This window comes from Morus notabilis, unplaced genomic scaffold (genome assembly GCF_000414095.1).
Source record: "Morus notabilis unplaced genomic scaffold, ASM41409v2 Scaffold843, whole genome shotgun sequence".
Lineage (NCBI taxonomy): Eukaryota > Viridiplantae > Streptophyta > Magnoliopsida > Rosales > Moraceae > Morus > Morus notabilis.
This window is the reverse complement of record NW_010361268.1, coordinates 439,967-505,577: the sequence shown is the minus strand read 5'-3', so window position 1 is coordinate 505,577 and position 65,611 is coordinate 439,967. Positions and strand designations below refer to the sequence as shown.

At 31.5% G+C, this 65,611-nt stretch overlaps 3 protein-coding genes across 5 annotated transcripts in view; 2 read left to right on the top strand and 1 right to left on the bottom strand.

The window, feature by feature from the left end:
• Positions 1-5,997: 5,997 nt before the first annotated feature.
• Positions 5,998-13,287, top strand: LOC21408400 (F-box/LRR-repeat protein 14). Its single transcript, XM_010098867.2, has 16 exons — positions 5,998-6,135; positions 6,965-7,205; positions 7,325-7,453; positions 7,538-7,745; positions 8,149-8,295; positions 8,421-8,495; positions 8,620-8,691; positions 8,860-8,931; positions 9,708-9,779; positions 9,921-9,992; positions 10,430-10,501; positions 10,990-11,061; positions 11,152-11,295; positions 11,513-11,584; positions 12,172-12,318; positions 12,616-13,287. The coding sequence occupies exons 2-16, from the start codon at positions 7,002-7,004 to the stop codon at positions 12,798-12,800; spliced, it is 1,743 nt and encodes a 580-aa protein (XP_010097169.1). The 5' UTR covers positions 5,998-6,135; positions 6,965-7,001; the 3' UTR covers positions 12,801-13,287.
• A 2,535-nt stretch (positions 13,288-15,822) lies between these two features.
• On the bottom strand, positions 15,823-24,750 carry LOC21408399 (protein TOPLESS). Of its 3 annotated transcripts, XM_024166105.1 has the most exons (28): positions 24,569-24,750; positions 23,923-24,060; positions 23,623-23,802; positions 23,384-23,497; positions 23,138-23,296; positions 22,497-22,674; positions 22,286-22,412; positions 22,074-22,183; positions 21,807-21,975; positions 21,521-21,630; positions 21,320-21,389; positions 21,132-21,205; positions 20,935-21,030; positions 20,757-20,852; positions 20,480-20,607; positions 20,121-20,355; positions 19,875-20,036; positions 19,689-19,790; positions 19,417-19,563; positions 19,085-19,195; positions 18,810-18,989; positions 18,597-18,725; positions 18,424-18,519; positions 18,045-18,233; positions 17,650-17,816; positions 16,233-16,505; positions 15,986-16,096; positions 15,823-15,900 (listed from the first exon to the last, which is right to left on the bottom strand). In XM_024166105.1, exons 2-26 carry the CDS (start codon positions 24,000-24,002, stop codon positions 16,298-16,300), a joined length of 3,417 nt encoding a protein of 1,138 aa, XP_024021873.1. In that variant the 5' UTR covers positions 24,003-24,060; positions 24,569-24,750; the 3' UTR covers positions 15,823-15,900; positions 15,986-16,096; positions 16,233-16,297. The 3 variants fall into 3 exon arrangements, with proteins under 3 accessions (XP_024021873.1, XP_024021872.1, XP_010097168.1); XM_024166104.1 differs by having other exon boundaries at positions 15,823-16,096; XM_010098866.2 differs by having other exon boundaries at positions 15,823-16,096; positions 23,923-24,019.
• Positions 24,751-64,169: 39,419 nt separating this feature from the next.
• The window catches only part of LOC21408396 (amino acid transporter AVT6E), a 2,173-nt gene continuing 731 nt past the window's right edge, over positions 64,170-65,611 (top strand). Inside the window, 3 exon segments of the mRNA XM_010098863.2 lie at positions 64,170-64,476; positions 64,479-65,017; positions 65,143-65,611. The exon segment at positions 65,143-65,611 is cut by the window's right edge and continues 731 nt beyond it. Coding sequence (XP_010097165.2) covers positions 64,302-64,476; positions 64,479-65,017; positions 65,143-65,611 — 1,183 coding nt within the window. The 5' untranslated portion in view covers positions 64,170-64,301.

The window sequence follows — 65,611 nt, the reverse complement described above, 5'->3', positions numbered from 1 at the left end:
AATTTGAACACATCTAGATTTATCCATTTAAACTTATTTGATAAGTTGTTCAATTTAGAATTCAAATTAATTTAAGTTTGACTTAAATTTGAATTTGAATTTGAAATAAAATTGGACTACAGGATAAAGGATGATTTTCTCTTCCTTCCCTATCTGATATTGGCGCCACACAGGGATGAGAATCCCCTTAGAATGGTCGGCCATATAGGATAGAGGAAAAGAGGAGATTTTGTTTAAAATTCAAATAGGAGATAATTAACAAGCTTTATCTTAGAGATAGAGATTGGATTCCTTCTCGAAGTTTGACTTCTACTCTATAAATATTATTTTTGAGACAATTTTCAGAATGGTTTTTTGCCCTAATTTTAGAGGTAGCCGAAATTTCTCTATAGAAATTTTGGAAACAATTTTTCAGCCCTAAGGGTTAAGGCTGGCCGAAATTTAAAAGAGAGAAAGGAAGGAAAAATTTTTCTCCAAAAATTCCACATCGTGCATGTGATGGTGTTTGTGGAAATTCGAGTGTTTATTGTAACCCGTTTTGTCTCATGTGTGCCCACACACACGTCTTCATGGATTCTAGGAATTGATGTGGAAGACATTGGTTTTCTAAACACAAAGATTGGAGCAAGGACTGTTCGTGGTCAAAGAACTCAAGTTATCATCCGAGTCGGCTTCCAGGTATTTTTCCTGTTTGAGTTATTGATATATATAAGTTAATGAGATTAATTTATTCGTGCATAAATTAATATAATCTATAGAGTATCTCAAAAGTTTTATGAAAATTTTTGTTATACACGATCCGCCTCTTCCCCGCACCACCGCGCTTCCGCATCCGGATTCGATCCGGAGACCAACAGTTATAACTCAAATTCAACTCAAAAACTACACTCAAATTACACTTCAAAAGAACAACCCCTTCAGTCCTCCAAGTTTTCAATTAGATATAGAATTTTTTAATATAACTTAAAAAAATTTAAATGTAATTTTTTATAAGAGTTTTTTATTATAATAAATTTAAATTAAAAATTTAAATTGGAGAATTGAACGAGACTTAAATTTTTTTTAAAAAATCTTAAATCCGACACTTATGTAGTTTGACAGATGTAATTTCTTTCACATTCTAACAACCTATCACATTTTGTATAAGTGTAACTCATTGTTACAGTGCTAGACTACTTGTTATGAATCTTACACTTAAACAAGTTGAGTTATACACAGACAAACGATGTTCGATAAAAATACAAAGAAAGTTATATTTGACAAAATAATAGATAATTTCCTTTTAGTAATTTCCTCTTATTAAGTAAAGCTAGTCAAAAACTCACGCGAATTCGTTTAAACCGACGGTTATACAAATCGTTGTGAAAAAAAAAGGAAGAAAAAAAATGATAAAAGAAATTTAGACAAAAGTGAGAAAAAAAAAAACATAAAGCAAAAGATAAGAAAAAAAGATTAAAAGCACTTAAGAAAAAATTTGTGTGAAATGTTTTGCAACAAAAATTGAAATTTATGAAGATTACAGATAAAAAGATGTTTATATAGTGATATATTTGAGAATAAATTAATTTAACATGGTAATTAAAAAATAATATTTTAAAGAAAAGTATTTAAATGAGACATATTTAAGAATATATAAAAATAGAATGTTAAAAGATGAAATAAAAGAAGAAAAGGGAAGAAAAATAAAAACTAAAAAAAAAAGCTAAAAAAAGAAAAGAAAAAGGGTAAGAGAGTTGAAAAAAAAAAAGAACTGAAGGGGCAACAAAACGCCCCTCCGTCAGGTTTCATTCGATTGTTTGAGCAAAAACCCATTCTCACTTTTAGGAGATTGATAAATTAATTTAACAGGAAAATTAGAAAAAATAATATTTTAAATAACCGAAAGAAAAATATTTAAATGAGATATATCTGAAAATATAAAAAATTAAAGGTTAAAAGATGTAATAAAAAAGTTAAAAGGAGGAAAAAGAAGAAAAGAAAAAGAAAAGCTAAAAGAAAAAGAAAAGCTAAAAGAAAAAAAAATGGGGGGAACTCCCAAAAACTCATTTTCACTAGGAGATACCACTAAAAAACGCGTGCAAATTTAAGACAACAGTTATATAAATCGCCGAGGAAAAAAAGGGAAGAAAAAAAAGAAAGGATAAAAGAAATAAAGACAAAAGGGGGAAAAAATATATGAAGTAAAAAATAAGGAGAAAAAGATTAAAAAAACAAACTCAAGAAAAAAAAACTTAGTGCGACTGAAGTTGAAATTTATGAGGACCACAGACAAAAGATATTTATGTAGGAACACATTTGAGAATAAATTAATTTAGTAAGGTAATTAGAAAAAATAATATCTTAAATAGCTGTAAAAAATATTTAATGGAGATGTATTTAAAGATATATAAGAATCAAATGTTAAAAAATAATAAGTGAGGAAAAAGAAGAAAAGAAAAAAAAAAGCAAAAAAGAAGACTAAAGGGGCAATGAAACGGGTGGGGGCGGGACAATAAAACGGGTGGGGGCGGGGCAACACCCCCTCCTTCATGAAACCTAATAACATATTCTCTCTTTTATGCTCTATTTGGTAGAAGAGATGGAAAGGGTTGGAAGGATGAGAAATATGAAGGATGGAGAGGATTATGGTAATTTTTTGTGTTTTATGGTAAGAAGGAAGAAGTATTGAAATGATGGCTGGATGAATGATTATTAAATTACTATATTACCTTTCTTATTATTTGCCAATACTTTTTTTTAGAGGATAAAAAAGTCTTTTTAAGCATGCTTTAGATAGATTGCATGAATCCTCCCATAGATGGAAGGATTGTGGGCTTAAGAGGATGAGCTCTTTCTCCATTTGTCCCCTCCTTACTCTCCTCCATCTAACCAAACAAGTGATTTGCCCTCTCCTTCCACCTCTCTCCCTTCACCTCTCTCCCTCCACCCCTCTCCATCATTCTATCTCTCCCTCCAACTAAACACACCCTTAATGAGATAATAGAATAGATAATAGATAAACAGACTAACTTCACGCCCTGTTTAGTTGTACAATTCCACCCAACTTAGCCCAATTCAATCTGAATTGTGTTTGCAATTGGTGTTTGGAAAGAGCATTAATTGCAATTAAATTGTTCATTCAATTTGAACTGAAACCAGTGAAATCAGAGTTTTACCTCAAGGCTTCGTTCATTTCACCGATTCAAGTTTTTAATTCCAGTTTTGCTACAGTTAATAGCTCTCACAAAAGTCACATTTAACTTTTTTTGCTACAGTTAAAAGCTCTCACATAAAATTGCATTTCAACTCGAATCAACGAAATGAATGAGTCCTTAGAGTTTTGATTTAAATTTTGTGTTTTGTAGGTTTTAAAATAAAAAAAAATGGAGAAAAAATCATGAGATTGGGCTTAGGCACGTTTTGGAGGTTTTTCAGAATCAATTTGGATGCGTTAGTGGGAAATCAATTTGGTTAAGGGTGATTTCAAAACTCTAGACATGAATTGTCATTAAATGATTTGATATTGTTTCTAAATTTTCAATAGAAATGTTTATGCTCTTCTAATTTAATTGTTCACAATTATTTTCTTATTTTATTAAGGTGCGTAACCATTTAGGATTTAAAAATTATCAATTTCTGGATTAAGAATTCTTGATCCGTAGTTTTTACCATGTATGTAAATTACATTATTTTCTACTTTCTGTTCTTTTTTATATGAAAATGAAAAAAAATAATAATTCCATAAATAGTCCTTGAAGTTTGATATCAACCCCACTTTAGTTCCCGACTTTTAAAGCGTCTTACAGTTGATCCTTAAGGTTTTACTTTATTTTAGCTTTCGGTCCTTTTATTAGCTAAGTATTAAATATTTGACAGAATTTGTGAAAATTAAATATCAAAATGGGAAACATCTAAAATTTAGAGGTTAAATTAATACAAAAACTAAAACTTAATTTCAATTGATTGTCCTTAAGATTTAGTTGTTTTCAATTTTAGTATCTTATTTATATAGATTTTGTCAAATATTTAACACCAAGTTAATTGAAGGATTAAAAATGAAGTAAAATTAAATCTCTCAAATTAACTGTGAGATGTTTTAAAAATTAAAAACTAAAAAGAGATTGAAGATAAATCTCAAAAGAGAATAACTAAAGAATGAAGGAATGGAAGTGAAACGATTAAAAAACAATAAATAAATTGCATTGTAGAAGCCAGCGACAAGTACGGATGGATTCTTTTTTACTTTTTTTTTTTTTTGCTAAAATTACAAGGAGTGTTCACAATCTCAATCAGCAGATTGAAGGTTAATCCGCAATTCTCAATTGAATTGTGGATTGAGAAAATTTCAATCCGTGTTTAATTTAAAATTTTTTTAGATTGGATTTAATATAATATAAAATTTATTGAATTTTACAGATTAGATTTACAGATTTTGATATTTAAAAATATAAATTAATAAACATATATACAAAATAAATGCAACATGAAACATTAATAAACATCTAAATTGTAAAAAGTTTAGATTGTTACAACCCAATTAATAATAACAAAATAGATTTAGTGAAACTCAAAATAAAATTTTCATCGTTACTTTAAAGTAATTCAACATCCACAACTTCTGAAGTAAGACTTAAGTTTTCTACAAAAGTAACAAAACATACACAAGATAAAAAAAATTTACTATGTATTCACTTACACAACTTAAGTCATATTACTACGGTATTTTCTCTCATATAAATTCAAATTTAACTTTTTTGCTATAATATTTTTCTCTCACATACACAACTCAAGTCATGACTTGAGTTGTGCAAATGAACACATTAAAAAATTAACTTATAAAAAAATTAGAAAAATTAACTTATATATATAATTATAAAAATTATATATATGGTTTTAGATTCGCGGATTTTACGGATTGGAAAGAATTCAATCCGCAATCCAATTCAAAACTTTCGGATTGGAATTTTTTCAATTTGTGTCCGATGCAAAACTATTTTCAGTTCGATCTAAAACTTCAGATTATATTAAATTGTGCGGACAGATTCGCGAATTCTGTGAACACTCTTAGCTACAGCTGTAATTAGGGATGATAAAAGTAAGGAGGTGCATTAAAAATACATGTCACGATAATATTTTATCACAAAAAGATGTTTTTAAAGACGTGATAGATGAGTAGATGAGCGAAAAAAAAAAACGTTAAAGGATAATCGGTCACTCGGGTTAACGTTAAAGGATAAAAATAAAAAAGGACTTCATTTCAAGAGATATTTTTAAAATTATCTTTTTTTATTTATTTATTCACATATCTAACTTTTGATATTTTTTTTGAGTGATTATATTCGTATTAATAAATATTCTCATATTATTGTTATCCGATAATAATCTTTAAAAACAAATATTTTTATAAATATTTTTGAACCCTTTATCTCCCATCTCTCATTTTGATTTTCTTATTTCTTTTTTTTTATCTATTTATTTACAAATCAATTCATTTGTCATTTTTTAGAAGGAGAAAATAGTGTAGAAATCTTTATGAGAAATTTAACGGTTTTAATTAAAAATTTAAGGCACCATGTAAGAGACACTTTCTTGAGTTTAAAACTAGTAAGTTAGGAAAATCCCATAGATTAGTGACGTTCTTAAACGTCTCAAAATTAGAGACGCAATAAATTCTTTTTCCTTATTTCTGATAAATAGTTCGAGATCAAATATACGATTTAACTCTAAATAAGCTTTTATGAAAACGTATCTTTGCGTGTACACACTGATTAGGAGGAAGTGAAGGAGCGCACCATCAGGGGTGGTGGGACCCAAGATCTCCAAATTATGGATAAAGCCCAAAGAATGGGACCCACTCGCCGGCTCTTCTTTCTCTCTCTCAAGTCTTATCTCATCCTTCTCCGATGCACCAAACTCCGAACCACTCTTGCTGACCGCAGCCGCTACGTGGCTATCATCCGTTGGCTCGGACTCTGGTTCGGTCGACACCACTAGACCTTATTTTTTTCTCTCTCTTTTCCCAACTCTCTCTTCCTACCATGACCGTCTCACTTTTGGCTTCTCTCTGCAGAAACCACAGATGAGTGCCTTTTGATCATTTTCATCTCTCTCTTTCGAGAGAATCAGACTACTCACCAATTCATTCATCATGTTCAGGTAGAGATTAAGCTTCTTTTGTTTTGATATAATCCTTTTCATTTCTTGTTTGTTTCTCTGGAAAATATTATGTTCGATTTTATTGGTTTTTTTTTCCTGGTAAGAAAGTTGGGCTTCTTCGGTTTTCCGTCCCGAGTCTGTTATTACTTTTATGAATTTACGACGCGATCAGTGTGAAAAGTTTGCTTTTTTTTTTTTTTTTGTCTATTTGAACGTTTTTCGTGGAATTATTTTCTGCGGAACACTACTGACTCTCACAGTTATTTTTCTCGTAGTAGTACCATAAGATCGTGCCTTTTTTTTAAAATTTTTTTTATTTGATCTCTTCTTTTATTTTCTCGTCTTATAGCTTGATTCTTTTCGTTTTGGGAATCGTTGACGGGTTTTGTTTGGTTTCTGAGAAAATTTGATATAGAAGCGAAACTATTAATTTAAAGTTGCAAATGAATTTGCTGAGCACGCGAGAAATCAGAATGCTTTACTTTTAAGTGAGCTTCGTATTCAGCTGACGTTATCATTGCAAAAGTTTGTTCTTTCCCTTTCTGTGACTTTTTCCTTTTTCCTTTTTCTTTTCTCCGGGAAATTTATGACTTGTTTACTTGGCAACCGAGCGGAATATCATTCTGCATCATGTTTTAGCACTACTATTTGGTACTTTAAATATGTATCCCGGCGTCAGAAGCAATTCTCAGTCTTTCCATAAATTTTTGGATAGTTTTAATAAATTTTCTGATTTTCCCATTTTTGCCTATGCCATTAGGGAATGTCGTGTTCTGTTATTCTTTCCATTTCTGGGTATTGAATGGATTGCAGTACTTTTCTGCTGCAGTTCTTATGACATATAATTGATTACAAGGATTTTCTCGATGGGGGGAGCTTGTTCTAGGAAGAGAGATCAACGAGAGGAAGAAGACAATTTAAATGGAGGAGGAGGGGTTTCTAGAAGATACTGCAAAAGTGGGAGTTCCAAGTGGTTGGCAACCTCTTTCACTAGACCTGCTGTTGATTTTCAGCCAGGAAATGGGAAGTGCCCATCTCTCTTGGACTTGTGCATCCGTAAGATAAGAGAGGTATAATGACTTTTTACAAAAGAATCTTGCTTTTTTTCATGATCTTTTATATTGTGGATGAAGTGTGTGTGTGTGTGTGTGTATATATATATATATATTTTTTTTTTCCTTCCTTGCAGGACATTGATAAGTATGACACCTTCTCAATGCTCCCAAGGGACATTAGTCAGCAGATCTTTAATGAACTGGTGTATTCCCGTTGCCTAACTGAGGTCACCCTTGAAGCTTTTAGGGATTGTGCACTGCAGGTAGTTAATAGAGTTATTTGTTAAGTTGATCTTCTAATTCAATCTTTGTGGTCTCCTGTTGTTTCTGAGCAATGTGTTTGATAGGATCTTTACTTGGGAGAATACCCTGGAGTGAACGACAGTTGGATGGACGTCGTCTCATCACAGGGTTCGTCCTTACTTTCTGTGGATCTGTCTTTTTCGGACGTAACTGACAGTGGGTTGATTCACCTGAAAGATTGCACAAATCTCCAAGCATTGAACTTTAATTACTGCGACCAAATTTCAGACCATGGGCTGGATCACATCAGCGGTATTCTTTCTTGTTCTGTTCTCTTGGATTAGTCACTTTGCCGTTTACTCTGTCTTTCTCTTGTCTTTAACAATGAGCTAGAATCATAGGAGGCGTCTACTAGAAAATACATGTTGAAGAGCTGAACAAGAGAAGGGAAAAAAATGTAGGATGCATGAGAGAGTTATTGGCTTCTTATTGTTTTATGACTCGTTGAAAAGGGCATAGGAATTTCTAGTTAGTTTATAAAGGCTGCAAGATTGGAATTTAACACTATAGTCTTCATCTGGAACACAATTTTGTTCCCCTTTTTGCAACTAATTTGGGCCCTGAAATAGTGTATTTCTGTGCGTTGGGAATGGGCATTCCCTTCTCTGGATTAGAATTTGTGGAATTTGTGCATGACCATAAGTGAGTCTTTCAGGTCTATCTAACTTGACGAGTTTAAGCTTTAGAAGAAACAATGCTATTACTGCCCAAGGAATGAGTGCCTTTGCTGGACTCGTCAATTTGGTCAAGTTGGATCTGGAGCGATGTCCTTGGATTCATGGTGGGCTTGTTTATCTTAAAGGTATGTCCATCTTTAATCTAAAGCTTTGCATGAAACATAACTTTACTAGTTTAGCATACCACAACTGCATGATTTTTTTCACCATAATGATTTATCTCATACATACTGTCTATGCCCTTTTACAGATTTAACAAGGTTGGAATCTTTGAATATCAGTTGGTGCAACTGCATAACGGATGCTGATATGAAGCCTCTCTCAGGTTGTTTGCAAAATGCCTTCTCTTCCTATTCTTAGTCTTTGTAATTGAATGACCGGTAGTTATAGGAGATGGTTCTCATTGAAGCGGTCCTTTCTCAAAATTGCTTCTTCAATTGTTTTTCCAGGGCTTACAAACTTGAAAGGATTACAAATTTCCTGCAGTAAAGTCACAGATTGTGGCATTTCTTACTTGAAAGGTATTTAGTTACATTTTCAGTATAGTATTATCAGCATGAGAAATGGTTGTAGTTTCTACAACTGGATTTTAGGGATATTGAAGGCAGATGAAGTTTGGATGTCAGAAACAATTTTAGGTTATTGGTTGCTTTCATGTATAGATCAGTTCTTTTTTTGGTGCATTGCAGGTCTTCACAATCTCTCTCTATTAAACTTGGAGGGATGCCCAGTTACTGCTGCATGCTTGGACTCTCTTTCAGGTTGGCAGTTCCCCATATGCTTGGCTATTTTTGGAACCATCAGATGTTATCTTTGAACTTGCAATATTTGCTCAGGTTCTTAATTGTTATCAACATGTGTTGGTGCATTATGCGCACCAATTTCTATATTGTTTCTATCTTTTAGTGGTGATTTAGTTTTTAGAGGTGCTTAGGTACGCAGTAGGAGCTTAGAACTTGATGTAGGATCGTAAGCCTGATCTGTTTCTGTTTTCTCTGTCGTTTGCAGCTGAATAATTCTAGTTGTTTTACTTCACTTTTCTTTGTCGTTTTATTTAGTTTTCAAGTTTGTGCACTTTCTTTTGAAAGTGAACTCCTAAGTACGCTGTTTTGTATTTTGGGCCCTAGTCTCTTAAGCGAGCTTCCTGTTAGCATTTTGGGGATAAGCTGAATATGATATTTTGAGAGCTAAGCTTCTTCTCTCAAAAAACCTCTTGCTTTTGTTTGAGCTTCTCAGATTAGAACATTAATTCCTCTTCCCACATCTTGAATCCCTTTTTGAAAAGGAAAAATCAAGTGTCTTCGACGCCATCATACTTCCTATATAGGTCATATTTCTCTAATGATCTTTAGCTTATATAGATTGATTCTGACGGGTGGAACAACATATCTTGCCTTCTGTATTTTACTGTCTGCTAAATGTTAAAAAGACAAATGAGAAACAGGATGAAATTTCTCTATGTTTTTCAAATTCAATACCCTATTAATCTTTCTCTCTAGCTTTTCTTGGCCTAATATCTTGGTTGTTTTTGTCTCAGCTCTTACAGCTTTGCAATATCTGAATCTAAGCAGATGTTGTCTTACTGACAATGGATGTGATAAATTTTCTCGTAAGTGGTTTTGTAATTTATTAGATAATTTCTTTGGGTACGTGCAAGTTTACATATAGTTATGCTTTGATTTCTGTTGGTTTGTGCTTATATTTTCAGAAAAACTCAGGGTAATCTACGATAAATACTTTATTCGTGCAGGACTCGTGAAGTTGAAAGTACTAAATTTGGCCTTCAATGACATCACAGATGCTTGTTTGGTGCACTTGAAAGGTAGTTTCTTTTTCAACCTCTTATACAATAGAAATTTGGGTACAATCAGTGCTTCTCAAATACATAGGAAATGATGTCTATTACTTTACGTTAGGTATTTGGAGCCAGATACTTTTTTTCGGAAAAAAAACACCTTATTTCCCTTTCTACTTGTCAAAGCTGATTGCAAGGAATTTTTTTGAGCTTCATGTTGCTTCGTTTTTGTGCAGCATTTGTGCATTTGCCTTCACGTATGTTTTTATTTATTCTTTTGGAATTGCACATATGTGTTGATGCTCAATGATTATGCTCATAGATTTTGGGACTAGCTTCTTTGTGGATTAGTGGGGGTGAAAATGCTTAAATAAACCCTCTTGGTAAAGTTTATGCAATGAGCGGACGTTTATTTATAAATGTAATTTATAATTTTATTACATGATTACTCTTGCTGTGAGCAGGTTTGACAAATTTGGAGAGCTTGAACTTGGATTCTTGTAGGATTGGTGATGAGGGCCTTGTAAATTTGACAGGTCAGTGGCTAGCTATTGCACGCTAGTTATGTTTCTAATGTTTTGTAAACCGATGCAATAGAGTATGCTTCCATGCTTTATGTTTACAGATCAAACTTTATTATTTTATATTCACCCCAATTTTCTAACTTTATGTAAGCAAAAGATGACTATTCCCATCCTGCAGTCTTGTTATTACAGAATTTGCATCGCCAAGTAAACTTTCTGTTCTTTTCCTATGTTTGGATAACATAATTCATCATCGACTGCCAATTGTTTGGTCTTCTGAAGTTTGGAAAGATTAATTTACATTTAGTTCCTGTCTATATCAATGTTTAATCATATTCACCTATTGCAGTTTTCTTATAGGGAGAAAATAAGGATGTTGAGACTTCTAATTACGTATTACTTTGACATCCTAGTGACACACCCCTGCCTTTTCTCTTGTTAATAGTTAATCCTTGTCTACAGAAAATACTGAATTTTTGGTATGAATGATTTGGTTTTAGGTCTTCAGCAATTGAAATGTCTGGAGTTGTCGGATACTGAGGTTGGGAGCAATGGGCTCCGCCATTTATCTGGTTAGGCCTTTTATCTTCCACTTATGGTTTACGTAGTAAAGGCCAAAGAGGGCTCTCTTCTTATGCTGACCAAGTCATTCTGGACTATAGGTTTGGTTAATCTGGAGAGCATTAATCTATCATTCACTGTAATTACTGACAGTGGTTTACGGAAGCTGTCTGGACTTTCATCTCTAAAATCTCTTAATTTGGATGCTCGCCAAATTACAGATTCTGGACTAGCAACTCTTACAAGTAAGTGTATTATTATTATATGGATTTTGAATTCTACACACCTGTCTTGTTCGCTTTTGTATGGTTAGCTCTGGACTTAAGTTAAATTTAAATGTTATAATTATTATTGTCAGTCACATAGAAACACACATAAATCAATAATATGCTTGAGCAGTCTATTATGATCAACTATAATTGCAAATTGATACATTTTTTTTTTCGGCTTTTAATGATTCAGGTTTGACCGGACTACAACATTTGGATCTTTTTGGAGCTCGTATTACAGACTCTGGAACAAATTACTTGCGAAGTATGCGACGTTACCCAGTTATGGTTCAGTTGCATAGTATGTTAAAAATATGTTATCTGTGCGTGTAGAATGACATGGACTTGTTAAATCAATTCAAGAGAACTGCCTGAATGTAACGTGATTTTCTAAAACTCTAATTCTATTCTGATTGTCGCAAGCCGCTTGTGATCATATGGGAATAGCCAACTGACCCTCTTGTTTTTTCCTTTCTTTTAAATAAAGACCTCTTAACTTATTTGAAATAGTTACAGAATTTTCATTCTGCATCCTCGAAACGATATGAACTAGTTTTCACATATTCAAGCTTGCACTCAGAACTTTTAGAATTTTCTTTCTTCCTGAACACGGGTATTGTTTTTAATTTAGGTAGATTGACTATCATCATGAACCTAAATATTGTTTCTGCAAGAGTAATGACTTTCTGCAATCAGAAATTGGGATAATTGAAAAAGTTTGTGCTACTTCCATAACTTCACACAGTTTCCCACACCTCCACACATAACATACGTGTATTCATGTTTAGTAATGATAGTTATATGTTGAGCCTTGAGAGACATATATGATAATTTTGGTCTATTTATGTTCAGACTTTAAGAATCTGAGGTCCCTGGAAATCTGTGGCGGAGGACTGACCGATTCTGGAGTAAAGAATATCAGAGACTTGTCATCCCTTACATTGTTGAATCTGTCTCAAAACTGCAACCTGACAGACAAAACCTTGGAGATGATTTCAGGTTAGTCCATGAACCAAGTATGTTATCAGTTATATAGTTGTTTCTCTGCTTAGAAGGAAACATTCTATTAAATCTGTCACCTCCAGTGTTTGAGAATGTTCTCAAAATACCAGTATTTCAATTGGAAACGAATTATATTTCTTCACTTCCCAGCCCTCTTAGCGTCATCAATGTTTAGTGATCAGAAAGGAGATAAATGAACAACACGGAGTGCTGCTTATGTAGTACTTTTATATAGGCGCCTGTCAATAGTAAATTGAAAAGAAGTGACCTCACGTTCCATCCATGAAAATGCAGGGCTGACAGGGCTGGTCTCTTTGAATGTGTCAAATTCCCGCATTTCCAGCTCCGGACTTCGGCATTTGAGAACACTGAAGAATTTGAAGTCGCTGACGTTGGAGTCCTGCAAGGTTTCAGCGAACGACATCAAGAATCTTCAGTCGAATCACCTCCCTAATCTGGTAAGCGTCCGACCTGAGTAGTTATGGAGGTAGTAGCAGACTCTTAAGCAACTCTCAGCTTGCAGAAATAACTATCGTATCTATAAGAAAGAAGGCAAGAAGACAAGTTGATAAAACTGTAGTTATGATTTGGGACCGCCATGTGTCTACCCGATGTATAATAACCTCTATGCTTAATGTGAAGGTTTCTTCTGAATCGTAATGGATTTAGAAGAAAAGTGTGTGCACAAAAAGCTTCCTAGGCACGAGTCTTTCAAGCAACTTTCTTTGTTTGTGTCAGAAGGAAATTTTTGTACATAATCTTCTGCTGTGACCGTTGGTGACGTGCGACTTTTCTGTATAGTTATCTATCTCACACGTTGCAGTCAATGTATTTGTCTGGATTTTTTTTTTTTTTTTTGGGAGGCATTGCTAGCTTTCCCCAGGCCTCTCTGTCTGGAAATTAGCTTGCATGCAAATGGTAAATAATATTCCGCTCAAGATGTTCCAATCACATGGTTTTATTTTATTTGTTTTGTGTTCTTTCTTTTTCAAGTCATTTTGGCTCGATCACTTCTTTCCATTATCTTGCACTTGAAAAAAGGCGTGAGGCAGGAAGAAAACACGACAAACCAAACGATAAATCTATCTTCCATCCCACAAAAAGAGCAGAGAAAAAAGCAACGGCATGTTAGAATCCGTTTCGAAATGATTCCGTTTTGCGTATAAAAATAAAAATAAAAATATTTTAAGATTCGTGTCGGAATTATTTTTAAAAATATATTTGATAGTTTTATTTAAAAAATATTTTTAGTATAAGAAAAAATTACAACTTTGTTTGGTTATATATTTTTAAAAACGTCTAATAGTATTTTAAATAATATATTAAATAATTAATAATCTCTCCAAACAATATACTAATAATTAATATATTATATAAATATAGCAGTATATTATATAAATATCTGTTATATCTAAATATTATACGTGCTATTTATCAATTATAGTGGTGTACATAATAAACAATTAGGATACTAATTACTATACACACATGTTAATAGTTAATTTATATATATATATAAGAACGTAGTAATTACCATTAGCAATAAAGTGGATGTCCGATATTAGTGTCGTATATATCAATTCCAACTAGATTCTTGAAATTAGTCATTTGATTACGTTGTCGCCGAGTTCCCATCCATAAGAATCCAAAAAAACTACTTGCAGCGGGAAAAAAAAAAGTTCCCAAATTCTCAAAACAAAACAATACCCATTACTAATTACATATAGATCAAGACAAACAATATGATCAACACCATAAACCCATTTTTCCAAAAAAAAACTCTACACCATAAACCCATTTTTCCACAAAAACTCTCCACCATAGCTAAAACTCTCTCAAACCCATTTTTCCAACCATCAATAAGAATCCAAAAAAACTACTTGCAGTGAAAAAAAAGTTCCCAAATTCTCAAAACAAAACAATACCCATTACCAGTTATATACAGATCAAGACAAACAATATGATCAACACCACATAATCATCCTCACAAGATCATTAACAGAAAAAACAACAAAATTACCTTTAGAATTAGTAACGAAACTTGTGATCAGCGGGATTAAGCCTCTGATCGATTAAAAAAAACAGAACACAAACCACCGTTTCAACACAATTTGAAACCCAACTAGCAATAATCCCACAAATGATCAGAAAATCAGAAAAAAGACTAAGCTAAACACTTAAATTACCAGATTAATGGCCATACCTCGGTTGATTTGGGGGAGATTGGAGAAGAGGGAGACCGGAGGAGAAAACCTTCTTGCGAATCCACCGATAAGCCCACCATTTAGAAAGATGGAGACTGGAGAGGAGTTAGTTCCCACCAAGTTAAAGGAAAGGGAGGAGAAAATGAAAATAAGTAAAGGAAAACGATTTTTAATCGTTTTCAAAAAGTGTGGGCTTTTAGAAAAAAGGAAAAATGTGTTTTCAGTTTTGTTTTTCATTGGATGCTGCTTCAAAGGTAATCTTCAGACCCTTTTCATTTTTTGAGAATTTTTTGTTTCTCAAAAAATGTGAAAGACGTTTTCAAAATGGGTTTCAAATCGCCCAACAATTCTTTCTTCCATCTGTCCAAGTTCGTTCTTTCTTTTTCTGGGTCCCCCATTTTTATAGTCTTTGCTGTCAGAGATTAAGAGTGCGTTTATACCTGATTTAAATTATAATTCGTGATTCACTATAATATTTTCTCATAAAAAAATACACGTAAATTAAAAATAATTCTGAATCATGATTCTAATCTACGAACCAAACATCTCCTAAATTTTTGACTTCTTATTGCTTTAAGTCAAAATGAAAAAAACACAAAAACAAAAACAAATTCTTTGAAAATATTTGCTCAATACTGACATCATATTTTTTTTTTAAGAGAGTCAATTACGCTGTTCAGAGCAGGGAATATCTGCCACTTGGTCTCGAGGGTTACTCATTGTGTAATCCTGACGGTGGAAATCAAAAATGGAAAAGAGAAAACCGTTTAGTTCGTTATTTGTCGTCTTCGGATGACATCATATGTTTTTTTCGTAGCCATGAAAGAGATCAGGAAACGCAAGCTACTAGAAATGAGTTTTAGGTTTGGTCTTTTTTCATTTATAGCAAAAGAAGTAGAAGATAATAAAATAATTGGAAAAGTGCATCTTCATGCAAGTCTCCAAAAGCAATATTAAATTAGATCTTAACCGGACCTATTAGAGACAAGGAGCCCATGGAAAGCTAACATTAGAAATAAATAGATGAATAAATAAATAAATAAATACTAGAAAAAATACACTACTCACTTCCGTGCTCTATAGATGGTGATCGGAATGATTTCTATGATTAGAACGCTTTGACAAAATGCAACAGTTTTCATGCCTTGGTTTACAGGCAAAATAGATGAAAGTAGCAAATAAAGAATCTGCGAGTTGAGAAATCAGTGTATTTACAATGAGGGTTATATACTTAAATTTGAATAGGTGCCCCTCCAGAGAAGAAAAACCAAAACCTCAGCGAGCAAAGACATAAAAGTAGGAGAAACGGAGAGCTTCCTCCACATATGGATTTGTCGAACAAAAATGACAAAAGAACACGAAATGTCTAAGTAATCTGAAATGTAAAACAGCAGTGATATTCAAACAAGGTTAAAGAAAAAAAAAAAAAAAATCGTAACGTACTCCCTACAAACGTTTACCTTACACGAATTTGGACCCAAATTGTTTAATCTAGATCTTTGCACATCGTTCCTTGAGTAAATTACATATCATGAACTTCAGCAAGAAAATTACATATCATGAACCACGAACTGCAAAATAACAAAAGGGAAAAAAAAAAAAAAAAAAAAAAGTAAAAAAACCAAAAAAAAAAAAAAAAAAAAACAACAGAATTTAACGAGAAAATATTTATGAGAAGAAAATGTTCAGTATCTTGTATGTGTATACCTAAATACGGAATGAGCCCGCAAGCCAAGCATGTAAAAGAGCTTGTAAGTCTTGCAGGCATTTGATCATCTTTGAGCTTGCTCGGAAGCTGCGCCTCCAACCGGAGTAGCTGGCACACTGCTTGTTGACCCGTTTTCAGCCGGTGGAGGCACACCCCATTTGCCCTCAGATTCAAGAGGCTCAAAGACATGAACCCCACCATCTGATAGTCCCAACGCAAACTGATTTGCTTCTTGTGGATGGGCGGCAATCACCAATGGCTGTACACTAGAACTGTGCACAGAAAAAGACAACTTGTAAACACAAAATTTGGTGCTGATGACGAAACAAGTCTAAGTGCCTTTGGTAGTGCTTTTTAAAGCTCAAAATCACTTCTCTAACAATCAGAAACTGATAACAATGTTTGGTAAAAACCATAAAAAGTGACTTTTAAAGAATTTTTGAAGAATCTACAGTCAAAATCAGAAGCAACCCTAAGTCAACTTTGACTTTTAGATTGTGTGAGAATCAACATAGTACAATTAATGATTATCAACAAAGTTATATTAAATAATTAATTATTAATTACTAATTATTTTATATATTAATTAATAATTAATAAATAGATAAACTTAATAACTAATAAATAGATAGTAATTACTTAAATATTAATTAAATACTATTAAGTTTTTAATTTTGTTAATAAAATAATAAATAATATCGTAATTATTTATTTAGTTAAAGATTAATTGTCAAAAAATAATTATATAACATATTAACAATAAAACAAGTAATAATAGGTTATTATATTACATATTAACAATAAAACAAGTAATAATAGGTCATTAAGTAAATAATTAATAATTAATATATCAATCATATATTATGTTAATTATAATCTATTAATTAGTAAATAGTTAGTAAAGAAAATATTAATAAATTATGTATATACTAATTATTTTTTTAATACACTAATTAATTACGTATAATTTAATAAATATGAGTGCATTACTAACATAGTAATTACTTATAATTAATTACTAATTACTATTTTTAATTATTTAGCATATTAATTTATTATATATATAGTTTAATTAATAATGTATCATTATTATTATATTATTAATTTTTATTTACTAAATAATTATCAATTATTAATTACTTCATGTATTAATTTAATATTATTAATTACGGTCATCTTAACTACCCACAACAATTCAACTTCATAATTTACCGAACGCCATTACACTGCTTTTAGAACAAGCAACACTTGTATAATTACAGTTTACTAGTAACAGCTGCTTCTTTCAGCGCAGCTAAAAACAATTTTTTTCATAATCTACAGCACTACCAAACTGGCCCCATGTGAAGCCAAAACAGTGCACAGAAGAAAAAGTTGGAATAGATTTTAAGTCTTGCCAAGGAGCAAGGTAAGTACCTGATATTAGCAGGAAGATATGCAGAAGGAGTGATACGACATCGTAGTCTGAGATTGGCAGCACCAAATACACAGACAGTGGCATCTAAAAAGCTGGCGTATACGAGCTGGCTGTCGCACGAGAATGTAGCATGAGAGATTGATGCCGCAGATTCACGTGGGATCCACTGAAAACAAATACCAAAAGAAGAAAAAAAAAAAAAAAAAAAAAAAAAAAAAAAAAAAAAAAAAAAAACAGAAAGTTGTTTACAACATACAAAAGTTTGTAAGAAAAATTGGTGAAAAGAAACACCTTAAGCGGAACGTGGGTCTACAAGTATAGAATGTTACCAAAAAGCTTTAGACAATAGAAATGAACCAGTAAATATATCTTAGAACCAAGATGACAGATATACCTGCTTTACGCATTCTAGCTTTGTCGCTTCATATATAGCAAGCTGAGTCTCGTGCACAACGAGGAAGTGTATCTGGTCCTGATGAAACTGTACACGCGTGTCTGACTGAGATGATGGCGTCCTTCCTGATGGAATCTGCAAGAATCTGTTCCTCTGCTTTTCCCAACCATCAGAGCTCCACACACAAATCTGAAAGAAGGTTAAAAATTATAAGTGAACCAATCATACCATTGTATTGAGAACAGTGTAAACATAGTTCGTGCAAACTCCATCACTATGAGGAAGAGAAAAAAAGGAAACTAGTATATGTTGCGATTGATCTGGATGGCAATGGTAGTAAAGTTAAATTTCAGTGACATGTCGAGTACAGAAGTATAACCTGAGCATCTGCTCCAGATGAAACTAGCACATTCAGTACATGAGAGAAAGCTAGGCCAGTAATCCGTTTAGAGTGGCCTTTCAGCTTGCTCTTTACCTGCATCAAGAAAATGGCGACTAAATAACAAGAATCTCAAGAGTAGTACAGATAAATTTCCACATACAGCATCATACCTCATCTACGCGCACATTGTATATCTGAATTGTAGAATCATCCATTCCAATAGCAATAATATTGTTATCTTGAGGATGAAAGGCAAGAAACGTTGCCGCAGGTGGTGGTGGCATGAAAGTTGTCATTGTCTGCGCTTGCCAGCAAAGAAACAGAGATTATCTAAATGAAAAAGATAAATATCTGGAAGCATAGGAGTAGGACTCGTATATTACCTTAAACGTCATCATATTGAAAAGGGAGATCTTTCCTCCAGATGCTGACATTACATAAGAATCATTTTTGGACAAAGCAAAGCAAGGCACAGTCTCTTCAGGATTAGTATCAGCAACATCATTAGTCATTAGAATGCCACTTGTTGGTTGCCACAATTGAGGTGATACACTGGCTGTCGCCTGAAAAGAAAGAACCAATAATAAACCAATAATATCAGTAAAAACTAAAAAATGAAAAACAATTGAGGTTGATAAAAATGCTGGTACACACTTACTCTGCCGGTAGAATTACGGTCACTACGCTGCCATTTCCATAGCAAATGAATAGCATTTGATGCCAATGCTAAAATAGCATTCCCGGAATTTGTATAGATTAACCTCGATATCTGGAAACCAAGGAAAAGTTAATCAGGATAGAATGACAAGATATAGTCAAAATGGAATTCAATATCCTTCAGGCTTTTTTGTTTTAAATAACATTCCTCAGTTTATCTGACATGACAACATATTAACCTTAAACTCGGAATATGATTCATATTAATGAAGCACTATAATTGGAAAAGCAGTATACTTTCAGTTCTAAGTCATTATACTTAGCATCCAATACCTTGGTCACTCTCAGGTTTTCCTGGAGCCTCAAGGACCGACACTGAGATGGTTCACTGATTTCAGTGAGCTTCCAGATTTTTGATTTGTCATTAGATTCTTCAGCTATTCGAGGTTTCACATCTCCCAAGTTTCGGGCATCGCCGTTCTGGCATAGATTTATAAATCAAATATGTGATTAGAAAAGTTCCCGTTTGTTGTAAAAGAAACAGACATTGGTGTTACAACTATGGAGTGACAAAATGAAGGTCCAAAGTCTATAAGAAAACAAACCATTCCAGCAATTGTAACCACAGATGAAGCTCTCTCGGAAAGTCCAGCACTGGTAGCAGCAGATGCCGCGGCAGCAGCAGCTGAAATTGCGCCTACTGTAGGCTGGAGGAGACATATATATAACATGTTAGCCAGTTTATTAAGAAAAGGTCCTGCGCCACAAAAATAAATCTCTGAAAAGGCTACCTTTGTCACAGTCTCAGATGTCCTTGATGCATCATAAGAAAGATTGTCGAAAGTGCGCAACAACCTAATTCCATCTGTATTTGCCAAAATCTTGATCCCATTGTCATTAGCAGAAACAGCCAAGAGAGTTCCATCCTTGTTAAATCGGATGCGGGGGCTCGCCTAGGAATTACCAAAGGAAAGAATAACTATAACCAATCATTATTTCAAATGGCGGTCTACCTATTTAATTTAGGTTTAACTTACAGGAAGTCCTCCATCAGCATCAACAGTTGTCAAAAGTTGAACATTGTCCATATCCCAGAACTTAATAGAGAAATCATCACCAGCAGCCAAAAACCGATTTTTAGTTGTATCAAATTGCACAACACCCAAAGAACGCTTGCGGAATCCTTGATAAGTCCTCTTGACAGCCCCTTCACTTTCATTCCATTCAACAATAAATGACTCCCCATCTTTACTCGTCCCACATGAAAAAAGTCTGCAAAAACCCACCACCAGAGGGAAATGGGGGTAATCAATAATATTGAGAATAATTATCCATTAGGCATCACCATAAGATCAGTAACACTAAGACAGTGCAAAAGAGAGTACTAGTTGTTAACCTTGTACCGTCTGCACTGTATGCCATGGTCGTGCACCAGCGGCCAGGAGCATCATAGTCAACTCGAGATCCCAGATTGTCATACAACCATGCTTTGATCTTTCCATCTAGGGCTGTTGAAAAGATAAACTGCAGCACAAAGCAAAAAGAAGAATGTAGAAAATGAGGACCGGGTCAGCTGGATTCAGTGAAAAAAAAAAAAGGCAAACATGCAAGAAGAATAAGCTCGACTATTGTAACTAATACAACAAAGACATTTGTAAATAATGGAGCAGTACCTGAATATTTTCCTTATAGTGGGGGCAGACAGAATAAACAGGAGCCTCGTGACCTTCAAAGGTGTACTGTTTTGCACCGGTAGCAGCATCCCAAACCTGAAATTCAAAAAGATAATGAGAAAAAGGAGTTTTATTCTGATTACACAAAGAAAATAGGTAACATGAGTGAGTAACCAACCTTGATAGTCTTGTCATCACCACAAGTAATAACACAAAGTTGTTTATTCGGGTGGGAGAATGCCAAATCATTCACTCCACCAACATGAGCTTCAATCTGTAATAGGAATTCAGTCACTGTTAGTAAGGAAAACTCTAAGCAAACAAGGCAAGAACGGGTGAAAATTGGAAACCATACACTCTGAATTATCCACTTACCTCCAGATGGTGTCTTACGTCGTCATTCCCGTGATAAGAATATATTTGAACAATGTGCCTAGAATATGCAACACCTGAAATGCGAAAAGCAAGGCGACACATGATTAACGTTTCAGTTAAACCCTTAAAATGGTTATGGTGATAAGGCTACACTAACCACCGAGTATTCCGTTATAGTCAAGGCTTACCAAATAACGAACCATCAGGGCTCCAAATAACACGGTTGACAGAAACACCAGGTTCCTTAACTAAGGCAGCCTGAAATTAACAAAGGGAAAATACAGTTATCACCAGGGGCAAATCATACATATATTTTTATCATAATGAACAAGAAGGTTTCAAAAGAACCAAATAAAAAAAAGGGAGAGATAAGATAAGAATGGACACACCTGCAAAGGCATTGAACAGGTACTAAGATCCCAGACTTTAAAGTTCTTCAGAACCAACCTCTCCCTTGATCCAACTTCCCACAACCCTATGTCCCCCACGTTGGTACCAACTGAAGCATCACATCGGGAGTAGCAACCAGTCAAATGACAATATCACTAGTAAGCAATTATTGGATAGAACTAGACCAATTACCATGTAAGTTAATAAAGCTAGTTTAATTACCATGTAATTTAATAAAGCTAAGTATTGAAAATGAAATATTAAAAAGCTAGGTAAAAGACAAACCAAGAAGTAGAGTCTGCTGAGCAGGATGAAAATCCATGCTCATAGGTGATGAACCCTGATTTAAAGTCCGTGTGACAGTTTTTGGCAAATCATCAGGCGCATTAATAAAAGCCTGACTGTGAGCATGTCCCGGAAATGATACTGGCAGCATGTTTACGGGCAGATTTACCTGCAGGAAAAAAAAAATTAGCAGAAGAGGAGAAAGAGTATAAGATTATCATATAAGGGGAGTTGTAATGCTCATGAATTTGCATATATTTGCAGAACCTCATCAGTAATTCCCATAGGCCTTGTTCTTTTAGAAACATGATCAGAATCCCCTGATGGATAGTCGACAGAAGGATTAGTAGGAGGAGTCCTTGGATGCTTCAATGCAGCTGCGAGGCAATAAAACCACTTAAATAAGAACCATGAACTACATGTCATTAGCATCATTACACAGGATACCCAGAGCAGCTAACAAAATAATAATCTATTACCTGGAATTGACGGACCACCTAGACCAATAGCCCCTCCTCCAGAAACAGCAGGATGAGCAACGGTGGAAGGATTGGACATCCAACCTGCGAGAGGTGTTGGAACTGGAGCTGGTGCAGGTTGAAAAGGCTGAAAATTTAAAGCCAAGCCCATCAAGGAAAAGTTTCTGATGGAAAACTTGATAACATTAGCCAGTTAAGGTGTTTAACTCACCCCATGTGCACCCAAAGGCGGAAAGCCTCCAGCTTTTGGTAATGCTCCAAGCAAAGGATTATTTGCAGGCGATGGAGCACGCGCCCCGTTTGGTTGTCCACATGAGTGATCCACAAAAAGAGTTTTTATATCTGGATTAGGTCTTGGGTTCTTACAAAGTTGGTGCTGCCAATTTAAGCTGTGATGTAAAAGAAAAACAATTCTCTTTAGTGCCCAAAAAAGTAACGAGTAAAATAATTTGATGATGAGTCCAACAATCTGTCAGTATGCACTGATAGGAACGAGTAAATGTACTATTTCTAGCGTTGGTTCTCCAGACATAAAATTTAAATGTCCCCATGATCTGAAGCACATATCCAAGACCTAAGATTGTAGGTAAATTACTTCTCAAATCCCCGTATTTGTTTTCCACAGTTTGGGATGGTGGAACCCACCTCTTATGTCAGGAAGGTTGTGCCTTAAACAATTGTAAGTACTATACACTTCATCAAAACCACAAAAGTTTGTACCTTAAAGGATCATTCCATAAAACCCACAAAAGTTTTAATGCTAAACCATTACCACTGCAGCCACATCCCTAAGTCATGTTAAGCAACAGAACAAGGTAGACGGCCAAAATTTAACGCAGTAAGAAAACTTACCTTTGATTAATAAGGGTCCTCAGCCTAGAATTCTTGAGTTGGGGGAACTGCAGTTTGTCACGGAATAAAGGATTTGCTTCGATCAGCTTCTTGAGCTCAACCAACATGATTGCCCTGGCAGACTTCGTGTCTCCATACTTTGATAGTTGTTCATTCTCTCTAATCACATGAGAAAACAGTTTAGATATGTTGGGTACATTTCTCTCGCACTAAAATCAGAACTATTTTGTATCATTTCTATCTTACCTAAAATTATCTAATGTCAAGAGCTGAGTGATTTCCTTAAAGAGTTCCTCGTTAAATGTGGCAAAAACCTTCAAATCTTTCACCAATATATCCACAGCCTTGGACCGATCATGCCTGAAAGAAATATACAAATGACACTGTCTTAAATGCAATTGAGCCACAGAATTACTTATAAAAAATAAAACCCATTCAAGAATGAAGTTTAACTTGAGCTTGAACTTGAGAGATTGCAAGCTTACTTATCCAGAGCCTCGAGATACTTCTGCTTCCTTATCTCGAAAAAGATTTTCATGGAATACCGATTGTCGTCTACTTTTGTGAACCCAGAAAGGTACTTCTCAACCTCATCCCAATTACCATTGTGAACCTCATCCTCAAAATACTTCATATTAAAAAAAAACCCAGATTCCTGTTCTAGCCTATTAATGCAAAACGCAAGCAATGAGGCAAATGGGTACGTAATAAACGGAAATTTGAAGAATTAGCCATTTTTTCCAAAAATAAAGAATATATAACCAAATTAAATGCGGGAGATTTACTTGTGAACAGTCTCTTTGAACTTTTCCTCGTCTAGAAACTGTAAGATCAGGAAAACGAGCTCTCTACTAAGCGACGACATCTTGACCGCCCCGTCTTCTATTCCAAACCCACAAATATCACCGTTAATTTAACTAGATCTGCACCCAAAAAAAATATAATAAACTAAAAAAAGGCACGAAAATTTGAAAAAAGCTCAGCCAGAAATAGCTCAGAAATTCAAAAAAAGGTCAAAACAAATAACTCCAGTTGGGGCAAACAAAACACACATCTCCAGAAACTAGATCATGGAAACAAAACACCATTTTTGCACAAAATGATCAGATATAATAGGCCCTACAGCATGTGAGAAGGTAAATTCAGGTTAAGGAAAAGAAAATTACATCCTTTATTTATTTAATATATTTATTTATTTTCTCTTCGAAGGATCAAAGAGACAAAGGAAGAAAGCAGCTTTAGACCCATGAGAAATCGAAGATGCAAACGGGGAAAAAAAAAGTGCAAATGACAAAAAACCCAAAAAAAAAAAAACAAGAAGAAGAAGAAAAAGAAAGTCAAGGCAAAAAAAAATAGAAGAAATGAAAAAAGAAAAATCATAAAACAGGAGATGCCAAAAACGCAGAGAAAAGGAAAGGTAAGAACTCTCACCTTGAGGACCAAATCAGAACGAGCAAACCACAGAACCGGACGAACAAAGGGGGAAGAAAGGGATAGAGAGAGAGAGAGCTTAGACGAGCTTTCTCTCTCTAGAAACTTTAGTTAACTCTCCTTCTCCAAGAGCTTTATCTCTCTCTAAAATTGTCTATTATTTATATTTATGTGTGTGTGTGTGTATATATATATATGTATATAGGTAGGAGGAGACATCTAAACTGGCAGAAATGGTGATTTTTATAGGAGGAGGCGACAGATAAAGGGTATGATAAGCAGAGATGTGTTTTCAAGTGATAAGTTCCATTGCTTTGATAAGTTATAGTGCACCTATCATATAAGTACAGGTGAACGTGGGTCCTGCTTAGCCGGCTATATCTTGTCGAGTTCATCGGCGCGGAATCTCTAGCTGACAGGTGTCCTTCAGCTTGGGTGAAAGAAGACTCCAGCCGTACTCCAATACGGGCAAGCTCATTTTGATCTAGCTGTACTTGCCGTACTGATTCAAGTTTTAGTGCCCGATCAAAACCTTTAGATTGATCAACGGCTCTGGAACGCGACAGATAGTACAGCTGAAAAGGAGGCGAAAATAACTTGGAAAGCGAGTGTCACTCCTCTCAGATCATCCAATAAACGACAAAGCTTTCTCGGATGGTCCCCACCTTTTTGCCCCCAGATTTCCAAAAATATTACGATACTTGCCATCAAGCCACTTTTATGCTTTTTCTTTTTCTTTTTCTTTTTTTTTTTTTGGAGTGTATATAGCCAGTCACTGTTTGAGAATAGCTCATAGCCAGTCTTTTAGTTATGGTCCTTAATGGAGATGCGGTACTTATTATATATCACGTGATACAGTAGTACATTTATGATTGCGATATGATAGGTTAATTTATCGGAATATTTTGGTTTTAAGGCGATAAAAAAGGAAAGTGAAACTTTTTTCACGATAAATTGGGGGGAGAGAGGGTTTTGGTTTCAAAATGTTGTTGAGCCAATAATTTATTTGATTGAGGTTGGGGTTATCATTAAATGAAAAATATTAATATTAATAAGTGTGGGGTTTTCGTTTTTTAGTCAGAGATGTGCCCTTTTTTGTCTTATCATAGAACCTAATACTGCCACATAATTCTGTAATCAGCAAGACATCAAACATAAGCGTTAGCTAAAACAGCGTTAAATTAATGCGTCAATATCAGATTTGAAATTTGAGTAAAATGTTCATTTCAACACTAAAAATATTTTAGGCCTCATTTGGTAGGAGTTACGCGGGTTTGAATCCACGAGTCTAGGGTCCGTTCAGTTCGTTAATTTGAGTTTTTAATTCGAGTTGAGATGTGATGTTGTGTGAGAACTTTTTACTGTAGTAAAAAAGTTAGATGTGACTGTTTCTGAGAATTTTTTACTGTAACAAAACTCGAATTCTAAACTCAAATCAGCGAAAAGAACGGGACCTTAATAAAATCTTCGTTTGGGATTCTTTAAAAACAAATACATAACCTCTCTCCATCTCAAAAATGAGAACCCACTTCCTCTTGAGTTTTGCCTATTTGAACCCGTATAATTTCAATCTATTTTTTCACACATATCCAAATAAAAGGTTCAAACCATAAGTTTCAAAACCCACAAAAGTCTCTATATGCGTTCGTACAAGTATTACGAGTAAAGTTAAAAGTTTGGGTCGCCCGGTCTAACCCGAACTTACCGTTAGAATTTGTATGAGAAATCTTGATAAATACTTTTTAAAAATATATATGTCTTGATTTTTATCTATTTTTCTTGATTAATACTCTTTTTAGTTAAATAACTATACTAATAAAAATATATTAATTAAGAATAAATTATAATCTTTTTTTTCATGCTCTTTTTTATTAGTGTTATTTCCAATTAAATGTAATAATATATGGCAATGAATGATCGTGTCCTTGATAAATGTTTTGTTTTGATGGGTACACAAAATTTGTAGGGCATGAATCATTGACAAGATAGAATAAAGAGAGTTTGGACTTGAACGAGTCAAACTCGCGTTGCCATTGCAGTATGGACTATGGATATCTTCTGTCGGTTGGCACTCACAAGAATAGTATTTTGGGTACCCATCATGTCAACAATTTTCAAGATTGACAACCAAAACTTCAAGGAATGCCTTTGCTGTGCTAACCTTTTTCTTACCCACCGCAATGTTGTCATGATGCTTGGACCATGTAACACGTATAATCTGGATATATGCTTACTTGTGGACAAAAATATCAAAACTACTTGTCTTATTCATTCCGTGAATTTAAATTTTTAATTCGAATTGAGATGTGATATTTTTTTAAAACTTTTAATTGTAGATAAAAAAAATTAGATGTGACATTTTTTAAAAGCTTTTAACTGTAGAAACTTAAAACTGAAAACTCAAATCGGTAAAATTAATGAGGCTTTTAAAATTTCAAAATTTAAAGGTCTCGTGCATCTTTTTTAAGTGCAAAAAGATTTTGACAAAAATTTGAAGAAATTTAAATAAATATTAAAAAATATTGATTTCGATAAGATTGTAGTGTATTTTCAACATAATGTCGAAAAATATAAGAAAAATATCAAAAATAAATTAAAAAAATTGTAAAAATTGACAGCCATAATTTATTTTCATTTTTTCTAACTAATAAATATTCTTCAGTTAGCATGTTTGGGCACTTTATAAATTGTCGCGATATTAATATTGTTCGAATCATAATAAAATCTCAATTACATTTGAGTCTTACAGAAATAAAAATTTTCTCTGGTATTACGATTTTTTTATTTACTTTGTATAAGTTTTTAATAAAAACTTATTTATTTACATATTCTTTTCCAATATTTATCATATTCTAGAATTTCATAATTTTTAATATTTTAAAACAAATTTTCATAATTTTCATAATTCTTAATTTTTCCGTTGATATTGATATATTTCTTAAAATTTTATTAAATCCGCATTATCGATATTTATACCGGCCTATATTTTCATTCATTGATTTTATACCCATGAAATTTTAGTCATATAAGGGGTTGTCCACCAAAGCTATGAAAGTGAAGTAAAGGATATATGCCTTTAAGAGAAAAGAGAAAAAAAAAAAAAAAAATCTAACATTGTATAAAACACATACATAAGTCTCACTGCAGATGCCAAATGGTTGCTGCAAAGTAACCCCATCGATACAATTTTAGAGAGTCGTACTACAAAATAATTGAAAATTCATTCTACAATTTGGGTCCCCAATTTTCAAAATGTGAAAATTTATATCAAAATATTAAATTTTATACAAGATTAACTCAAAAATTCTAATTAAAACTGAAAGAATAAGTAAAAATTTGAGTTAGTTTGTGATTTGGGTCCTCAAATGTAAAAAGTAGAAGGTTCACACTACAATTTACATGAAAAGTTTCAAATTTATTGCTAAAAAAAATGCAGGGGATTTTATGTTTATTAATCAACATTCTTTAGTTATAAGACAATAATTGCAATAAAATTTTAAACTTAGGGTCCTATTTGACAAAGTTGAATTTGAAATCTAAATTTTCAAATGCTGATAAGCTCAGAGGGCGTAATTGCAGAAAGTCCTAAATTATTTTTTAGCATTTTTTTAATAATTGATTTTTTTTAGCACGTGATGATAAGTCAGAATAATTGAGCCAAGCAGCCCCCTCTCCAAAAGCAAATCTCGTCTCTCTCTTTTTTTTTAGATTAAACCGTGTGTTCAATTTATCACTTTAGAGAAGAGTTTGTGCTTTAAAATATCGAGATATTTATATTCATTAATTAATGTTATGCTTTTAAATCCCAATTGTTAATAGATTTATAAACTTGGGATTTCATACTAAAATTAAAGATGAGGTCCAAATTTAGTGTTGAAAACGTTATATTTCTGAAAAATTTTATTAAATCTGCATTATCGATATTTATACCGACCCATATTTTCATTCATTGATTTTATACCCACGAAATTTTATTCATATAAGGGGATGTCACCAACGCTATGAAAGTGAAGAAAAGGATACATGTCTTTTCAAGAAAATTTGAAATGTCCACAATCAAAAATCAATTTTGTAGCACTTTTTTTTCTTTTTTATAATAAAATGTGACAACATTATTCAAATTAAAAACAAAAAAAAATTAAGACAATTAGTTTTTAAATAATTTTTACTTCATCAATTTAACTCTATGACATTGAGTTTTGATTCTATGAGATTAGGAAATGAACAAAGTTCATATGGTTATACTCATTCATATAGTTCTCACATGTGATATACTTTAAAAGTATATAACCAAGATGGTTTGTTTAATATATTAGTGTATCCTCAATCATAGGCCAATATTGACATGTCATTACACATCCTTGAAGGCTATTTGTCAAGTTGAACAAACTAACATTATCTAAATTATGGATTAACAGTGGAAAGAGATCAAGAAAAATACATGTTGCACACCAACAACTACCTTAAGAATTATTTAAAGATAATATATTAATAAATGTATTGTTTAGATTAAGATCGGAACTTACCAAATACTTTTTAACTTGTTAGAAACTCGTTTTGGTATTGAAAGTAATTTAAGTCCATGTGTGCTCTATTAAGTTTGGTAGTTAATTTTCATATAATATATTGAATTATTGTACCGTGTTTGCATTAAGTATGTAAAATTATATTTGAATCGTAATCTATATATAATTATGATAATTTTTTATTATATTATATTTGTTATTAATTAGTCCAAATTAAGTAATATGATTGTTTTTAACGTTTTTTATAGTCTCAATAAAAAAATTTTAAGATTTTTTTAAGGTATTTAATTCTTTCTAAAATATCTGTAAATAGCGGCATTTTCGTCAACATTATCATTAAAATAAAACCTCGACAACCTTATTGAGATCGACATTTCCATCCATGCATGCAACTGCAGCTCATAAACCAAGTATTTTCCTTTTTTTAGATTAAACCAAGTCTGTCTGCTAGCCGAAAAAAATAATAGAAAAAATAATAGGTGCGTTTGAAATTATTTTTAAAAACGTTTTTGTACGTCTTTTGAGGTACGAAAATGAAAACGGTCTACAAATTACGTTTGTTTAATAAAAGTTTTGAAAACAGAAACGAAAACAAAAAACAATGAGAATGCTTTTTGTGAAGAAAGTAGAAAACAATTGAAAGTTGTTTTCCCCTTTTTAATAACTAATAAATAGATAGTAATTACTTAATTATTAATTAAATATTAAGTTATTACTATTAAGTTTTTAATTTTATTAATAAAATAATAAATAATAGTAATTAATTATTTAGTTAAAGATTAATTGTCAAAAATTAGTTATATAACATATTAACAATAAGAAAAGTAATAATAGGTTATTAAATAAATAATTAATATTTTATATATCAATCATATATTATGTTAATTATAATCTATTAATTAATAAATAGTTAGTAAATAAAAAATAATTACTAAAAATTAATCATGTGATATATCAAATAATAGATTATTAAATAAACATTAGTAATTAATTAACTAATTATGTAATTATGTAACTAAAAGTTAATAATTTAAGTAGTAAATGGAATATTAATAAATTATGTATATACTAATTATTTTTCTTAATACACTAATTAATTACTTATAATCTAATAAATATGAGTACATTACTAACATAATAATTACTTATAATTAATTACTAGTTACTATCTTTTAATTATTGTCACGCCCCAAAGCAGGGGTCGGTGACGTGGAGCTCGATTAGGGGTTAAACGCATTATAATAAAGGAAATTCCTAGCGAGCCCCACACTTAATTAAAATAAATTACAGGATCTATCCACAGGATCTTTCAGTATCGTACATACATGACATGTAAATAAAATATTACAGACATCAACCACAGTCTAGAAATTTAAATATCAGAGTTTACAGAATTTACAAATTCTTACATATATCCAAGAGGATGAACACAATCCTCACTTGATGGAATGGTAGCAAATGATCCAGCTACTCCGCACCGCTCCTAGAGTCGCCTGGGAGGGGTTTAATATATATAAAACAATAAAAACATGAGCGAAAGGCCCAGTAGGATATAATTTGAAATGACTTTATAAATAAATGAGTAAATAAATGAGCGAGTAAACAAATAAATGAATAAGTAAATAAATTATGACATTCAGTCCCGACACAACAGCCAGAACCTCACATCCTTTTTCTCAAACGAAATATATCTGTATTACAGGCATCAGCAAGTAATTTATACTATGATAAATTACTTACACAACCACGTGCGCAAGCCATATCACCCCCGGGCTGGGTTTCTGCTTCTGCCCCTAAAGGTGCATTCTCCACATCTTATCTTAGCCATCAGCCGGTTTACCGTTTCGCAATATCTCTTATCTTAAGAAATCATTCATTAACTTTATGAAATCGTTTATTATAAACCCACAAACTACAACAAGCAGTGGGTCCCATGAACTACAACAAGCCATGGGTTCCATGAACTACAACAAGCCATGGTTTTCAAATATTTTTCTTTCACAAACAAGTTCCTTTCTTTAAAACATTTGCAAGGCAAAAACTCTTTCAAAAAATCAGGCTCACAAAGAAAAGGGATAAGAAATCCTACCTCGTAAATATCAAACATGTGGCTAGCGGTGCACTATTCTGGCTTCCGTTTCCTCAAGCCACTCAATCTGAGTCCTCAGCTAGCCCTGATACAAGACAATACTTTAGGATCAAACTCTCATTCCTAAAGCAACTCAATCTCAATTATACCATTTGATTTCCTATTAGTGTGCCATAATTCAATTACCAGTTTCACAAACCATTTAATGTTTCAAATCATCATTCCAAGGGATTTCAATCTCAAAACATGGATTAAAGATGCTAATCCATTCCTTATGGGTCCCCAAATGAAGCTAATTTGGGTTCTCCTCGAAAACAGAGGTCAAAACAGTATTTTCAGGCCAAACGGGGTCAAACCCCGTGTACACCGGTCGACCAGTGACAGAACAATGCATCACCACCGGTCGACTGGTGGTGTGCAATCCGGTTGACCGGTGAGGCCAATGCAATCCGGTCGACCGGTAAAGAACACCAGTGCGAGAAAACTCACAAAATTAGTTTGAAAACCTGCAAATTCAGTCCCAAATCAAAATATCTCAAGGGACAACCACTAGATCCGGGTTCTAGGTACTGAATCAAGTCTAAAGAACTTAAGATCTCCAATTTCTACTATAGTTTTACTCAAAATTCATCAAAATCCATTTCGAACCAAAAATAAGTTTTTAAATCCAAAAATCTGAGATTCAAGATAAGTTTTTCAGAAATCTTACCTCAAATCCTTTTCTTGACGTTGAAAACTCTTTGAAATTCCTCTTTGGTTCGAGATCCGGTTGATTTGAGACAAAAACGGGAGAGAGAGTGAGAGAACGAGAGAGAATGAGAGAGTGAAAGAGAGAGAGAGAGAGAGAGAGAGAGAGAGAGAGAGATTTGAGGCTTTCTGTGGGAAAGAGAAAAGGAAGGAAAGAAAAGAAAAGGAAAAAGGAAAAAGAAAAGGAAAAAAAAAAGAAAAATAGGTGTCCAAGTATTTTAAAATGGTAGTCTAAAAATGTGTCCATACACACTTCTGGGTAAAAATGTAAATACTGAGAATATTTAAATACCTTAGAATTATTCAACTTTACACGTCAGAACCATTTATTAATCAATAATCAATTAATTAAATCAGATTAGGCACACTAATAAATCTCGATTACCTTAATTAATCTCGTTTAATTCTTCGAGGTATTACAATTATTTAGCCTATTAATTTATTATATATATAGTTTAATTACTAATATACTCATTAATAATAACTTATCTATTATTATTATATTATTAATATATTAATTTTTATTTGCTAATTACTTATCAATTATTAATTACTTAATATATTAATTACATGTACTCAAAATAAATATAAATGTAACTAAACATGATTTTATTTTTTTATCATACTCAAACCAATCACTTGAAATACTACCAAATATAAATTTCAGAATAATTTTTAAAATAATCTTATTTTTATTTTTGTACCAAAAATAAAATCATTTAAAAAATATTACCAAACATATTTGTTTAGCATCTACTGTCTAGTACGTGTATTGATGTCATTTAGGGGAAATAATGCATTAATGTCTGCCCTCTGTTTGTTGGAGTGCAGCTAGCCTCTCACAAGACTCCACCCAAAAAAATAATAATAATAAAAGAATTCATTGACTAAAAAATAAATTAATAATAATTTTTATTTTTAACAATTAGATTATTATTAAAAATTATATATTTTATATATTTTTTAATATAATGTGATTTGAAATTTAACCGTAAGAAATTAAAAATTTTTGTGAGAGAAAGTAAAAAAAATAAATAAATAAACTAACACTCTGACAAAGATTTTGACACATCACTTTAAAAAATAATTAATTTTTTTTATTTTTTGAAAGATAATTGTGTATTTTTTTTGCTGGATTAGATAATTGTATATATGTTCTACGTCCATATTTTATAATTAAGGGGCGTTCATTTTATTAATTTAAATTTTATTATAATAAAAAAAATTTAAAAATAATTATGTCTAATTTTTTTATTATAATAAAAAATTTTCACATAAAATTATATTTAAATTTAACTTAAAAACTCACGTTAACGAATTAAATTAAATAGACCCTAAAGTTACCGGATAGTCAAACTTTAGCTCACCAGATCCCGAAAAGACCACTTCAATTTCTCACGTTAATCCCGTGGAAAACTAACAATAACTTTCAAATCGCGGAATAAAGAATATACTCGCGTTTTGTCATTTCTAATGAGTTACAAAGTCGATAAATTGATTTCCTTGCCTCTATACTTTTTTTTTTTTTTGGCTAATCCCTTTGCCTCTATTATACTTTTTGTAGCTTGAGCTGTCAATTGTCAGACAGTGGGTCTTTTTTTATTAGGAAAGTGGAGCTATTCAGCTCATTCTATCAATGACCATTTCCCATTATTTCTTTTTTCTTTTTTTTTTTCATATATATTTTTGTAGAAATTGACCTGTCTAGTTGTCTGTAATTCTAGATTTTTTTTCCCTAAGGTCCACGAATTGTTTTAGACTTTCACTATGAAACGTTTTTTTTTTCCCTCTGAAAAGGTATTTTATTTGGTGCATTTATAGTAGAAGGTTATTTTGCGATATGATATGTTGTATGCAGTATGAATAATGTGAACTGTGTTTTAACTAACGAATTACTTTTTTAACGATATGATATGTTGTATGCAGTACGAATAATTATATGTTGTGCACGTTATAAATTTTTAATATAAACGTGCATAGATTTAATCATTAAAAAACTAATTCAACAGTTAAAAACAATAGTTTCTAATGGCTGAGCAAAATAACTTACTACACCATAAAGATTCATTTTTCTTTATACTTAGACCCCGTTCATTTCACTTATTCGAATTTAGAATTTAAATTTTGCTATAGTAAAAAATTTTGTTACATTAAAAAACTCTTAGAATCAATCACATCTAACATTTTTACTACAGTAAAAAACTCTCACATAAAGTCACATCTAAACTCGAATCATCAAATTAAACGAGTCCTTAATTACTTTACGGCCCTTGTTTTTTTTTTTTTCCCTTTCCGCTCTCTACAACCCTTGTTTTTCAAGCTGTATATTACATTCCAAATTTCAGCTATTGGATAAGGGTTAAAATGATCTGGATCATTCTGCTATAGGTAGCAAAACTTTAACTACTACAATTTAAAATATATTTACATTCTAAAGAGTTAAGATTGCTACTCAAGAACGTATATGAATGGTCATCTCAATCATTTATCAACGTATTTTAAAGTGAGATTACGTCTAAACTAACGTTATAATTAATGACTAATGATTGAAAATAAACACAATGACAAAAAGGTTCTCAGCGTTGCCCTTAAAAGATGACATATATTTCCTTAAATCACCGTGTGATAAACATTTATAGGCGGTTTGTCTCGCGAGTTTGAAAAAAAAAAATCAATTTTTTGAGATAAAACCCTGTGTAAAAAAAAAAATGAAATGCTTCTAACAATAAATTATGCCCTCGTTTGGTTCGTTGGTTTGATTTTTGTTGGTTTGAACTCTTTGATTTGAACATAAAAATTCAAATTGTGTGATTTAAATTATAGTTTGAATTGACGTTTGGATGTGTAATTAAAGTTTTAATTTGAACATGAAATAAAATTTGAATTTGTGTTTGGTAGGTGTGAAAAGTAGAGAGAGTGGGGCACTTTTTACTGTTAAAAATGGTTTGAGCGGTTGAACTTGAGAAGGAAACTAAACTCTAACTTGAGCCGTTTAACTCAGTTCAAACGATAAATATAATTCAAACTGCATACTTACCAAATGCTAGTTCAAACTATACTCACTGTTCAAACTGAATTAAGCTGAATTAAACTAGTGAAGCAAACAAAGACTATAACACATTTGTAATAATTTCCCTTTTCTTTTGAGGTGTACATTACTTATTTGACTTTGTATTTTTATTTGACCAACTAGATAGTTTAGTGTGAAATTAGGTTTATGATAAGGAGGGGGGGACCTAAGTTTAAATAAATATTGCTGAGATAAAAAAAAATCCAAGATTAATAGGCGTTCAAATGCCATTTTGCTGTCCTATAGAGTCCAATCATTTTTGGATATATTGTAATCTTGTCACGTTCTTGGGCCCATTCAGTCTTATGCTCTTGTCACTATATACTACCAAAACAATTTAGCAATACAAATTGCAAGCTAAAAGAATAATAGAGAAGAGAGATTGAACTCAAAACCTCGTCATTCAAGAAAGTGCAAAACTATCGTGACAAGTTTTAACACATGTATTGCATTTGCATTGCATGTACACAATTATGATTATTCTTAAAAGCTTTTATGGTACTATAGACCTTTTTAATGCGTGTTATACATTCATAAGATAAGATTTCCTTTCTACAAGAAATATATATTTATATATACACAAACACACAAAGGTTACGTAAATCAACCAACTATATGGTACCAATGCAAGGCTTAACACGTCTTTTTCTTTTTCTGCTTTCGAGATAAGTTGAAAATTTTAATACTCTAATCGTTTGGTTAATTAAGGGCCCATTTATTAGTTTACTGATTCGAGTTTTTAATTTGAGTTGAGATGTGATTTTATGTGAGAGCTTTTTATTGTAGTAAAAAAGTTAAATGTGAATGTTTCTGATAGTTTTTTACTGTAACAAAACTCGAATTTTAAACTCGAATCAGTGAAATGAACGAACCCTAATTGTGCGGGGTTGAGTTTGCGGTCTGGTGTGAGCGAAACGTAACCCGTTCTATGAGTATAATTGAATTAAGATCCTTGTACAATTAATTACATTCCCTTTTAATTTTATTGATGGACTTATGAAATTACAATTATATTATGGACGAAAGTGATGGACAAAATAATGACAACAACAATTTCCTGTTTTTTTTAATAAAAATTGAAAGGCAAGTGGATGGAATGGGTTATCTCTCAAGGGGACGGCATGTAAGGTACGTAAATGACATGCAAACAAAGTGTGAGGTCCACCAAATTAAAAGATGCAATATAGCTTCTTTTTGTTTTTGTTTTTTATTGTTTTTAAATACTAAAATGTAGCTCATATACTATTACTATACATTGTAATCCACCACATACTCTCTCTTACTCCATTCTCCACGTCTTATCATTCATTGCATAGACTTTTTCCCATAAAATATTGGGGTTTGAAAAGCACTTTGTAAGTTATCTCCTTGAGAAAATGGGTTTTTAACATATTTTTTTCTCTTTTCTTTTCGGTAATGACTCGCGAGATATTGACTAATCCTTTTTTTTTTTCCTTTTTTCTTCCGTTTTAGGTGGGTATGAGATTTCGTTCGCTGAATTGATTCCCCAAAATCTCGTTGGGACCAAGTGATCAAAACGAATATAAAAGGAAAGACTCACGAGGTTTCCTGCCGACTTGAAAAGTAAGACCAGTATGAGACTTTGAAGTGGGTTTGTTCTTTTTCAGTCCCTTTTATTTTTTTTATTTTTATCTTACTTTAACCTTGTTTTTTTGGTTTGATAATCACTCTGGTACTTTTTGTTAAAAAAATTGTTTTTCTTGTGGCTAAATTAAAAAAATAACAAGTCATTTATTACAGTAAAAAATTCACATTTAATTTTTTTTATTACAATAAAAAATTCTCATAAAAATCACATCTTAACTCGAATTAAAAATTTAAATCGAAAAAACTAAATGATAGTTCATAACTTTATCTCCAATCGCACTTTAGTTCATGACTTTTAAAAAATTTCTAACTTAACCTTATTTTATGAGTTTGTTTAAGTTTAAGTACTTTCTATCGATTTACTGTTATAAAGTAAACAAAATATACACATGATATTGCTAAAAATAACACTAGGTTGACGGAATACAAAAAATTAATCATGTAATCTTGATGAAAATAGCACTTGACTAATGAAACATCATCTATATCCCGTTTACTATTTTAACATCAAATTATTTTAATAATACATTTTTTGTTATTTATATTATTCTAGATCTTTTTGTTGTATTTCAACATGCCCGATACAATTTTTCTACATGTTTAGTGGGTTTTGAGTGACTGTGTTTCACAAATAGATATTACGCTGGAAGAAAATTAGGGTTCATATTTTTTTTTGAAAGGCATTAGGGTTCATATTTGAATACAGTACAATATGGTTAATTTTTTATTTTAAAAATATTGCTCGAAAGTTTGTCATTTGATCACAGGGGAATTTTCATTTTATCTTTAAAAATTTTGGTGGTAAAAATTTATCATATATTCATTGATATAAGTGTGGATGGTATTTTGTTGTTGAATCGAATTCAAATTAATAAATGTTGTTGTTTGAGATAAGTGAGAGCTTTCTCTTTTGTGGGTGAGATAAGGTTACTATAAAGTTATCGTAATCTCATAGAGTCACTAGACTTGTGTTTCTAATAATTATTTGTCGTATTGTTATTAACACTTTACGTTCTTTAATTTTGTTCGGTTGTGTTAATGAAATCGCATTAGCAATTCTGTAATTTTTGTAAGTGTACTTATTGGGACCAACACGCAATGTTGTAATTTCTATTCTCTCACAATGTTACTATTATTTGTTCGGTTCTAAATATTTCGTTATGTAATAAGTTTATTGATTTGCGTAATTGTTTTCTACGTTATTTAACTAAATCGTGTAATAACCTACTACTCTTTGTTAGGAACATAGGGCCCGTGTGTTTCCATTTTCATTTTCTTTTTTACGTTTTTCGAGAAAAAAAATGAAAACGGGACATGAAAATGTGTTTGGGAAAAATCTGAATCAAAACTAAAAACAAAAACGTTTTTGTCTTTTCTGAAAAAGTGAAAACGAAAAAAACTTATTTTCATTTTCATACAAAAAATAAAAACGTTTTTATTTTTTGTATGAAAATGAAAAGAAAAACGTTTTTATTTTTTGTATGAAAATGAAAAGAAAAACGTTTTTATTTTTTGTATGAAAATGAAAAGAAAAACGTTTTTATTTTTTGTATGAAAATGAAAAGAAAAACGTTTTTATTTTTTGTATGAAAATGAAAAGAAAAACGTTTTTATTTTTTGTATGAAAATGAAAAGAAAAACGTTTTTATTTTTTGTATGAAAATGAAAAGAAAAACGTTTTTATTTTTTGTATGAAAATGAAAAGAAAAACGTTTTTATTTTTTGTATGAAAATGAAAATAAAAACGTTTTTATTTTCATTTTCATACAAAAAATAAAAACGTTTTAAAAACAATTCCAAACGCACCCATAGTTTTTCATCCTTTAAAGTGAGGTAAGGAAAACCAACCTTATTTATTACGCTTCCATTTTTGGTTAGAAAATAATTGAAATCTAAAATTTCAATCAAATAATCCTAATCGTAATATAATTTATTATGATGATGAAATCTCGACTCTTTTTTTTAACCGGATTAAATCTTAAATTGAACACGTGAAGTTGATACAATAGTCAATAATCGTGTGTTGTATAATTCCTCCCCCACCTTCGGTAGGCGACTGTCGCGTAAAGTTTTTATTTTTTTGAAAATGTAGTTTTTATTTTTATTTTTAATGTCTATCAACAAGACTATAACAAAACATATACTATTTTTATTTTCGGTCTTTCTTTTCTTCTTTTAGCTGGCGTCTGTTATTCATTCAAAATTCATTAATTTTATATTTTATTGTAGAAAAAATTGTACATTTTACCTTCAAATCACACGGATGATTATTTTTACCCTTCTAAGTATAGAATACCCCTGGTTTGTGATATTTTGACCACAATTCAAATGTCTTTTTTATAAGGAAACTCAAAAAAAATTTAAACTCGACTTACAATTTTATTTAAGTGTATGCTCTTTTATAAAATTTGAGTTTAAACTTGAATTTAAAATACTATATAAATTTAAATTTAAATTTTGACTCACTTAAACATAAATTTAAATAGATTCTCATAACTCAAATATGCATATCCAAATATAAACTCAAATTATAACTTAAATTTAACTCAAAACTCAAATAGATTTTCATAACTCAAATATACATATTCAAATATAAACTTAAATTATAACTTAAATTTAACACAAAATCTTCGCTCAAATTACTATGGGTTTGTTCTTTTAGAGTTTAAGTTGAGTATAATTCTTGAGTTGAATTTGAATTATAACTTGAGTTGAACTTGTAACTTGAGTTTGTGTTTGGTTGTATACATTTGAGTTATGGTTTGAGATAATAATCTTTTTGAGTTTGTGTTTGAGTGAGCCAAAATTTAAATTTATATTCAGATAGTATTTTAATAAAAACTCAATGCCGATGAAAAATTTTAATAGGGCATATGGGTTGGGTTTTATTCATCTTTTCAATGTCAACGCATAGAAAAAAAAATCATCTCAATCAGAATTAAAACGAAAAAGTTATAACATTTTTAAGAATAAAAAAATAATGTTCATAAATCTGAGTTTGAGTTTCTGAATTCAAATTAAAGGAGAAACTTGAACTCAAATTTTTATCCTAAACTCAAATTTAAATTCAAATTTAAACTTAAAAAAATATAAATTTAAATAAAATTATAACTTAAATTACTTTTTTTTTTTAATTTTTAACTTAAAAGAACAAGCCTTAAGTATCTTTAAAATATAAAAGAACAATTCCTACAGTACCCTCAATAACAACCCCCATGTTTAATCATTCCCTCTCCGCCTTTCTCTCTCTACTATCTCTTTCCTCTCGATCTTTCTCTTCGCCTCCTCTCTTCCGCCGCCTCTTTCTCTCTCTCCACATCTGCTTCATCTCCCTCTCCCTTTCTCTCTCTCTCTCTCTTTCCCGCCCCCGTCGTTCTCTCTCTCTCTAGCTTTCTCTCCTCTGTCGATTTAAGGCGCCGACATTACCAAGATCGCGAGATCGCATATCGCAGATTGCTTCGTCTTCTCGCGCCAATCTCGGCTCTTCTATGGCAGATCGTGAGATCTATCAGCGATCGTTCTCCTTCGCTCTCTGTCGCGATTCAATCGGTGTTCGGAGGCTCTTCTTCTCTCGCCATCGTGAATCAGACGGTGTCGGGAGGCTTCTCTTCGCACGCCGTTGGACATCAAATGATGTCGGTGAGAGTTCTCTTTCACTCGCCGTCGCAAACTGAACGGCTGGGGGGGTCTCGTTCATGCTGCTCCTTTTCATCGTCCTCGAATTTGGTAGATCCCTCCTTTACTTCTTTCTCTTTGCTTTTAGTTTTAGGAATATCGTGCTTTGATTTCTTTTTTTTTTCTTTATTTTGTTATTCAAAAGTTTGTCTTTGTTTGGATCTTGATCTCAAAACTGTGGATCAATTTTCTCCATTTAGTTATCCACATCGGTGTTCTTAGACAGGTCATGAATTTCTTTTCATTGGCTCTTATAGAAATATACGAGTTTTTTTCCTTCGTTCTAGTTTTTCAGTTCTGTAGCATTTGTATGTTCTTTATCGACTTTTCTTGTCATGCTTGAAATTAGAACGAGATGTTGTTATTTTTCCTTTTTTTTTTTGCTTGACTGGTGATGAAATATATTTTACTTGACTACTGCAACAACAGAAATGCTTTTGCCCTTGAGTAAATGGATATTGCCTCCTAGTTCTTTATCGGAAACATTTTAGAACTAAGTGATTTTTAGTTGTAATTAGTTCGTAAAAAGATTGTGGTTTGTTACTTTGTTTCTTCACGGTACTTGTTTTGTTATCGTTCTACGGAATGGCGGTTTTTTTCTATTAAGTGCGTTTGTTTAATTAGTTTGTTGATTGCATTCAGATTTTGCAATAAGAATAATTAGTACAGAATGTGGATGATTTCATTTTTTTGAAGTTGGACATATTTAGACTAACAATTTCCTCATAGGGTTGTGTGAGATGATTTAAATGGCAAATGTCTGATAACTTTTTTTTTTTTTTTTTGTCAACTTATTCCTTAATACAACAACAAGAACAATATTACTATGGCCAGTAAAGAGATTTGAGATTATTGAAATACTTAATACATAATTAACAAAATTTATCTTTTTATTCTAAAATTCTGTCTTCATTGTTTTATTTGTAGGAGGATTTTGTAAAGTAGAGCTTTTGATTTTGGAGATTCGAGCACATTTGCCGTTTTCAATGAGATTGGAGTTTTGTTTTTAGTTTGTGAATTAAATTTCTGGTGTATGATGCTGTTTCGGTAGAGAATGTGTAATTTTTCAATTTGATTATTGTTGCTATAAATCTACTGATATTTGTTGAAAAAAGCACCATAATATAGCCGATTATGCTTAATAATCTGGTAAGTTATGAATTATAACCGCTTATGCTTAATAATCTGACAAGTTATGGATTATAATCGCATAAATTGACAGATTATGAAACCTAATATGTCACGTTATAAAGCATAAATTGGTAGTTTATAGATCATAACCTGTCAGACTATGACAGGAGGCTCGCGGCCGGTGTAATTTGTCAGATTATGGATCATAATCTGATGGACTATGACCGGTGCTGGCGATCGACGACCGGTATAATCTGTCAGGTTATGGATCATAACTTGATAGACTATGGCCAACGCTGGTGTAATCTGTCAAGTTATAGATCCTAACTTGATAGATTATGACTGGCGGCCGGCCGAAAACCCGTCGGTGGCCGGTGTAATGTGTCAGGTTATGGATCATAACATGTCTTGTTATGGCCGGCTAGAGAGAGACACATCGGTGGCCGGTTAGTGATGGGAGACTGCCGTCATTTCTTATGGACCATTGATGGTAACTTTAGAATTTTAAAAATGTTTAATTTAATTATTTTTATTATTTTAATTGTAAAACGGTAGAGATTAATAAGTTAATCTTTAAGAGTTAGCAATTATTTGGAGTACTAGTTTGGGAGTATTTTCCCATTTTTTCTCTTTATTTTAGATTTTGTTTTTGCAAATTGAACATTCAAACTTTATGCTGTAATCAACAAAGTGGGTATAATTGGTACTTGTTGTGGGGAAAAATATGCGCTGCCACGTCGATACAAGAGGCCTCCATGAGGCTGACCCTTCCAAGGAGGAGAGGCCTCCATGAGGCTGACCATTCCAAGGAGGAGAGGCCGACCCTTCCAAGGAGGAGAGGCCTCCAAGAGGTCGACCCTTCCAAGGAGGAGAGGCCTCCATGAGGCCGATCCCTCCAAGGAGGAGAGGCCTCCATGAAGAATGTTCTTAAACCTGTCAAGAGCCCCAAGGGGCGTCCGAACGGCCAACGCCTCCAAGAAGGAGAGGCATCTATGAGGCCGACCCCTCCAAGGAGGAGATGCTTTCATGAAGAAGGTTCTTAAACCTGCCAAGAGCCTCAAGGGGCATCTGAACGGCCGACGCCTCCAAGGAGGAGAGGCATCCATGAGGTCGATCCCTCCAAGGAGGAGAGGCATCCATGAAGAAGGTTCTTAAACCTGCCAAGAGCCTCAAGGGGCATCTGAACGGCCGACGCCTCCAAGGAGGAGAGGCCTCCATGAAGAAGGTTCTTAAACCTGTCAAGAGCCCCAATGGGCATCCGAACGGCCGACGCCTCCAAGGAGAAGAGGCCTCCATGAGGCCGACTCTTCCAAAGAGGAGAGGCCTCTATGAGGCCGACCCTTCCAAGGAGGAGAGCCCTCCATGAAGAAGGTTCTTAAACCTACCGAGAGCCTTAAGGGGCATCCGAACGGCCGACGCCTCTAAGGAGGAGAGGCCTCCAGACGGCCGACCCTTCCAAGGAGGAGAGGCCTCATAGGAAGCCGACCATATAAACATAGGTCCACATCTCCAGAAAGGCCCCTTAGTGGACAAAGGAGTTACGTCTGGGTTTGAAAAATGTCAGTAATGCAGGCATTAATTACAAGCTCATAAACCACAATTTAATGGACGGTGGAGGATTAAAGGGGGATGTGCATAGCCGCAATAGTGGACAAATTGGATGAGTGAACAGTGAAAAAGGTGGTGACAGGCTATGGGTTCCGGGTTCATAGGCTAGTAGGCTACTCAAGTGGATGAGCCTACCAAGAAAAATCACCCATGAAGTAATCTCTGGGCTATAAAAGGGGTAAGGCCCCGAATGAAAGGGATCTTTCTCTCTCGGATTCTCCGTCTCTCTTTCTCACTCTACATGTAATTAGAGAATATGAAAGATATATGCAAAAACACAGTGGATGTAACTCTTCATTAACAGAGTGAACTACTATAAATTTCGTGTGTGCCCTTTTATTCAAGCATTACACTCATATTACTTTCACCACAAAGCTTATTCAAACACTTCACAAGCATTATTTTCAGTATATAACTAATATTAGGCCGGTAACCCTACGGGATACCAAGGGGTGACCCGGCGTGATCCTGTTGATAAAATTTCACCGTCAACAATACCCTTTGCAGATCATCAAATGGACATTACAAAATATTATAACTCGCTACGTTGGCCCCCCTTAGTCTTTATCTTAATCAAAAATTTAAATAGTATGTCTTTTCATTGATAAATTGGACCTCCAAGAAAACCAAAAATAAAAAACAATAACGTTAATATTATTATCAATCAAAAACATTCTTTTATAGGCCTCTTTAACTGTAAAGTTAGTTTCTGATAATTAAATTTGATCAAAATTAATTGACTTAAAAAAATATAAAGAACATATAGTTTTAAATGTAAATTTAACAATTGAAAATAGAGAATTATTAAAAATTTATTTTTTTTATTTTATCCCAAAAAATCCAATCACTAAAACTATCTTTTTCTTTTAAGGAATCACTAAAACTATCTTATTCCACCCTAACGAGTCTGTTTCGTAGGAGAGAGAGATGGTGGAGAGAGATGAGTAGCGAGAGGGGGATGGAGGGGAGAGCCCTAATTTAGAGCACGTTTGGTATAAGAATTTTAGTATTCGGAACTATGATTCTGGTTCAAATCAGTGTTTGTTTACAAAGAGTAAAAAGTGATTCTGATTTGACTCACCTAGAATTAGTGTTTGGTTGGAATGGTTCTGATTTAAAGTTTGAATCTTGATGTGATGTTTTAAATCAAAATCTCCCATGATTCTAAAACCACCTCCCCCTTGGTTTTGGGTGGTTCAAATCCCTGATTTTAGTTCTGATTTTAGAATGATGATTTGATTCCAAAATCAAATCTAGAATCACACTGGTTTGAACCTTCATACAAAATGAAGTCAATGTTTAGTTAGAGGCAGAGGAAGAAAGAGAGGGAGAGGAGAGGTAGAGGGAAACTCTCTCCTTATGAGACCACTGTTTTATTAATGGATTCATGCAATCCACCAATTAAAGGTTTGAAAAGACTATTTTGTCTTTCAAAAAGTTTTGTATGAGATATTAAAAAAATAAATATATATATAAATAAATTAATATTCATCCATCAATTCTTTTAACTATTTCTTCCTCTTACCTAACAACATAAAGAATTACTATAATCATTTTCATCCCCCACATCTCCTATTCTTCTAACTCTCTTAATCTTTTCTCCTCTCTATTCCTCATACCAAATAAGATTAAAAGAAATGGAGATTCTCTTATACGCCTAGTATACCAGTAGATCAGGTTTTTTTTAACCGTTAGATTTGCGTACTTTTTGACTTTTACTTGATTTTATACATATATGATATAACCTACTGATATGTTGGCGCTTCATAAAAAGTTCCTAAAAAGAAAACTCCGCTTTTTTAGTTTTCAGTGTAACGACATTAACATGTTTATTCACTTATTAAAAAACAGTCACAAGTTTATTTTACATTAAAGAGAGAGATAGTCATTTGTTTACTTACAAAATGAGTTTAAAACCCTATGTACATTAAGGGAATGAAAAATTAAGAGGTACATACTAATACTCTCTTAAATCATTTATAATGCAAATATTAATACTAATTACATATTTAACATTCAAAAAAGTATGATGTGTTATGGTATTTTCATTTTTACTCTAATTGATAATGTTATTTGAAATACTAAATTTACATTTTCTTATAATCATTAAGTTTTAAAAGTTATAAAAATAAATTATTATTTTTAAAATAATTAAAAAATATAAAAATTACAATGATTATATAAAAAATAAACATTTTAATCAATATCAGTCTAATACTAAATTTTTCATATACTATATACTTAATAGAAAATCTATTACAAAATATAACATATAAAAAATTTAACATAACTAATAACATTACATTAAAAAGTGTTTTTTATACTTAAATTTTAAATTTATAATTGATAAATTAATTATAATATTATATTAAAAATGCTCTTAATATTATTTTCTAATTAACAAGAATGAATATCAAAATTGAAGAGGAAATATGAGTTGTTGAAATAAAAGGAAAAGTTGATCCTAATTCCAAATAATAACGAGTTTTTTTTCCGAATTAATAAATATTGATAGTATTGAGGTACACAATATTTTGAAATTATACCCAATTAGGTACCTTGCGCGTCCATTCATTTATGAGTTGTCTGGTGCGCCACTTTCTACGTGTCTGTTTCAAAAGAAAAAGACAACATTCTAGCAAAGGACTCCTGAATAGTTTACGCCGAATAATTTACACTTTGTTCAGTTACTTTTTGAATTATGATAATTTAAATATAATTCTTATAAATTAAATTTAAAATTAAAGTTATAATGTAAATTTATATTTAAATATACATATTTAAATTATAATTTAAATTAAAATTTTATTTAAATAAGTTAAAATTTATATTTATATTTAAATAATATTTTAATAAAAAAAGTAAAATTTTATTCGTCTCTTCGAACACATAAAAAATTATCTCAATCAGAATTAAAACAAAAAAATTATAACATTTTTAAAAATAGAAAAATACTATTCATTACTTAAATTTGAGTTTAAAAACTTAGATTGAAAGAGAAACTTAAACTCAAATTTTAACCTCAAATTCAAGTTAAAACTAGAATTAAAACTCAAATTCAAACTCAAATTTTACAAATGAATATTAACTTGAAAAAAATTGTAACTTGAGTTCAAATTTTTTGAATTTTACTCTAAAAGAACAAACCTTTAAGCCTTATTTATTTCACCGATTTGAGTTTAAAATTTAAGTTTTATTACAGTAAAAAATTCTCAAAAACAGTTACATTTAATTTTTTTTATTACAATAAAAAACTCACATAAAATCACATTTCAACTCAAATTAGTGAATTAAACGAAACCTTAGTAACTAGTGGATTATGTGTGGTTGTACAGATATTTAATAATTTAATTAATAGTAATTTAAAATAAGAAAATGTATAAAACAATGATCATGTACATATCTATAAATCATATGTTAAATATAAATAAAACAAAATATTATAATTAAAATTGCAACTCACTTTTGTAGTGCAAGAAAATCCGCAATAATTGATATTCAAACGTACAGTAATTGTTCTCTTTTTTATTTTTTGTTCACAAATACAGCTTTGGACAACACGCCAACTCTCATACAATTAATTGAAATAAAATGAATTTCCTACTAATTTAATGAATACAAAATACAATAAAAGTTATAAAAAAAAATGAACATAAATTTTTAATTACATTACATTTGCTATATAGGAAAAAAATTGGATACACAACTTTCACTGATGCATACTGAGAAGAGAATTTGCGTATTCTTCAATTGAAGAATTCTCATAAAAAAAATTGCAGAAACAAAACAGTAAGATGGCAAATGAATAAATAAAGTTATAAAACTCAAAATAGTAAATGACTTGAATAATATTATATAACGTTCAGATATTTCTCTTTTATTGATAATAACATATATCATAGATAACACAAAAAGGACTTTACAATCCTTTTAGCTGTTATTTAAATTACTATAGAATTTATATAAAATAATAATAGATTACCAAAAACAGAATAAGAAGAAAGGAGAAAGCAAACAATGTCAGACATAGGTTATAAAAGGAATGGAAAAATAAAATATAAAAGCTAATCAGTTTTGTGATTTCCGAAAAATCAAAAGTCAATGTACAAATCAGATTCAAATCAACATTAGAAACTGTTCAATCACTTTACAAAGCAGGACATATATATAAAGATGAGGAAAATCACTTCTAATACACATTTCATACATGATAAGAATTATAGAAAAGTACACTATAATCACCAATCAAGAATAGGACCACAATAAAAATCAAGTTGTTGTCAAAACAGTAATTATATATAAAAAAAATTGGTTCAAGTATTTTTTTTTATCGCCACCAAGATATATCAATAATAACTCAAATATGACTTAGCAAAATTTTTAACTACTAACTAAATTATTAAAGAATTTATACACAATATTAATAAACTGGAACATCAGCGAAAGGAAGAAAACAAAAACAAAAACAAAAAGAATACGAATAGATAGGGTAAGACATAAGAAGAAAAATAAAAAGAGAATAGTATAAATCCTAAACAAGCCAGACAACAACAAAAATTACTAAATCGGTATTGAGAAATAATTGATACACGGCAACAGTGAAAAAAAATACACCGAAGAAAAACTAAAACCTTATGAAAAAGAGATAAAATGACGTACAAATACAGAGGTAAATACCTTGGTCGAGGAACCTTATGAAAAAGAGATAAATAGATGTACAAATACAGAGATAAATACCTTGGTCGAGGATTAACGGTGGACAGAATAGATGGAGCAAAACAACTAAGCCTCGTTCATTTCGCTAATTCGAGTTTAGAATTCGAGTTTTGTTACAGTAAAAAATTTTCACAAACAATCACATCTAACTTTTTTACTACAGTAAAAAACTCTCACATAAAATCACATCTCAACTCGAATTAAAAACTCGAATCGGACCGAAATTCTAAGACAGAAGGAAGTAAATAGACCAACATGATAGGCAGAACCAATGAAGACAAACAGACGAACCTAAAATCCAGAAAACAATAAAGAAAGTAATAGAACTCTATTATTATTAAGATCTGTAAAGAGCAGCAAAACTATGAAGGCAGAAAACGAATGGATTTTTATAGAATTCAGCCGAGTATCCGACAACAAACCCTGCAAAAAAAAAATTCAACAACTACAATGATTAACTATGAACATGTGTTACAATGCATGAATAGCACGGGAAAACAGAACAAACAGAATCAATTAGTAAAAGACACTAAAAAATGAAAAATGTAACACGAAGAATTACAGCAGAACAAAAGAACGTGTCAAAGAAAAGTCTAAACACGATAACATCATAGATAAGATTAAAACACCATAATAAACCAAAAAAAAAAAAAGCATCGATGATTGTACCCAAATATATATTAAAAAAAAAACTACCAAAATCTTGTAAAAAGAAAGAAAACAAATATCAAGAAAAATGAAGAAAAGAAAAAAGGGAAAAAGAAAAAACAGATTTCTACTGAAGCACCGACAACCAATCCTGCAAAAAAATATCAATTGAGATCATAATTAGTTAGAAACAGGTGTTACAAATGGAACAAAACCGATTATCAGCCAAAAGTTAACAATGAAAAGAAAAAGCGCCCAGAACATAAGAGAAGAAAATCGTTGCAACCCTTAACCTAATTACATCAAGAAAGACCATAATTTTTTCTTTCAAAAAAAGGGATTTTTTTCTAGAAAAATAAAAAGTAAAAAATAAAAAATGAAAAAATTTCTCTCAAAAAAGAACAAAAGAAAACAAAAAAAAAAGACGAAAAGAAAAAACCTATCTCAAGAAAAAAATAAGGAAAACGAAAAACAAAAAAACAAAAAAAACTATAAAATTACAAAAATCAAAAGAAAAAATCCGCAGTTGCAAAACCAGATGTGATTAAAGAAGAAAAACCCTAACTTACAACAACAGAACGACGAAATATATAAGCCGAACAAAGAAAAAATATCAAAGAAAAAACCCAAAGAAACAAGACAAAACGAAAATGAAATCAAAGAGAAAAAACCATACATTACAGATTTAGCAATATAAAAAGAAAAAAAAAATAGAGATGTGAATCAGAAAAATAGAAGAAAAAACGAAAGAACTGAACCGATGAAAATTGATTAAAAAAAAACCCTCAGTTACAGCTTTAGCAAAATGAGAAGAAGAAAACAAAGATGCAAAACAGCGAAACCGAAGTAAAAACAAAAGAACTACACCGATTAATAGCAGAGAGGAAATGGAGTTGAGAGAAAACGCGGAGAAAAAAGAGAAACAAAAACCAAAATTTTTTTTTGACAGATGGAATACACAACACAGCAGTGGAAACAGTGAGAACAAAGGGAGAAAAACCCTTGAAACTCTCATGGCAGATGGAACGCACAAAACAACGGAAGGCAAAAAAGGAAACAACTGTAACGCACAAAACAACGGAAGAAAAGGAAAAAAAAAGTAGAAATATTTTTTAAGTGCATGAACGTCCACACACTAGACTTCAAAAAAGATACAAACACACCAATAAAAGGACACATCAGGTATTAAAAGAAGTGAAACATCAAAAGGAAGTGGCAAAATCGAAAAGCCACTGTTCAAAAAAAGAGTAAATTTTCGACCTCCTTTAGTAATATTGTATAATAGTGTTGGCAGTTTTCTCATGTTTAAAGACTGTCGAGTGAAGTAGAATATTGTGAGTTTGGGTTTTATCCTTCGGTTAGAATATGACAATAATAAAGAAATTAAAAAATTAGTTTAATAATTTTTCAAAGAAAAAATATATTCCATTATTATGAAAATGCAATACAATCAACTCACATAGTCTCTTTTTTTTAAAAAAAAAAAAAAAAAAAAAAAACTAGCAAACAATCAACTCAATCTGTAATATCAAATGAAAGCACATAAAATAGTGTGTTTTGGAATCCACAAACAAACTCCTAAAAAGGTAAACAAAAAACAAGCGGTCACATAAATGATACTAAAAGAACGATGAAAATATGTTATCGAAGAATGTCAAGAATCTCAAAGCACTAAGGACAAAAAAAAAAAAAAAAACACACCAAAAAACAAATCTATCAAACGAAAAATACAACTAAACACTCAACAAAAAAGATAAACACATAAATAAGTCATTGAAAAACAAACCAAAACTAAACTAAGCCTTTATTCACTTTACGGATTTGAGTTTTTAATTTGAGTTAAGATGTGACATTTTCTAAGAGTTTTTCACTGTAATAGAAAAAGTTAAATGTAATATTTTTTGAGAGTTTTTTACTGTAAAAATTTAAAACTCGAATCGGTGAAATAAACGAGACCTAAATAGACAAAAGAAAAAAAAACACACAAAGAACAACCAAAAAGCTTCCATCAGATAGATGACCATAGGAAAAAATGGGCATCGAATGAGGGGAAAAGTACTAACAACAACTCGTTGTTGTGCCGCCAAACCAATGCACATGAACCACATGCATAACCCAACATAGGGTGCTCAACACAACACTTTTGAAACCATCAAAATGTGTCGAACCACTAGGGACGAGACCTAAAAACTCAAGCGGGTATGGATGCCAGAGAAGTGATGCACATAGCATGCCGCCCAAAAAGAACCATCACTTCTGCTCCATTTCATCGCAAATACAGTCCTTGTGCATCACAACAAATACCTCTAGTGGCGGAATCAGGATAAAATTTCAATGAGAACATAAAACATATTTTACAACAAATAAATAGAACAACAGTAAATATAAAAAATATTACCATGATATTTTTTAATAACTATAAAATATATTATAATTGTCATCGTCGAGTTTTCATATTTTAAAAACGTTGTATAATAACTTCATTATTAATATGATCAATCATTTTTTTTCAATGTATACAATTAAACTGTCATTCATCCATTGATCTCCTATTTGATTGCGTAATCGATTCTTCACAATATTCATAACAGAAAATACCCTCTCAATAGTAGCAGTAACAACATGTATAATTTATAAAGTAGACAAACCATTACTACAAGCATAAATCTACAAAGCTTGTACTGTAAACGTGGTAAATGACAAAAGACACATTATCTACAAAGTTTTTATGAGCTATAGACAAAACCTCAAATGTCCATGGATTTAAAAAAAAATAAAAAGAGAGAGAAAACTCTTGAACTTTTCGGTAAAGAAAGTTGGCACAAAGCACAAAATAAATAAAGGAAGAGAAGACAAACCTGAGTAGTAGTGGGCGTGATTAGGGTCAGCAATTTCAGACACGACACGATGAAACGATACGAAACGACACGAAATAAATAGATTTGGACAACACGATTATTACATGGGTCGTTAACGGACTGACACGAATAACACGAAAATAAATGAGTTGGATTCGTGTCAACCCGTTTAACACGCTTAATCGGTTTAGTTATACGGGCTGTTAACAGGCCAACATGACACGATACAGCCCACCCGTTTATAACCCATATACAAAAATATAAAATTTATAAAGAATTAAAAAAGACATTCAACCTTATGACATTGATAAAAAAAACATCCATTAATAGGTTAAAGCAACTGAAAATTAATTTTAGAGTATAGTTAGGCATTCAACCTTAAAGAATATATTTTCCTATATTTATTTTATGTTTTATGCACTTAAACAGTCAAATATTTGGTTATGTTTTCAAACTTATTTAGATGTACTTGGTTATGTTTTTAAACTTCTTTAGATGTTTAGTAATTGGTCATATTTTGAAACATATATATGATGATCTAGTAGTATTATATATGTGTGTGTGTGTGTTTGATATTTAGATATTTTTATGTGCGTTGGCTATCATGGAGAATTGGAGGATTTATATTTTTCTTATTATATGCTCGGCAAGTTTTAACTATAAGTGATATTAAGTAGTCAATTAATATTAGTTTTGAATATAATATAAAATTCTACTATTTTTGTTAGTTGGGTCATAAATGGGTCGTAAATGTATTTTTTTTGTGTCGACCCATCACGGTCTATTTAATAATCATATTCGCGTGTTATGTCGTGTTAACCGTGTCATTAACGTTTGGTGTTTAGGTTTCTGACACGTTTATTAATCGTGTTGTGTTCGTGTTTACTATAATCGTGTCGTGCTATAATCGTGCCGGACCAAACACCGTAAACACGAATTTCTAGCCCTAGATGAGATGGGCGAGCAGCAGTCCTCCAGTCCTCAAGCAGACATTACTTGTTGGGAGAAGACGAGAAGAATAGCATAATAGAAAGAGAAAAGAAAAATATGAAAATTTTAATTCAATGACGTTTGTTTCCTATATTCGTCCCTAATTATGAATTATGATTTATGGTTCTCTATAATGTTTTCTCTCATAAAAAATACTCATAAAATGAAAATAATTTTAAATTATGATTCTGAATATATAAACTAAACGTTCTCTCAGTCTGTGTGGAGGCAAAATAAAAAAAAATATAAATAAAAGTAGTATATAATTTTGTCTTAGTCTTATCGCGGCGAACTCGCGTACAAAATTGAAAGGCCGGAAACCTGACCGACACGTCTAAAAGTGATGTTGGGATTCCAACCGGAACGGTCGTTTTCTCTGTCTTTCAATCTTGCTTCTCTTCAGGGACGATCACGCTTTTACTCTGACCAATTCAATTAGTCTAACGTTAGGGGAGGGAAATTGTTGGGGGATATAGCCAGTGCCTGAATTATTTGGACCAAAAAAGAATGGGCCAAATGAAAAAAGAAATAAATAATACAAAAACATGTCGTATACTTGATTTGAATGTTAATATTCAAATTGTGTTTTTGATGCGTTAAATCGTATCATTAATCGAATAACTGAGGTCTCGTTCACTTCACTAATTCGAGTTTAGAATTCGAATTGAGATGTGATTTTATGTGAGAGCTTTTTATTGTAGTAAAAAAGTTAGATGTAATTGTTTGTGAGAGCTTTTTACTGTAGAAAAACTCAAATTCTAAACTCGAATCAACGAAGTGAACGAGACCAATAAAAACTAGGAATGATTATCATGTGATAATATTCCACGCAAATGCATTTCTCTTCATTATCGACGAAAATTACATAGCATATAATTAGCATTTATTCATTAATTTATCACATTTTCATTCATTAGAAGTTCATATTTTCATGAACCAAAAAGGGATTAGTTATTTATTTATTTATTTTTGTTTAGAAGCATCAATCTCGGAAACACATGCATGAAGTCTGAAAGGCTAAAGCTAGGTCACTAGAAAGCCAATAAGCACTCTTCAAGATTGAGACCCGCTTACAAGTCGTTTATGGCTTACTGGAGTTCTAAAAACTGCTACTGTAAATGCTTTTACATGTTCTGTTAAAAGTGCTTGATCTCTCTAGAAGAGCTCAAAGTCAAAACCCCAAAATGTGGTTTTGGAAAAAAAAAAAAAAAAAAAAAAACTCTTTTAAATAGGGTTAATTTGAAACTTGTATAAGAATTTAAATAAAACAATACAAACTTCATTCTAATATTTTTATTGCCTATTAAAAAAATTTTAAAACAACAACAACACAAGACCAATCACATAGCACTTTAGCAATACTCATTCTTTTCGCCCTTTTTTTTCTTTAGAATTTGGGAGTTTGTCTTATAAAATTGGAAAAAAACAAATAAATTATCAGTAGTTATCTATTTTTTAAACGTCATATTTGTATAAAATATTATCTATTATATATATTTTTTTTCAATTTAATGTGATTTTAATCAGATCCAACGGTCATTAACTGACCTTCCCGATAGGTTGATCTATCGGGAAAAGTCCCTCGGAATTTTTGAAATGAAACAAAAAAGTACGTCAGGTTTTATGTCCGTTGGGTTTGCATAAAATCGCATAAAAGTTAAAAAGTATGCAGATCTAATGGTTAGAAAAATTTAACCTACCAGTATGCCAGACGTACTATAGAATCTCCCACTTTTTTTGACACGATTTTGAATAAATATGACGTTTAGAAACATGCGTTAGTCATAGGAATAACCTACCATTAAAGTTACTTTCCTTCCTTGATAAATAAAAAAATACTTTTCATCCAAACGGGAATTTCTCCTCATTACTACTCACATTCAGTGGGCCCCATTTAGTGGAACCTATGTGGTGAGATCCACTGAATATAAGTAACAGAGAGAAATTCCTGTTTGGATGAGTAGCATTACTCTTGCCGAATATAAATACTGTAGAGAATTATGAATCATAATTTAGAATCAATGATGAATATAGAAAACAAATGTCCCTGAAATTTGACTCTTCATCTCGTTGGCTTAGCCAAATCAAAGAATTAGTGGTCAATTTAAAAGAGTAAAAGTAAAAGGATGTTCCAACAAATTAGTGAGTCAGTTATATTATGGTTAGCGAAAAAAGTAATCATCTATTATTCTTGTGCATGTTTTTTTTTTTTTTTAAATAAAAATTGTCATTTATAAACCATGCAAAAGGAAGCATAGCAAGACTCACAAGGTACCCTGGAACCACTCTAAAGAGTTTGATTTTTTAGGGTCCGTTTGGTTTATTAGTTTAAATCAGTAATTTAAATTTTATAAGAGAACTCATTAGTGAATTTTTTTTAATTTAAATTTTTTATAAGAAAAAATACTTTAATAAAATCAAAATTATGAATTTAGAATTTAAATGCATCAACTATACGGGCTTTTAAGTCTTTGAGGTTCCATTTTGAAAACAAATTTTGACGGGTGTTATCATTGCAAGATCGACAATGAGGTCTCGATGTTGCAAGACTCATGGGGGATCGCTATCCACTGTGTTTTGTGCCATCGTCTTGTGGGTCGTGACCTTGAGTGGTTATGGGCCCTGACCATTTGGCAATGGCTACGTCTTGATGTTGCATGACTCATGGGGGGATCAAAATCTAGAGGCCTCTTCACTTCTAAGACTTAAATTTTTTATTTTGATTTTGTTCTCTTAAAAAAATTTGAATAAAAAAAATTTCTGCCAATAAGCTCTCTTATAAAATTTAAATTCAGAATTAAAATTATTAATTTGAACGCACGAACTAAATAGATCATAAATTTTTTTCCTCAAAACTATTTTTTAATGTGTTTTCTTTTCTTTTTAAATTTTAATAGAATAATTAACTAAGGTGAGGTGGCCATTTTGTAAACTTTTGTAAAATAAGAAGATATTCTTATCGTTAAAAAAAAAATAGAAAAAGAAACTAATACCTCTAATTAAAGTGTATAAATCTGGACTTTTTACTCCTTATTCTTGATTAATATTCTTTTTAGTCAAATTATTAGTTAATGAAAAGAGGATTTATTAAAAGTAAAGGATAAAAATTTAAACCCACACATTTTAAAAGTAAGTTCAGTAATTTTCTCTAAAAACATGTGAAAATTTCAAATTTTGAGACTCTAGAAATTAATTTTTTTATAACTATTTATATTAATATTATCTTATAATCGTGTTCGTGTGTGAGGAGAAGCATCTACATCCTCCTTAAGATTCATTTAACAGCTTTCGAATCATTAGCTAACAATAAAAAAGGAAATAAAGAAAGAAGCATTCCTTGTGGTAGATTTTCTTTAGGAAAATAATATCATTGAGCAAAGAAAGACGAACATTAAAATTGAAACAAAATCATATAATAATTTTTCTAGAAAAAGAAATGGTTTGTTTAAGAAATAATAAAAAATTGACCAACAAGAAGTGGTGCGCTTCTCTCTTTTTTGTCGCACATTTTTTTGTCGATGAGAAAATGGAAAGCGAAAAAAAAGAGACTTTTTTTTATAGTCTTTATAAAAATAAAGTATCAATAATTTTTACTTTTTAACTGTTAAATTCATATTAAAATTTATTTATTTTACGTATTTTTTTAATATAATATAATTTTAATCATATTTAATAATTAAAAATTAAAACTATCAGTCAAACAAATTACTAAAAAAAACTCAAAAAAAAGAAAGTAAAGAATTGCTAACTTTTTTTTTTTTTTTTTTTTCTGCTGAATACTCAACGACTTTGTTAAAAAGACAAGGTGGACCCTCTCTTATTTTTTATCAGGACCACACAAAAAAACAAAAAAAAAAAAAGGTGGGCCTATGAACAAGCCAACTATCTCTAGAGAAAATAATCTTTTTCGTGCAACTCGCGAGTCTTTCAACATGGATGCGATAAATTGGTATCCCATCGCGCGTTGTTGATATTTGATATGAGACGAATAGACGATTAGAAATTTATGCAAATCTCATGGTCCTGCTCATATTTTGGCAAGTATGCGCGTCCACTGATAGGACTTGTCGATGTTGAGTAATTATCACTAACGAATTATAATACAATTGTTCTTAAAACAAATTATAACACAATTTCTTATTAAAACAAACAATGATAATACAATTCTTGCAAAAACACACACAAATTATAATACAATACAATTTGGTGACTAAACATGAGAACTAGTGAATGATCCTCTATATATATTATTGTTAGTTGGAACTATAATGTGAGGACGCATGGTGCTTTTAGTGCCTCATCATGTATTATTATAGATGAATAATGTTTAAAGCGACGCATTCTCCGCACTTGTACATGCTCGTTACCCTTTTAGATTTTTTTTTAAAAGGGTTAATCCCATAAATGTTCTCTAAAGTTTATTTTTAATCTTACTTTAATTCTTAATATTTAAAACGTCTCACAATTGACCCATGAAATTTTACTTTTATTTCACTTTTGGTCATTATATTATTTAAGTGTTAAATATTTATCAGAATATGTGAAAATTAGGGATCAGAATTAAAAATATTTAAAGTTTAGGAACTAAAATAAAACAAAAAACAAAATTTAATTTCCATGAATAGTTTCTAAATTTTAAATGTTTTCAATTTTGGTTTATAATTTTTTCATATTCTTCAAATATTTAACATCTAGCTAACGAAAGGACTGAGCTTGTTCTTTTGAGTGAAAAACTTAAAAAAAGGCAACTCGAATTACAACTTATTCGAATTTATGTTCTTTTAAGTTTGAACTCGAGTTTGAACTCGAGTTCAAACTCGAGTTTAGGACTAAAACTCGAGTACAAGTTTTCCAGTCAACTCGAGTGCAGACACTCGAACTCAAATTATTGAACAGTGTTTTTTCTATTCTTAAAAATGCTATAACTTTTTCGTTTTAATTCTGATTGAGATGATTTTTTTTCTATGTGTTGACAACGAAAAGACGAATAAAACCCCACCAATATACCCTATTAAAATTTTCCATCAGTATTGAGTTTTTATTAAAATACTATCTAAATATAAATTTAAGTTTTGACTCACTCAAACACAAACTCAAAAAGATTCTTATTTCAAACCATAACTCAAATGTAAACAACCAAACACAAACTCAAGTTATAACTTCAACTCAAATTATAACTCAAATTCAACTCAAAAATTATACTCAAGTTAAACTCCAAAAGAACAAGCCCATTGAAATTGAAATAAAGTAAAACTTCAGAGACTAATTATAGTACGTTTTAAGAGTCAAAGATCAAAATGTGATTGAAGATAAATCTCAAGGACCACTTATGAAATTAACAAAAAAGAAAAAAAAGACAAAACTCACATACTAATATTAGAACGTCAGCCCTAAATAGGATAGGCAGAAAGAAAAAGGACTTACTGATAAAAAATCTCACACTATCTATGGGCTCGTCGTTGGATTCCCAAGTCCCAACATAATATTTTAGTGCACGAGTTCACAGTGATAAGGGCAGGACGACGATTTGGTAGTATTTGTTGCTGCATATGAGTAAAGGGCCAGCTTGGAAATATTGTAGATTCTAGAAGAAATGCTTTTAGCTGTGTTGAAGTAAAAATTAATTGTGCTGTAAAGTAGATGAATGTTTAATAAACTGTAATTTTCAAAGTGTTGTTAGTTTTAAAAGTAGTATTTTGTGATGTTTGGTAACCTATAAGACTAAAAAGTGTTTTTGGTTGGTTCAAAAGCAATACCATAGCCAAAGTCAAGGATGAAATTGGTGAGGATGTTGGTTGTTTTTGGGCGGGGTGTTGAGGCGGCTTCATGGTGGTGCGACGCATATGATGGGTTTGCAAGTGTCATGTTGGATGACTACGTTGAGTTGTGCATGTGGTGCACCAGTGTTGGCTTGATGGCGTGTTGACTGTGCTCTCCTCTTAACCAATGCCCCGCCTTTTCCAGTTGCTTTAGGCATTGATAGCTGTATTTTGGCTTGAAGCTTTGTTGTTGTAATTTGTGGTTGTTTTTCCTTTCTTATTTATTAAGTGTAGTTTGGGTTTGTAGTAACGATGGTTTTTACGCGAATTTGTTTGTGATTTTTCTGTCGTTTTGAGTAGTGTTGGTTGTGTTTTTCGTGTACAGAATTTGTGTGTTGGTTATTTTTTGTGTGACGTTGGAGCTATACGCGACATTGGTTAATCGGATATTTTCATCTGTTATAAAGAATCTGTTAAAATGTCATGTGTGCTTAAGTGTACTTGTTTGGGTGTTTATTGCGAAGCCCGATTTATACAATCTTTTCTTAAACGTTTAAACCAAGTTTTTGTATAAAACCGGTTATTTGTAGTTGTCATGTTTCTAGTAATAGAAATTGTTGACGGTGAAAACTCATCAACAAAAATAGGCCGGGTCACCTTTAAGTATCCCGTTGGATTACCGACTTGATATTGACTGTATACTCAATTTATGCAATGAAGTGTTTGTTGTATTTTTAGAATGGTGAGCAATATGAGAAAATATGCTTGATGTAGAAGAACACACAATTTGTAGTGGTTCACTCTGTTAATGAAGAGCTACATCCACTGTAGTTTTATATTCCTTTTGAAATTGTTACAATTTACATCAATTGTTGCTCTCTCATTTTTTCTCTCTCAGGAAGCGAACCTCTTTCCTGTATGGGGCTTTGCCCCTTTTATAGCCGAGCTTCCTTCATCGGGTGGGTCTCCTTTGTAGGCAGAAGCACTCAAGTGGTCTGCTTTTTTAGGCCCAAACTGTAGCCCACTAATCACTTTGCGAACTGTCCACTCAGTCAATTAGTTTCCTATTATGGCTCTGTGCGTACCTGTAACCCTTTTCTGTCTCCCGTAGGGCGGTTTAAGGATTTGCAATTAATGCCTGCACTGCAGACATCCCCTAATTCTGCACGCAACTTGCGATGTCAGGCTTTCCCCTTTTGGGGCATTTCTCTTGCCGTCTTTGTTTGCTCAACCTAGTCTTTCTTGGCAATTGATTTTCTCTCGAAGGATTTCTGTCGTAAGGTCGACGGTACGACCTGTCATCGTCATGAGGAGTCGGCGTCCTAAGTTGGGCTTCTTTTGCAGCAGAAGGAAAGGGAGTCCCCAGCGTCGAGAGTTGTCGCCTTTTGAGGAAAGGTAAGGCCATGTGTCACACTGTTGTTCTTCCACGCGTCATCCACATTTTTCCACACAACAGAAATATTGTTTGAGTGTGAATTGGTGTTTATATTATTTTTTATGTAACGCAATATGTTTAATTTCCTTAAAAAAAAAACAAACAAACATGACAACTTAAAAATATGTATACAATGTATGGATGTTTTTCTGATTGTAATTCCTACATCTAAAATATTTTATATGTACTATATGGTAAAATAAAAGGTAAGATTAATTATAAAAATTTCCCTTGAATTATGAACCGTGTTACATTTTGTCTCTGATCTGAATTATGAACCGTGTTACATTTTGTCTCTGATCTGAATTATGAACCGTGTTACATTTTGTCTCCGATCTTCAAAACGTAACACCCTCCCTCTAAACTATGAATCATTAGCAAAAATGCTCCTCCTGTCAATTTTCTAACAGAAAAGTGGTCATATTGCATAATTTGGGGGTATTTTGGTAATCCTACACATTCTTGAAAAAAATACTACAAATTAAAAATTAAAACCTTCTAAGTAATTTTCTTTTTATTAATTAATTAGAAGAGTAAAATTAAACAGTTTGTTTTATTGTTTTATTTTACTTATTATTATATTAAATTAAAATTAATTTTTATTTTTAAAAAATATAAATTTAAGAATCATATTACTGTTTAGCATAATCAATATTTGTAGCAATTCCATCAAAAACACTAAAAGAAGCATTTTTGTTAACAATTCATAGTTCAATGGAAACGTGTGTTACGTTTTGAAGATCAAGAACTAAATGTTACACGAGTCATAACTCGAAAGAAATTTTTCAAGGAGTAGTTGTCTTATTTTCCTTATTAATTTTTAACGTAAACACTAATAGATCAAACCGTTAAAAAGAAGACCATTAGACTTTAAAACAACAATTTCTACTCATAATAAAAGAAGATGGATCGTAAAACTTGCCTTAGATCATCTCCGATGTAAATGTGAATGTTAATTGAATATTTTACATTAAAAAATATGATATGATATGTTATTTTCATTTTTTATTCTAATGCATAATGCTATTTAAAATGGTAAATTTACTTTTTTTCATAATCATTAAACTTTAAAAGTTATAAAAGTAAACATTTATTTTTAAAATAATTAGAAAATGTAAAAATTATAATGATTACATGAGAAAGTAAACATTTTAACTAATAACAATAAAATACTAAATTTCTATATGCTATAGTTAGTGAAAAATTTATCACAAATCATAACATGTGAAAAATTTAACATAATAAATAATATTATATTAGAGAGTATATTTTGTATTTAAATATTAAATTTATAATTAACACATCAATATTTTATTAGAGATGCTCTTAAATAAATAGTTATAGTGGACCAGTGGACTTTTATTTATTTTTTTATTATTATTTCTGGGTTCCGGTTCCTGTGGACTTGCAGATGCATAGAGAGGTTTGGTCGGGGCTGGAATTTTGTGGATTGGAAGCATATTAATTTCGTGTATAAGTTCCCATAGAAAATTGCAAGCTTTCACTTCCAAAAAGAAAAAAAGAAAATTAAAAGAAAAAAAATTGTGTGTAAGAAAACCCTATAACTTCCACGCGGCGGATAAATTGCTTCTATACTTTTAACATTTTTTCCCCGGCTGAATATACTCATGAGGCTATTGAACTGTCTCTCTTGTGAGTTGTAGTTTGCCAGTCATTTTCACGAGTTTATTTTTTATTTTTTATTTTTTACTTTTTATTTTTTTTCAAAATTTTTGACCTTTAGGGTTAAAAAACAAGTGACTTTTACACGACAAAAAAATACGATATAAAATTGACTTTTCATTTTTTTTTAATCTCATTCTCATTTTCAATAGTAATAGTCAATGATCTAATTAATCTATCCAACTCAATCGAACTCGATCCAATCTGATTTTAAATTTGAGTTAATCCATACAACGTGAATTTCTATTGGGCATGTTTAGGACCTTAGGTTCAGTCTCCCGCAAAGGGAACTTATTTTAAAGATATATTCATTAATTTTCATTAATTAAAGTTATAATTTATTAGTTTGAACTTATATTTTTTATTTTTTATAAGAATTTCTCTCATATTTTTTCTTTTAGCGCCGGCTCAAGGGCAAGGTAAGTGAGGCACTTGCTTAAGACCTCTGATATTCCATATTCCATATTCCATATTAATACAAATGTAATAGTATATGTACATATATGTCCAATACACACTTCCAGATTCCCAATTAATATATATATATATATATATATATATATATATAAGTGCGTGTAGTATATGTTCTAACATGCAAGCTCTCGATAGGAATTCTTTCGCATATATATATTTTTTTTTTAAAAAAAAAGGAGCATTATTGATATTTATTAACAAAAATTTAAACTCTGAAAATTTGAATTTCCATAAAAAAAATCCACCTCATGCTCTCAGATTTTATATATTTATATATTTATGTTCATATAACTTCACATGATACCGACATATATATGAGTGTGGTTGGTTTTAATAGTTACTCTAATATTTTCTTATTAATAGATATCATCGTTTTAGTGGCAAGATCATATTGATCTGACGGTTATAGTAAATTTAAAAAATTGATCAAAAAAATTAATGACAATTAATGAAACTGGATTCTTATCATGTCACGTTATCAAATTTCTATATTTCATAGATAATCACAACAATTGAACCGGTTGTATATATATCTATAGTCTATATATTTATTTCTAAAAAAACTTTAAAACATGAAAAAGAACCATACTTAATAAATAATACATTTTATTCTACATAAATATTACATATATATATATATGTTTTGTCAAAAAATATTATGTAAATATGTAATTAATTGTTAATTATTTGATATTAATAGGTTTGACTAAGGCCCCTAAATGGTTTGAGCCGGCCTTGTCTTCTTTTTTAGGAATACCGGTGTTTCCTGCTTATCAGTAGTTGAATCTGTATTATTTTTTTAATCTGATTTGACTTTTGACTAGATTTAATACAGATCCGACAACTGATAAGCAAGGAACATTGGTGTTCCCAAAAAATAGTGAACACTAGAGAAAATCATGTTTTTTATATTTCTTTTATTATTATTAAAAGATTGGAATAAGTTTGTGTTGGGAATAGTATTATAGAAGCATGCGATGTAATAAGATATTTATTATTAATTTAATAAAAGAGTTTATTCATTATTTTATGTGCATATATTATTGAATATTTTATGAATATCACTAAAAATTCCGTGATTATTTATATGACCTTAAATATTGTATATAAGTGTTATATGCGAGAGGATAATATTTATGGATAATAATCAAAACGATGTTCGTAATGAATTTAATTAAAGTTCATAATTTTTAATTAAAACATTACTAATACATGTCATTCTCATTTACAATAAAATGGTGTTATCCGCACTGTTAATATAATGAGATATTGAATGAATGTATTATGCATAATGAGATTGTGTGGAATCGAGACACATATACAATATGAATTTCTGATAATTTTCATTAAGTATAGAAATTCTAATTGAGTCTACCGATGGTCATATATAGAATGATCTTAATCCAGAGTTATTAGCAGACTCCTATTTGTAGATTTGTGTTTTTTGACTTATTTGGTACAGATTTTGAGATTCTTTTTGAAATTTAATTTAAGTTTTTGAACTTTTGGACAATTGCTTGTTAGTATTAATTAAAAATAAGGGTAAAATAGAAAAATAAATGTAAACTGTTAAGAATATTTACTAACTAACTAAAATAATTAGGTTACTTATTACCTTAAGTTTATAAAATCTTTTATATACTATAATTTCTCACAAAAAAAAAAAAAACCTAACCCAAGAGATAGAAAACAAAACAATAAACAAGCCATAACAACATATAAAATAAAGCATATCATAAACATTCAAAGATATGAAAAATGTCCATTCAATTTCTTAAAGTTGTGAGCTGACCCTCTCATAAAGAGTAGACCTCACATTAAACTCATTTAATAAGACGTTAAAATTTCACTATTCACATAAAATAAATCTCATTAAATAGATAAGAGGATCTACAATTTTATGAGTAACGGAATTTTTTCTCCATGAGATGAACATCATTTTTGAAAGACTTATTTTGATAGGGTGGGATCAATACGATTGTGACTTATTTTTGGAAGACATTTTGATAGTTCAATCGTGATTGATCTTATTATAAGGCAAAATGTCTCACTTATCAAGGTGTTTGATCTAGATGCGTGACATGTGGTGGGGCCAAAGTTCGTCCAGACGTTTAATACTGCTCCAAAAAATGATTTATATAAGCACGGTCATGACATCTTTTATCGACTAAACTTTTCTTTTACGACACGTTCGACTCTTGGCTGCAAATACTTCTCCATCTGCGAAAAGAAATCTTATCCGATAAGCCACGTCACGAGTTAGAATGTTCATGGATGACGTGGCGACCATAAAAATTCCAAATCAGCAGCAGTAGAAGGGATGAGCATAAAATTGACCAATAGGAAAATCTTATTAGGAAAACCTTTCTCTCTCTACAGTGACTATTGTGGAAGAGGGAGAGAGAAGAATTTATTTTTAAATTTACAATTTAAATTGTATTATAATAAAAAATTTTAAAAAATAATTATATTTAATTTTTTTATTATAATAAATTTTTTTTATATAAAATTACATCTCAATTTAAATTAACGAATTAATTAGTCTCCACTTGACGTTGGGTCTGGGATTTTCTTTTTCCCCCAATTGAACATCGCACAGAGACCTGAAAATCCCTCAAGCTCTCTCTTTTCCCAATCATAAATTCCCATCTTTTCTGTGTAAAATTTCTCATGCATATTGGCCTTTTGAGATCTGCAATTGATCTAATCTCCTTCAATGGACAGTAATTATTCAGCCATTCCCAAAACGTCATATCTGGAATTGCGGGTAAAGAACGATCCTCGAAAACCTAGATCCCCACCCAAGTTCCTTCCTTCCAAAGTGGAGAGATATCTGAATTCGAAGAATGCGAATGGGCATGATTTCGACGACGGTCTCGATTTTCATGTAGATAATATCCCCTAACTGTTGGCGATTCTAGGTCTAACCATGACTCTGGAATCTCCAGCTCAGTTTTCAATCTCTCGACGTCGATCATCGGTGCCGGGATTATGGCCTTACCGGCGACAATGAAGATACTTGGGTTGGTTTTGGGGTTTTTGTTGATAATTCTGATGGGGATTTTGTCAGAGATTAGCGTCGAGTTGTTGGTGAGATTTTCGGTTCTGTGTAAGGCGAGATCTAACGGCGAGGTCGCTCAATGCGCGTTTGGATGACCGGCGAGAGTCTTGTCGGAGATCTATATAATCGTGAACAACGCAGCCGTTTTGGTGGTTTATCTGATCATCATGAGAGATGTCATGTCGGGTTCGATCCGCCATCTTGGAGTATTCGATCACAGGAAGCTTCTGATTCTGGTCATTTCGGTGGTTTTTCTCACACCACTTTGCGCGTTGGAGAGGATTGATTCTCTGAGCTTGACTTCAGCTGCTTCAGTAGCTCTTGCCTTAGTCTTTGTTGTGGTTGCTTGCGTTGTTGCGATCATTAATAATATTTAATTTCATCGAATTTAAAATTTAAATTTTATTATAATAAAAAAATAAAAAAATCTCAAAAATATTTATATTTAATTTTTTTTATTATAATAAAATTTTCATATAAAATTATATCTTTTAACTCAAATTAAAAATTTAAATCATTAAATTAAACGGTGCTGAGCCCAGATTTCGGGCCCTAAGAGGCCATCTTGGACTTGCTTGTGGTGATTCCCATCATGACCAATGCTTATGTTTGCCACTTCAAAGTTCAGCCTATTTACAACGAGCTTGAAGACCGGTCTCCTCAGAAGATGAACCGTGTGGGTAGGATCACCACTGTTTTTTGCATTGTGGTTTATACTTCAACAGCCATGTCTGGTTATCTCCTCTTTGGGAATGATACAGAGGCTGATGTGCTGACCAACTTCGATAAAGATCTCAGGATTCGATTCAGTTCGGCCTTGAATTATATCGTCGGTTCGGGTACATTCTTCATTTGGTTCTTGTTTTTTCCAGTTATCCATTTCTCATTAAGGCAAACAATTAATGCTTTGGTGTTAGAGGGCTCTGCTCCTTTGTCTGAGAGTAGGAAGAGGTCATTAGTTTTGA

Coding starts and splice junctions, on each gene's coding strand:
- LOC21408400 (XM_010098867.2), top strand. CDS start 7,002: ATGGGGGGAGCTTGTTCTAGGAAGAGAGATCAACGAGAGGAAGAAGAC. Junction 7,454..7,537: donor TTAGGGATTGTGCACTGCAG/GTAGTTAATAGA, acceptor TGTGTTTGATAG/GATCTTTACTTGGGAGAATA. Junction 11,296..11,512: donor TGGACTAGCAACTCTTACAA/GTAAGTGTATTA, acceptor TTAATGATTCAG/GTTTGACCGGACTACAACAT.
- LOC21408399 (XM_024166104.1), bottom strand. CDS start 24,002: ATGTCGTCGCTTAGTAGAGAGCTCGTTTTCCTGATCTTACAGTTTCTA. Junction 20,356..20,479: donor TACAGTGCAGACGGTACAAG/GTTAACAACTAG, acceptor GGGTTTTTGCAG/ACTTTTTTCATGTGGGACGA. Junction 18,726..18,809: donor TCAATATGATGACGTTTAAG/GTAATATACGAG, acceptor TGGCAAGCGCAG/ACAATGACAACTTTCATGCC.